At 47.1% G+C, this 72,089-nt stretch overlaps 1 protein-coding gene and 1 long non-coding RNA gene across 2 annotated transcripts; both read left to right on the top strand.

Annotated features, from left to right (window-relative positions):
• Positions 1-2,866: 2,866 nt before the first annotated feature.
• Positions 2,867-13,887, top strand: LOC122922896 (oocyte zinc finger protein XlCOF7.1-like). Its single transcript, XM_044273657.1, has 5 exons — positions 2,867-2,907; positions 10,296-10,389; positions 10,496-10,690; positions 11,373-11,496; positions 11,582-13,887. The coding sequence occupies exons 1-5, from the start codon at positions 2,867-2,869 to the stop codon at positions 13,528-13,530; spliced, it is 2,403 nt and encodes an 800-aa protein (XP_044129592.1). The 3' UTR covers positions 13,531-13,887.
• Positions 13,888-34,737: 20,850 nt separating this feature from the next.
• On the top strand, positions 34,738-64,266 carry LOC122922890. Its single transcript, XR_006387205.1, has 4 exons — positions 34,738-34,853; positions 39,204-39,254; positions 49,791-49,871; positions 59,364-64,266. It is a non-coding gene; the product is annotated as an uncharacterized LOC122922890 (long non-coding RNA).
• Positions 64,267-72,089: the final 7,823 nt, after the last annotated feature.

Below are 72,089 nucleotides of genomic sequence, written 5' to 3'. Positions count from 1 at the left end.
TGCAAAATAGTGCGAGTTTCACTGAACGCATCCAGAGCCAATCCGTCACGCTCATGTGAAAGAGGCCTAAGGGTTACACAGCATTAGGCCTCATGCACACGACCGTTGTGTGCATCCGTGTCCGTTCCTGTACGTCCAAAAATATGACCTGTCCTATTTTTTTGACGGACAACGGTTCGCGGACCCATTCAAGTCAATGGGTCAGTGAAAAAACACGGATGCACACAAGATTGTCATCCGTGTCCGTGATCCGTGTCAGTTTTTTTCCTATCATTTTCAAGGCAAACTTGACTTAGATTTTTTTTTCACTTTTCTGGACTGGTGATCCTCCAAAAATCAAGGAAGACACACGGAAGAAAAAACTGACATGGATCACAGAACAACGGAACCCCGTTTTGCGGACCGTGAAAAAATACTGTTGTGTACATGAGGCCTTATAAGTCAGTATAATTCTGTGTGATCCAGGTCAGAGGAGCAGAGGCCAGAACAGGACCTAACATTCAACTCGATCGTGTGTGCCTGGCCTTATAGCATCCATAGATACCTATAAAGTGCAAATTCAACTTTAAAAAAAAACATCCAGCAAGACTAAGGCCTCCTGCACACGACCGTATGGCTTTTTCAGTGTTTTGCGGTCCGTTTTTCACTGATCCGTTGTTCTGTTTTTTGTTTCCGTTCTGTTTTTCCGTATGGCATATACAGTAATTACATAGAAAAAATGGTCTGGGCATACAATTTTCAATAGATGGTTCAGGTTTTTTTTTGCGGACCCATTGATTTGAATGGAGCCACGGAACGTGATTTGCGGGCAATAATAGGACATGTTCTATCAGTCAACGGAACGGAAAAACGGAAACGGAATGCATACGAAGTACATTTCGTTTTTTGAAATGAATGGTTCCGTATACGGAACACAAAAAACGGCCAGTAAATAGAAAAAAATAAAAAATAAACGGTTGTGTGCAGGAGGCCTAAGAGACATACAAACAGGACACCATTAAAGGGTGGGTGAGCATCAGTTGTACTGATTACAGGAGACACCCTCCCTCTCACAGACCTTTCTCCATGGCCCCCCTCATACGCACAGACCGCTCTCCATGGCACCCTCACTCTCACAGACCTCTCTCCATGGCCCCCCTCACATGCGCAGACTGCTCTCCATGGCCCCCCTCACATGCACAGACCGCTCTCCATGGCTCCCCTCACACGCACAGACCGCTCTCCATGGCCCCCCTCACATGCACAGACTGCTCTCCATGGCCCCCCTCACATGCACAGACTGCTCTCCATGGCCCCCCTCACATGCACAGACTGCTCTCCATGGCCCCCCTCACATGCACAGACCGCTCTCCATGGCCCCCCTCACTCTCACAGACCGCTCTCCATGGCCCCCCTCACTCTCACAGACCGCTCTCCATGGCCCCCCTCACTCTCACAGACTGCTCTCCATGGCCCCCCTCACTCTCACAGACTGCTCTCCATGGCCCCCCTCACTCTCACAGACTGCTCTCCATGGCCCCCCTCACATGCACAGACTGCTCTCCATGCCCCCCCTCACATGCACAGACTGCTCTCTATGGCCCCCCCTCACATGCACAGACTGCTCTCTATGGCCCCCCCTCACACGCACAGACTGCTCTCCATGGCCCCCCTCACATGCACAGACTGCTCTCCATGGCCCCCCTCACATGCACAGACTGCTCTCTATGGCCCCCCCTCACACGCACAGACTGCTCTCCATGGCCCCCCTCACACGCACAGTCCGCTCTCCATGGCCCCCCTCACATGCACAGACTGCTCTCCATGGCCCCCCTCACTCTCACAGACTGCTCTCCATGGCCCCCCTCACATGCACAGACTGCTCTCCATGGCCCCCCTCACACACACAGACTGCTCTCCATGACCCCCTCATTCTCACAGACCGCTTTCCATGGCCCCCCTCACTCTCACAGACCGCTACACATGGCCCCCTCACTCTCACAGACCGCTCTCCATGGCCCCCTCACTCTCACAGACCGCTCTCCATGGCCCCCCTCACTCTCACAGACCTCTCTCCATGGCCCCCCTCACACACACAGACTGCTCTCCATGGCCCCCCTCACATGCACAGACTGCTTTCCATGGCACCCCTCACTCTCACAGACCTCTCTCCATGGCCCCCCTCACATGCGCAGACTGCTCTCCATGGCCCCCCTCATTCTCACAGAACACTCTCCATGGCCCCCCTCACTCTCGCAGACTGCTCTCCATGGCCCCCCCTCACTCTCGCAGACTGCTCTCCATGGCCCCCCCTCACTCTCGCAGACTGCTCTCCATGGCCCCCCCTCACTCTCGCAGACTGCTCTCCATGGCCCCCCTCACACGCACAGACTGCTCTCCATGGCCCCCCTCACACGCACAGACTGCTCTCCATGGCCCCCTCACTCTCACAGAACACTCTCCATGGCCCCCCTCACACGCACAGACTGCTCTCCATGGCCCCCTCACACGCACAGACTGCTCTCCATGGCCCCCTCACTCTCGAAGACTGCTCTCCATGGCCCCCTCACTCTCGCAGACTGCTCTCCATGGCACCCCTCATTTTCACAGACTGCTCTCCATGGCCCCCTCACTCTCGCAGACTGCTCTCCATGGCCCCCTCACTCTCGCAGACTGCTCTCCATGGCCCCCTCACTCTCGCAGACTGCTCTCCATGGCACCCCTCATTTTCACAGACTGCCTGCCATCACTATTGTCCCGTCACTCCAAAGAGTAGAGCTATGGTTAGCCCCTCCCCGTTCGGTCCGGTCTATGTTGAAAGTCTAGTCCAGACAGGACATGCGGAGTGGAACGCATAACCCGGAAGTGTTGTGATGACGTATTTCCGATGGGTACTAATGTTCTGGGAGAAAATCTGAGAAGATGCAGGTGAGTCTTCACTGAGGCTGTTCTCCTCATCATTTTGTAGAGTTCCTAACTACAAGTTCTAGTCATGTCATCCCCTTGCAACTACAAGTCGCAGTCCTATAATCCCTTCCTATCTACAGCCAGTCTCATCATCCCTAGGATCTGCAACTACGAGTCCCATCATCTCATGGAGTTCAAATGTACTCATCATCCTTTGGCAACAAGTATCATTATCCCCTGACATTACTAATTAATTGTCATCTTACACTGAAATTGACAACTAAAATTCCCATCATCTCCTGGTGCATACTGTCATCTTCTGGCACTACTAGTCTCATCTTCTACAGCTATCCATGGCTACAGATCATCAACCCCTGGAATGTACTATTAGTCCCATCATCCCCTGTATTAGCCACAATCCATCCCATCATTACCTGCTGTCTCAAACTACAAGTATCAGCCTCATCATCCTTCATCCAATAGCTAAGATCTGCGGTTACAGGTATCTGCAGCTACAAGTCCCATCATCCCCAATATAGTCAACCAGTTCCATAATACCCTGAGATTTCTGGGAAGCCCCATCATCCCCTAATGTATAAAACAACAGCTTCAATTGTTCACCGATATCCACTTTTACCATCATCCCCTGATTCATACATATACATGCACATATATTTTCCATGAATTCTGTGACTTCTGTTATTCTCCGGTACATATTTTTCTGTTCACATGGCTGTATGAGAGCTTATTTTTGAGGGGCAAGCTGTACTTTCTAATGCCACCATTTAATATGGCATACAATGGGGCGGAATTGAAAAAAAACCGCAATTCCTCCACCGTTTCACAGTTTTTTTTTCTCCCCACGGAGTTCCATTTGAGGCAAAACTGACCTGTGTCCTTCATTCTCTCTGTCAGTACGATTTTTTTTTTTTTTTTTACATTACCATATTCTGACCCCCATAACTTTTTTATAGTTCTATCTACTGAGCTGTGTCTCATTTTTTGCAGGACAATCTGTAGTTTTTATTGATACAATTTTCGAATGTGTGTGACTTTTTGATCACATTTTATTAAATGTTTTTGGGTAAGAGAAGCAATGAAAAAATGGTAAATTGGCAATGTTGGCCCTTTATTCCATTACGGCAATGGAAAAATATTTTTTATATTTTAATAGTACGGACGTTTTTGGTCGTGGTGATGCTCGTGAGGTTTATAATTTTGTTATTTATTATTTTAAGCTGCGGAAAGGGGGATGACTTTTAAATTTTTTTATTTTGTTTATTTTTTTTTATGAAGCTCGTTTTTGAGCCTACAAAATCCATTTTTTTTATTCTGAAAAATCATGGATTTTTTAGATCCATTATTTGTACAGAATTGCTCATTTCTTATGTTGGCCTGCCACCTTCTGGCCAAAATAAGAATTGCAGCTACAATGCCCTGGGTCTCTTCAGAGAGACCCAGCGTATTGAAATCAATTACCGGCATCCTCATTGGCCGCAGAGCAGAGGTTTTTCACCCTTTAGATGCTGTAATCTCAATTGATCACAGCATCTAAAGGCTTTAATGACCCCGATCGGCATTATTCCCGTCGCGGTCATTAGCCGCGGGTCTCTGCCATGTTTGCACTTCGCTCCAGCGCCGTACATGTACGGCGCTGTAGTGAAGGGGTTAAAGGCAGGGGACCTATTGAAATAAATATAAAATGTTATACACACCGTTCCGTACCCCATCAAATGACATCTTTAAAGGGATATTCCCAACTGAGACATTGATGACATATTGCTAGGATATGCTATCCCACTTCTGGGATGCGTTCCTATCTCCAGAACGGGGTGCCCGAAGTGAAGGGGAGCACTCCGCGCATGTGTGGCTTGCTCTCAATTCACTGCCATGTCAGTTCATAAATAGCCCAGAGCCAAGCTCAGCTGTTTTTGGAAGTCCTGTAGCAGTCAATGAAGAGGAAGAGTGGCCAATTCTCCATTCACCACTTTGGGACTGCCGGGAAGAGCCAAGCCAGCACTCGGCTATTTTTGGAACTCCCATGGTGGTGGAGCATTCGCAGCTGCTCTCCCTTCACTTTGGAGGCCCCGTTCTAGAGATAGGAGCAGGTCCTACAGGTGGGATCCACACACATCTGACATTGATGGCATATTCTAGCGATACAACATCAATGTCCCAAATGGGAATACCCCTTTAAGGTGCTGATATACAGTACAGACCAAAAGTTTGGACACACCTTCTCATTCAAAGAGTTTTCTTTATTTTTATGACTATGAAAATTGTAGATTCACACTGAAGGCATCAAAACTATGAATTAACACATGTGGAATTATATACATAACAAAAAAGTGTGAAACAACTGAAAATATGTCATATTCTAAGTTCTTCAAAGTAGCCACCTTTTGCTTTGAATACTGCTTTGCACTCTCTTGGCATTCTCTTGATGAGCTTCAAGAGGTAGTCACCTGAAATGGTCTTCCAATGGTCTTGAAGGAGTTCCCAGAGATGCTTAGCACTTGTTGGCCCTTTTGCCTTCACTCTGCTCGATTGGGTTCAGGTCCGGTGACTGTGGAGGCCAGGTCATCTGGCGCAGCACCCCATCACTCTCCTTCATGGTCAAATAGCCTTTACACAGCCTGGAGGTGTGTTTGGGGTCATTGTCCTGTTGAAAAATAAATGATGGTCCAACTAAACGCAAACCGGATGGAATAGCATGCCGCTGCAAGATGCTGTGGTAGCCATGCTGGTTCAGTATGCCTTCAATTTTGAAAAATCCCCAACAGTGTCACCATCACACCTCCTCCTCCATGCTTCACGGTGGGAACCAGGCATGTAGAGTCCATCCGTTCACCTTTTCTGCGTCGCACAAAGACACAGTGGTTGGAACCAAAGATCTCAAATTTGGACTCATCGGACCAAAGCACAGATTTCCACTGGTCTAATGTCCATTCCTTGTGTTCTTTAGCCCAAACAAGTCTCTTCTGCTTGTTGCCTGTCCTTAGCAGTGGTTTCCTAGCAGATATTCTACCATGAAGGCCTGATTCACACAGTCTCCTCTTAACAGTTGTTCTAGAGATCTGTCTGCTGCCAGAACTCTGTGTGGCATTGACCTGGTCTCTAATCTGAGCTGCTGTTAACCTGCGATTTCTGAGGCTGGTGACTCGGATGAACTTATCCTCCGCAGCAGAGGTGACTCTTGGTCTTCCTTTCCTGGGGATTCAGTAGGACTATCAGCTGTGTATCCACCTGACTTCTCCACAACGCAACTGATGGTCCCAACCCCATTTATAAGGCAAGAAATCCCACTTATTAAACCTGACAGGGCACACCTGTGAAGTGAAAACCATTTCAGGTGACTACCTCTTGAAGCTCATCAAGAGAATGCCAAGAGTGTGCAAAGCAGTAATCAAAGCAAAAGGTGGCTACTTTGAAGAACCTAGAATATGACATATTTTCAGTTGTTTAACACTTTTTTGTTATGTATATAATTCCGCATGTGTTAATTCATAGTTTTGATGCCTTCAGTGTGAATCTACAACTTTCATAGTCATGAAAATAAAGAAAACTCTTTGAATGAGAAGGTGTGTCCAAACCTTTGGTCTGTACTGTATATACTGTATGAAGTTGTCCCTGGAGATTGACTGGCTGATATATTACTGCTCCTGGTTTCTATGGGGAACATTGCTTCCATGCTCTGTCTTGAGTGTATTACTGACATCTTTGTTAGGCCTCTTGCACACAAACATTTTTCTTTCCCTTTAACATTCCGTATACGGAACCATTCATTTAAATGGATCCGCAATAAAACGGAAGGTACTCCGTATGCCTTCCATTTCCGTTCCGTTCAAAGATAGAACATGTCCTATTATTGTACACATAATGGACAAGGATAGTACTGTTCTATAAGGGGCCAGCTGTTCCGTTCCGCAAAAAATGGAATGCACACGGACGTCATCCGTATTTTTAGCGGACCGCAAAAAAAATTAAAAGCCATACGGTCGTGTGCAAGAGGCCTTAAAGGAAATCTCAGAAGAAAGCTGTAGGAGTCCCTAGCTGAAGGCTGCATCATGATTTAGACTGGGGTGGTGACTGACAGCAATCTTCCACTTAATGAGGAGCTGTCACCAGTGATGGCCAGTTCCCATTGTTCGCCCGCGAACACATGCGGGCTGCCATATTTTCTCACAAGTCCGGCGAGGCACAGGTAAGCCCTTACCTGTGCCTGTGCGCGAGCCGGTCTGAAATCAAAGGCGGTCAGCAGGGCATGCAGTTCCGGGAACAGCACGATGAAGGCCCCCGGCGGCTGTTCCCAGAACTGCCTGCTCCCGCTGACTGCATTTGATTTCAGACCGGTTCGCGCACAGGCACAGGTAAGGGCTTACCTGTGCCTCGCTGGACTTGTGAGAAAAGATGGCAGCCCGCATGTGTTCACGGGCGAACAATGCGAACTGGCCATCACTGGCTGTCACCACTCCTGAAATGTCTGTTCTATGAAATACTTGCATTCCCCCATGAAATGAAAGTTCTGAAGCATTTTTAAGTACTTTTGTGCTGTTCCTCTGTTATTCCTCCTAGACGTGACAACTGATCATTACCATTTCCCTTGTCAAAGGGGTGTGTCCCTATGCAGCCTGGCACTGAAAGACCAATGTCAGATTGTGTAAGGACACACCCTTTACTGTTAAACCTCAGTTGTCTTAGGCCCCATGCACACGGCCGTTGTTCACAGCCGTGTGCGGGCCGTGGAACCGCGGCCTGGATCCCTCCTGAGAGCAGGAGCGCACGGAGTCACTGGTTGCTATGACGCCGTGCGCTCCCTGCTGCCGGCACAGTACAGTAATACACTGGTACGATCTATACCAGTGTATTACTGTACTGTGCCGGCAGCAGGGGGCGCACGGCGTCATAGCAACCAGTGACGCTGTGCGCTCCTGCTCTCAGGAGGGATCCAGGCCGCGGTTCCACGGCTGTGAACAACAGCCGTGTGCATGGGGCCTTATTCATACATTTCTAGGAGGAATTACAGGAGCAACGTTGTAGGAAAAGATGCTCCAGAATTCTTCTTTTATGGGGAATACAATTATCTCACATATCAGAAGAGCTGACACATCCTCTGTATAAGGCCCCATGCACACGGCTGTGTTTCACAGCCGTGTGCGGGCCGTGGAACCGCGGCCTGGATCCCTCCTGAGAGCAGGAGCGCACGGCGTCACTGGTTGCTATGACGCCGTGCGCTACCTGCTGCCGCCGCAATACAGTAATACACTGGTATGATCTATACCAGTGTATTACTGTACTGTGCCGGCAGCAGGGAGCGCACGGCGTCATAGCAACCAGTGACGCCGTGCGCTCCTGCTCTCAGGAGGGATCCAGGCCGCGGTTCCACGGCCCGCACACGGCTGTGAAACACGGCCGTGTGCATGGGGCCTAAGGCTAGGGCAATGAAGAAACCAATCTTCCATACTTAAAGGGGAAATGTAAAGGTGAAACCCATAGTTCCTCCTGAATACTCAGGATGTCTGATGCAGTTGCTGTCTGTTGTAGGTTTCGAATGGATTTATATAACAATTCAAGAATGTGCTGAGTTCCTCCTCAAGTCTGCACCACCCTGTGTATTAGGGATCGACCGATATTGATTTTTTAGAGCCGATAATCTGTGAACTTTCAGGCCGATAGCTGATAATTTATACCGATATTCTGTGCATTTTCATTTTTGAAAAAACAAAAAATTCCTACACAAATGTGCTGAAAATGAACATGTTTATTGTTAACGTTTAGCTTTTTTTGTAAATCTTTCTTTTTCATTTATACTTAATATTTTGGTGTTTTTTTTTTTACTTTTTTTGTTTTTTTTTGTGCTAACTTTTAGCCCCCTTAGGGGCTAGAACCCTTGTCCTATTCACCCTGATAGATTTCTATTAGGGTGAATAGGACTTCACACTCTCCCTGCTGCCCTGTGCATAATGCACACAGCAGCAGGGAGATTACCATGGCAGCCAAGGCTTCAGCAGCATCCTGGCTGCCATGGTAACCGATCAGAGCCCCAGGATTACACTGCTGGGGCTCTGATCAGAAGCTGCCACTGCACCACCAAGGAGCAGGATGGGACCCTGTGGCCACTGCCACCAATGATTAATACTGGGGTGGGGGGGCGCACTGCGCCACCAATGTCTTTAATACTGGGGTTGGATGGGGGCGGCGCACTGCGCCACCATTGTCTTAATACTGGGGTTTAAGGGGCGCACTGTGCCACCAATGAAGATAACTCGCCCATTAATTCATATACAGGAGGCGGGAGCTGGCTGCAGAATCATATAGCCGCACCCGACCTCTATGAGCGGTAGCTGCGATCCGCAGCAGTTAGCCTCTCAGGTGTGGCACCTGAGGGGTTAACTACCGTAGATCGCAGCTACTTGTCATAGAGGTCGGGAGCCGGCTATGTGATTCTGCAGCCAGCTCCCGCCTCCTGTTGAATGAATGAGTTCTCATCATTGGTGGCGCAGTGGCCACAGCCCCTCCCCTCCTCTTGTCCTCTCTCCTCTCATTGGTGGCAGCAGCGGCACAGGGGGGAGGGACTGCTTCCTTCTCCCCTGTGCTGCTGAGGGAACATGGATCGCGCTGACAGCAGCGCGATCCTTGTTCCCGATTCGTTATCGGCAAAATAGATGCCGATACCGATAACATTGAAAATCCTGAATATCGCCCAATAATATCGGTAAAACCGATAATCGGTTGATCCCTACTGTGTATGCTCTCATCCTGATCTCCAGGCTGCTTCTGATTTCCTTAAGGCTGATGTAAGGCCCTTGCCAACCAGTCGTGTATACCCCTGCCCCAGCACTTGCAATGGTGACGCGGCCTTCTCTTAGCTTTCAGTAGGCCAAGTGATGTTACATTCATTGATCACATGGCTTAGGTGTAGCTCAGCCCCATTGCAGTGAATGCGGCTGAGAGCGATACCAAGCACAACCGTACAGCATTGTGCTTGGTAAGCAGTTAGAAGACTGGAGCGCTAATGCGAGCACTGGTACCTTCTCAAACAGCTGATCAGCAGGGGTCCTGGGTGTCCGACTCCCACCAATCAGATACTGATGACCTATCTTGAGGATAAGTCATGAGTATAAAAGTCTCTGAAAACCCCTTAAGATAACACCTCAGATATTTATTTCTATGTAGAGATCATTACTCCTTCCATTCCCTGCCAGCAATTGCTACATATCAAAGCAGTTCTTTTCAGTCTTCACTTGCTTGAGGATTTTGTTGGGGGCCCCTAAATCTCATACTTTCTGGAACGTGCTATCTTTTGCAGTAAATCTTTAGTTATATGAAATGTCTATCCTCTAGTAAAAGGCCACTGTAGACCCTGCACATGATCACTGTATCCACCTAATGTTCTGTCTTGTTTTTAGTCTTCTTATAAACCAGAACAACATGGAAGAGAGTCAAATGACTGAAAAGATACTAACCCTCGCCCTGAAGATCATCTGTCTTCTGACTGGAGAGGTGAGACATTCAAGGAATTATGACATTATTTAATAACACAAATATGAGCGGAGGGTATGTTGGAAATGTATACAGAGATATTTATAAGTGTTTTTCTCTGACACAGGATTACACAGTAGTGAAGAAGAGATCAGGTGAGTGTGTGACTCCCAGCAGCCATACTGATGGCTCAGGAGGATGGAGCAAGACCCAAAGACCCATTGCAAAGGAGTCTCCATCTCATTCACTGATACATGAGAGAAGTAATGATGAGAAGATCCTAGAACTCACCTACAAGATCATTGAGCTTCTGACTGGAGAGGTGAGTGTTCCTAGAAATGGTAGGACTTCTTCCAGCGCTGTGACTGTGCATGCGCTTGTACACTTCCAGGTAGTGGCACATGGATAGTCGCTGCTTTAGAAGCGGAAACAGAACCTCTGCACTCTTGCCTGTAATTGAAGCAGCGGTACAGGCACAAGATTGTCAGGATTGGTCGAGATGCCCAGCCCTGTCAATCAAGTGTCAAGGGGGAGCTTCTTCAGCAGCGGAGACAGCCCCTCACAGGTGAAGAACTCATTGGTTGGTAGGTAGATAAATCGGTTTTTACATCTCTACCTAGGATACTATGCAGTGACACTAAAGGTGGCCATACTAATTTAATAGCTGTCGGACAAAAAACAGCTATTGGTCCCAACTCTCCCAAGCCATGTTTGCATGTGTTTTTAGTGAGGAATGGGAAATAAGCGGCTGGTAGAATCCTCTAGCAGTGGCTTATCTCCTGCGGGAATTAAAAACTGGGCATGTTGAAATACAGCATGCCCCATTAATCATTCCCCCAAAATCTTCTTTCAGGGAAAGTCAGTAGCACCACTATTTGTGTAAGAGAAATGTTTGATCCTGATGGGTTTGGCTAATTTTCCTCCTTGGCTAACTTTCAACCAAATGTATTGGTACCATGATGGGTAATATGGCTGGGAAATGACTATATCATTGTATGTGTTAGGTTCCTATAAGGTGTCTGGATGTCACTGTCTATTTGTCCATGGAGGAGTGGGAGTATTTAGAAGAACACAAGGATCTGTACAAGGATGTGATGATGAAGGACCACCAGCCCTTCACATCACCAGGTAGGAGACATACTAATGACCACAAAATATAATAGAGAAACTGTGTTTTAAAAACATTTAACTTATCTGCTATTCTTTACTGCAGGTTTACCACCTAAGCGGATAAAAGAGGAACCAGTCTTCGGTGATGGAGAAATCCTCACAGAGCCCACCAATTATACATTCTCAGATCATACACAGCACTATGCACTGCCCCGTATTAAGGAGGAAACAGCCTCTTGGGATGAAGAAAACATGCATGATCCCAAAAATTGTTTACCTAGAGATCATACTCAGCTATATTCACCTACTCATATTAAGGAGGAACCAGACTCACAGCAACAGAAATGTATCACAGATCCCATAATTTATACACACATTATGGAGGAAGCAGTCTCATGTGATGTAGAAAATTCTACGCCTACCAATGTTTACACTTCATCAGGAAATAAACAAGAATATCCTTCACCTCATGTTAGGGAGGAACCAGCCCCACGAGAAGAGGGCCAATTTACAGACCCTGAGATTTATACACTGACGGATCCTATTAAGGGGAAACCAGTCTCATGTGATGATGGTGAACATTCTGCAGCCACCAACATTTCTACAGATTGTACTCATCAATATCCAACTGTTTATTGTATAAAGGAATCCGTCACATGTGAAAGGAGAAAACTCTCAGGCCCCACCATTTATACACCACAATACTCATCTATGATGGAGGAATCAGTTTCATATGATGCTGGAAACCTCACAGACATCAACATTTATTCATCCAGAGATCAACCAGTCTTATCTGAAGGAGAAAACCTATATAACAACTATGGATATATCTTCACAGAACATACATATACACATCTCAATAGAAATATATTTCCTTTAGGGGCCGAACGTTTTGTAGATGATTTAATGGATTCCTTGCCTCGTGTGGTTGGGGCTTCAACCTCATTGGAGGGATTTTGTACAGAAGAGGGACTTGCAGAGCTCCAATATGTTTCTAATCATGTTAGATCCCCAGACTGGAGCCCAGCTAAGGCTAAAAACCATGGTGACTTCCTTTCAAAATGTATAGAATATGAAAAACATTTCTGCAAGGTATCACATGCCAGGATCTGTGGGACTCACCTCACTGAATGGTCATTTAACTGCTCTGAATGTCAGAATTGCCTGAACACTACTCTTAAGCTCATTAGACAAAATCTAAAACATCAAGAAGCAAAAGAAAAGCCTGTTAAGAAATCTTCATCATTTGCTGAACGACACACAGAGAAAAAAGAATTTGCGTGCCTCGACTGCGGCAAACATTTTCCCAATAAACGTTACCTTCTTACACACAGGAGAGTCCACTCTGAAGAGAACCCTTTTCATTGTCCAGCTTGTGGTCAAAACTTTGAGGATCAGCAAGGTTTTTTGGCTCACCAGACGAATCCTGGCTGTGAGAGGCCATTTTCTTGTTCCGAATGTGGGAAGCAATTTAAAAGTAAATACAATTCAGAATATCACAAAAAAATTCATACAGAAAATAAAAAATATCTGTGCCCCGTGTGTGGGAAAAGTTTTCGAAAGCAATCTTGTTTCATTGTCCATGAGAGGACTCACACAGGGGAGAAACCATATGCATGCCCTGAATGTGGACGGTGCTTCAGCCAGAATGCATCATTGATCTCCCACCAGAGGCTCCATACTGGCGAGAAGCCGTTCACATGTCTTGAGTGTGGACGGAACTTCACACAACGGATCAGCCTTGTGGTCCATCAAAGGGTTCACTCCGGAGATAGACCTTATAAATGTCAGGAGTGTGGGAAAGGATTTACCCAACGCATTGGTCTGGTCCAGCATCAGAGAAGACACACGGGGGAGAAGCCGTTTACATGTTCAGAGTGTGGAAAATCATTTACACTCCATGACAGTCTAGTGAAACACCTAAGGACTCACACTGGGGAGAAACCATACATCTGTTCTGAGTGCGGGAAACGATTTTGCCAGAGCTCACAACTCACGGCTCATAAACGGTTTCACCATGCCAGCCAACACAACTTTGAAGATAATGTGTAGTATTATTGCCCGTTTAGATCCTGCCAACTGGGGGAAGAACACAAGAAATGTGTTGTCCTGAAAGAGTTATTACGCTGAGAGTATTGTTAGCTTCTAAGGACGTGTTGTGGGGCTCATTTCATAATAAAGGGTGATGAGACACTTTGGGAACATGGGTTGACTACCTTTATTTTTTGTGATGTGACATGGTTTAGTTTTGTTCCCAGGGGGAGATAAGTCTCCGCCAAAGGTGTTTGGCAGCAGCTACTCTCCTCTCCCCATTCAGAACACATGCATGAGGTGGTCAGGAAGGATACCTGACAGCTGAAATAACATTCAGCCAACTGCTATCTAATGTGTACTGCCAGCTTTACGGGGTTGTCCGAACTACAAATATTGATGACCTATCCTCAAGATAGGTCATCAATATCAAATCATGGGGAGCCGATACCCGGCACTCCCACTAATCAGCTGTCTCAGGCAACCGTGGTGCTAAAAACGATACAGTGCTTTGAGCTGGAAGCAGACCACTCCGTACACTGTGTAGTGGCCGTGCCAAGGTACTGCAGCTCATTTCCCATTCATGTAAATGGGAGTAGAAGTACAGTATGCCAGTGCTGGCAACTACACAGTGTAGGAGTTTCTGCCCAAAACAGCTGATCAGTGAGGTGCCATGATCGGCTCCCCATGATCTGATATTGACGATCTATCCAGGGGATAAGTCAACAATATCTGTAGCACAGACAACCCCTTTAAGCAAGAAGGTGGATATGCTTCACAGATGTGTAGTCGATTTGATTAAAGGGGCATTATGAATAAAATAGTCTATCAAGGTCATATATAATAGCAGTAGTAGTGCTCTTTTTGTCTTCCATAACTTAAGACATGAAAATGGGATTTATTTAGTATAATTATTAGTTTTAGTGCCAGACTAAGGGTCCATTCACACGTCCGCAAAATGGGTGCGCATTCGTTGCGCAATTTTGCGTGACGGGTGCAGACCCATTCGTTTTCATTGGGGCCGGAATGTCCTGTCCGCATCCATGTTTGCGAATCCGTGCTTCTGTTTCCGCAAAAAAATAGAACATGTCCTATTCTTGTCCGCAATTGTTTTCTATAGCCATGACAGATCCATTTTGAACACCATTAAAAGTCAATAGGGGACGGATACGTTTTCTATTGTGCCAGAGAAAATGGTTCCGTCCCCATTGACTTACATTGTGTGCCAGGATTGATCCGTTTGGCTCTGCTTCGTCAGGCGGTCAACAAAACGCTGCAGGCAGCGTTTTGGTGTCCACCTCCAGAGCGGAATGGAGACTGATCGGAGGCAAACTGATGCATTCTGAGTGGATCATTTTCCTTTCAGAATGCATTAGGGCAAAACTGATCCGTTTTGGACCGCTTGTGAGAGCCCTGAACGGATCTAACAAACGGAAAGCCAAAACGCTAGTGTGAAAGTAGCCTAAGCCATGGCGCCTCATCAGTAGTCACAGTAATGTGACATAATGCGCCAGGAATCCTCCAAAATTTTCAAATCACGTCAGTAAATGTGGACCTGTATGTTTCTTTTCCGACTGGTCTGCGGTATAGCCTATTTGGACTCTACATGTTGGCATCTGTACTCTAAGTATTTCACATACAATGGTGCATCACTTTACTTACTCCAGTTGTAAAGTGTATATATGGGGTATCATCTCAGTGAGATTACTACAACTATTGTTGGTCTTTGATGTTACAAGAGGCTTTATAAAAAAAAGAAAGTCCTGACACATGTTGTTTATGCCTCAAAAAAACTTACTTCAACCCCTATAGAATGTCCGCAAGTAAAGTATAGGAAAGGAAATGTCAGGGAGCCATTAAAGCACCTTAACTTTTATAGAGCCTTGTGTCTTTTTTGGTCTTTTTTTTAATTAAGATTTTATGATTTTTTTTTATTTTTTAAAGGGAGTCTATCACCTCCTTTGAGCAATGCTATATGAATTATACTGCTCCTGCTGAGTCAGGATCACAATTTTTTATGTTCATACTCCCCTGTTCCACTGCTGTACACTTGCAAAACGCTACAGTAATACATTTAGAGGACTCATGAGCTCACTGTCAGGAAGTCCTCTCAATTACATCAGTGTTTTGGGATTGTAGAGCTGGGGAATAGAGGCAGGAATATGAACATAAAATTAGTGATTCCCAACTCAGCAGAAGCAGTACTATTCATGTAGTACTTCTAATAGAGCTCCAGGGAGGTGACAGATTCCTTTTATTACAGTAAGAACCAATGGAACAGATATATTTGCGATGCAACTGGTTAATAATATGACTAGCAGAATTACACTTATTTATTAAAATAATTATTTAATTATATTTTGCTGTTTTGCTTGTTTTTATTAAGTTCAGTGTACTGCACTTTACAGGGGTTTACTGGGCAACATATTTGGACGATCGCTGGGCTTTATACAGCACACCTGTCAGAAGTTTCCATGATCAGAGACAACTCCAATCACTGACTTTTCAGTCCTTAAATGCTGTGGTCAACTGCAATTATCTGAGTGGTCATTTGGAGAAGGTGGGGTTGGATCTCTGTAGCAGTTGAGGAAGGCTGGACAGGTCGAAACGCGTCCTGTCATATGGATTATATGATGAAATAAAGCATACCTTGAAAACAGAAACATGTACGCTGCTGGGATTTATCTGATTTTGGAATTGGGAACGATCCCTTCCCATGCAAGCTTTTCACTAAAGAGTGGTGAGCTGTCTAATTTTGATTGGCTCTCTGTACCTACCAAATAATCCCCACCATGACAGGATTGCAGGAGCCATTTGTTGCTGTGGCAGCCAGAAGCCTTGTGAAGACCTCTGTTCTGTCTTCTTACACGTTCACACAGTGTGCAGTGTGACATTCAGCATAAACCATTCCTGCCTTCCAAATAAGAGGACTGTTCTTTGTAGTCTAGCTTGTTTATTGGTAAAACAGGACTGTTGAATGGCAAAACAGGATTGTTTGGTAAAACTACAAGAATACAAATAACATGTATCAGTATTAAGTATAGATAGCATGTACTATAACATTTACAGTCATCAGTGAAGGCACATGGTAAAATGGCTGTCTGTACATAAGATTGCATGGCTAGCTAACAGTAATAACAACTCCCTGAGTAACAATTACAACTAGCTGAACAGCTCTGCATAACATAATATCCATGAAACAAAAGGTAGATCTCTCACCAGATATACTTTTACAAAGATAGTGGAGTTTGAGAAGGAGACATGCAAAAGGACAGCTCTGCTAATGTGTCCTGGAGACTTCTCTTTCCCAGGATGCTTTGCACTCCCACAATGCAGCGCACCACCCACAATGCAGTAGTCTTTGTAACAGGAAAAAGAAAGTGTAATATAAGTTAACACCGCTATAACCACACTAAAGACTTCAGAATTACCCTGACCCTGGAAGAATTAATTAGAATCATTTTCTAACCCTGCTGGGCAGGACAACCTCCATGCTTGCCATAGTAAAGTTCCAGTTGAGTCCTGCAAGGACTTAATAGAAATGTTGCGATTTTACCATAGATTGCAGTGGTAAGCCACTGTTGTCTGTGGAAAAAGCACATCTCAACTCTAGGAGTATATAAAAATAAAGTTTGCAAAAAAGTTTTTTAAAACTATATAGGAAAAACATTTAAAAAACTCTTAATACCCCCTTATCTTTTCCCCATATTAAAAATAAAAAGAATAAACATTATTAATAATTTATAGTAATTATGAATTATTCCAAAAATAAAAAGTTGTGGCTTTTGGAAGGCAGGGAGTAAAAAACTAAAATTGTTTTCAATCGGAAGGAGTTAAGAGCCCATACTTATTGTTGAGCAGACAGTCCATTAAAGGGCTCATGCACACAAACATATTTTTGTCTGCATCTGATCTGCAATATGCGGACCCATTCACTTTAATGGGGCTGCAAAAGATGCGGACAGTATCCACATCCATACGTCTATTCCATGCCATCAACAAAAATATAGAACATGTGCTATTCTTGTCTGCATTACGGACAAGGATAGGACTGTTCTATTATGGGCTGGACATTCTGTTCTGCAAAATCCGGAAAGCACAAGGCCGTTATCTGTGTTTTGTGGATCCGCAAAACAGGCTATGGTTGTGTACATGAGCCCTACGACCTGAAGCTTCAACTTTACTGTATATGGTTCTTTAGGCAAAAGATACTTGTGCGTTCTCAAGGAGATATGAATTTGTACATGTCCGCTCTGAGACTCTATTGAAAGAAGGAAAACCTACTCACTGGCCAATTACGACAGCAGTCGGTACTTCCAACTGCTATGTGGCAGAGGCCAAGGACTTACATATGTGTGGCAGGGAACCAGAGGTGCTTGGTAAGAGACATACAGCGTACACAGGAGAAGGAGAGGCAAGATGTAGTAGAAGGAACCTTGAGATGTTCAATCATTACTCATATTATCAGAATCTTTTATTTCATAGACTCTCATAACAAAGTGGTTGCCAAGTTGCTTCTTATTCCATGTGGTCACATAACCTCTGGTTGATGACTGAACTCACATACTCACCCCTTCAGTAGTGAGTTTGTAAAATATATTTCCCCCAGAACTATCTCTAAACCTGATATGAGACTCAGTAGGTGTCAGTAGGTGTGAACACGTTCCACACTATGCAGGACTGGCTACAGCCCAACACCAAGTAATGCAGGGAATTTTAGTTCCATGGTGGTGTCTTGGAGGAGGAATCTCCCCACAGGACAGTACCCAAATTACCAATATAATATCTCCAGATATAAGGGAATTTTGCAGCCTGGAAAAGAAGAAAAAACAGATGCAATTGAAGGCTTTCTCTAAATACTCAATATTTTTCCTATATATCCTGTGACACACATTGACCTTACTTGGGACAGCCGAGGCATGGGAGAGAAGGAGCAGGGAGCCAGCATCAGGAAGTAGTTAACCAGGGGAGGGCTGGCAGCCTTAGTCCTGGGGGGCAAATCCAGTAAAGTGGCCCATTTTTAGCCCCACCCATTATTAAAAGCCCCTCCTACATATAATAGGCCACTCCCAACAAACACTGTACAGCTGACATTCTATAGTTGCGGCCTGTCTCTACACATCATACGGAGAGGGGGGAGGGGGGCGTGTCCTGGCTGCACTGCCTGCTTCAAATCATACAATAAACAGCATGCTACAGCCAGGAAGCTCCTCCGCTCTCCTGCCCCCCCCAGATCCTGCTCAAGGCCTGTGGTTCCCCCCACCATCTGCCACCCGCCCGTGGCCTGCTGCCCCCTTTGGCCGTCCTCACCCAGCTCTGAATCCTTCTTCTGCAAATGGCAGGGGAAGGAGCCGGAGCATCTCCTCTCCTACATAGCGCCCCATACTTCTTACATCCAGTGATGTCACCTTTGTTGTAGACGTTCTCTTTCCTCATCTTCTCCAATAAGACCAGACCGCCATCATGATTTTTCAGCCATCTCCCATCTCTGCAGAGATTGACATACAGACATTAGTTTCCCACATTTCCATAAACTTCACATCTTCTGAACACCCTTTCCTGCCTCCCCCAATACTGTGCTCCCCAATACTATACTGCAGAAACAGTCCCCCTGGAAATACTCCTACCACACAGATAGTGCCCCCAATACTGTGCCCACTGTGCTCCCCAATACTATACTGCAGAAACAGCCCCCCTGGACATACTACTACCACACAGATAGTGCCCCCTTCAACAATTATTGGCACACAGTGCTGTAAAAAATTAACTGCGCTCAGACACTAATAGTATAAAGATAATGTCCCTCAAAAATAATTGTGCTAAGCTGATACTGTGCCAGGGTGCCCCCCAAAGTAACAGTGCTCCCCAAATTCCCACCAATAGAAATAATTCTTAGTAGTAATAATGCTCCTATAGTGCCTATACTAGTAGTAATAATGTTCCTCATAGCCCCCCAGTAGTAGTAAAGCTCTGCATAATACCTCCTAGTAGTAGTAATAATTCTCCCTATAATATGACAGTACATGAAATACCCCCGCTTAGTGCCCGCAGTTGAGCTAATGTCCCCATAATGTATGCCAGTATAAAATACCCCTATATAGTGCCCCAGTAAATGCCCTCATAGTGCTCCTCTCCCCCTTCTTCATAGTGTCCCCCATAATATTCCAGTAAAAAAATGCCCCTTCTTAGTACCCCCAGCAGATGCTCCTATAATGCCCCTCTCCCCCATAATGTGCCATTAAAAAATGCCCCTTCTTAGTGCCACCAGATGCCCCAATAATGCTCCACTCACCCATAGTGCCGCTCTCCCCTATAATGCCTCCCATAATGTGCCAGTAAAAAATGCCCCCATAGTGCCCCCAAATAATGCCCCTATAGTGCCAACAGATGCCCCATAGTGCCGCTCTCCCCTATAGTGCCAATAAAAAAGTCCCTTTAGAGCCCCTAGATGCCCCCATCGTGCTCCTCTCCCCATGGTGCCCCCCACATAATGTGCCAGAGAAATGCCCCCCTATAGTGCCCCCCCAAAATGGGCAAGAAATAAATGCCCCCAGTATGCCACCCCCCAAAAAATGGGGCTGTAAGAAATGCCAACTCCCCCCACCTCTTCCAGCCTGTGTCCCTGCTGTGTGCTGCCTGGTTCAGGCGGCGCGATGATAATGACGTCATCGCGCCGCCTGAGCCGGCCTCTGATAGGCTGCATTAGTGCCTGCGGCCTATCAAAAGAACAGGGAAGGGAGACGCCTCTCCCTCCCCTGCCCTGCAGTAGCACAGGCATCTGTATCGCCGTCCTGAGGACAGAGATACAGATGAATATGGAGATGAGCGCTTCCACAATGTAGCGGCCGTTTTTTGGGGGCGGCCTGGGGGGCAATTGCCTTCCTGCCCCCCCCCCCCCCGTCCCAGCCCGCCCCGGTAGGTAACTACCGTATTTTTCGCCCTATAAGACGCACTTTCCCCCCCCCCCAAAAGTGGGGGGGGAAAAGCAGTGTGTCTTATGGGGCGAATGCTGCTGATTTTGCCGTATTTTCAATGATACACCCACCGCGATGCCGTGTGGCGGGTGTATCAGCTGTGAGGGAGGAGGGGCCGGCATCTGCATTTATAATGACAGCGGGGCCCGTGCAGTGACTGTATTCTACTACACGGGCCCCGCTCACTGTATAATCGTATCTGTATTCTGTAATAGTTAATTGTGTCTATTCCGGTAATCGCATAATCAGCGCTACTTACAACTACAAGCGCTCGGTAGGTAGCAGAGAGGAGGGAGGAGGCAGGCCGGGAGGACGGGCAGGCGGCGCGTCACTTACTACGTCACGCGCCTGCGCCGCCCACTTTATGAATGAAGCAGGCGGCGTGGGCGCATGACATAGTGACTCACGCTGCCAGCGCCTGTCCTCCCGGCCTGCCTCCTCCCTCCTCTCTGCTACCTACCGAGCGCTTGTAGTTCTTAGTAGCGCTGATTATGCGATTACCGGTATATACATAATTAACTAATACAGAATACAGATACGATTATACAGTGAGCGGGGCCCATGTAGTAGAATACAGTCACTGCACGGGCCCCGCTGTCATTATAAAAGCAGATGCGAAACCCAACTCTTGTGTTGAGGGTTTGAGGGTCATTCACTACAGGGACACTGTTATGGAGGGGATCTGTGGATGACACATAGCATAAGATGCTATACATGTGTCATCCACAGATCCCCCCCATAACAGTGTCATACACAGATCCCCATAACAGTGCCATCCAGAGACCCCAATAAGAGCCACCCACAGATCCCCCATAAGTGTCACCCACAGATCCCCCATAAGTGTCACCCACAGATCCCCCATAACAGTGCGTCACCCACAGATCCCCCATAACAGTGCATCACCCACAGATCCCCCATAACAGTGCGTCATCCACAGATCCCCCATAACAGTGTGCCATCCACAGATCCCCCCATATAAGTGTCATCCACAGATCCCCCATAACAGTGCATCACCCACAGATCCCCCATAACAGTGCGTCACCCACAGATCCCCCATAACAGTGTGCCATCCACAGATCCCCCATAACAGTGCGTCACCCACAGATCCCCCATAACAGTGTGTCACCTACAGATCCCCCATAACAGTGCGTCACCCACAGATCCCCCATAACAGTGCGTCACCCACAGATCCCCCATAACAGTGTGTCACCCACAGATCCCCCATAACAGTTCGCCATCCACAGATCCCCCATAACAGTGCGCCATCCACAGACCACAATTAGTTCAAAACCCATCAAAAGCGGTTCAATTTTTTTTCTTCTTATTTTCCTCCTTCAAAAATCTAGGTGCGTCTTATGGGCCGGTGCGTCTTGTATGGCGAAAATACGGTAGGCCTCTCTTCACAAGTCTGCGATGTTTCACTGTAATTATAATGTGTTTTCATGGGAATGGCTTGTGAGTATATTGTGGTCACAAGCAATCTAGCTCAATTGTCTGGTTCTCATGGTCTTCTACAACAACAAAAAAAAGATTTTTAAAGGATAACTGTCGTTTTTTTTTTTTTGGAGTATTGGATTGTGGTGATTAATATCTCCTTGGTGGCCCTATTTCAACTTTTTCCAGTGTATTCAATCTCCCCTTAATTCCACAGTTTTGTTCCCTGTATTGCCTGCTTTTACCTGTGCTTAAAATAAGGTTGCTAGGCATGGTCCGTCTATCTGTTGAAGGACGGAGCATGCAGAAGCACGCAGTGTGCAAGGTCAGATTACAGACAGCCAGGCACTGTAAGTAAATGATTAAAGCCAGGTCCTCCCCAGCAGCTGATAACGGTGCCTGGGCTGTGTGCACTTCTCCCTGTCCCTGCGCTTGGCAGACGCTCCCTCACTCAGCAGAGCTGGAGAATGCAGAGTGGAAGCAGAGCAGGGAAGGGAGATCTGCCATCTGCTCAGTGTATAAATGAAAGCAACATGTGGTAAGAGGACCCCTTTGTGCTGCAGGAGATTAACCCTTTAGGGGGAAGGGGTCTGGTTACTGACAATTTTGGGGGGCTATTGTTACTGGCTAGTGAGGGCAGGCGTGATTAGCCTCAGGGTGAGGGCAGTGGCGGCCATCTTAACTGAATAGTGAAATTGCAGTTTTATGCAGAGAACAGCCCGATAAAGGCAGGTACTTCAGTCTTTACCTCACTGACATACACAGTTTTACACCAGGTTTCCATAACAACTTAGCCATTCTTCTTCAGTGTTATAGGTAATTGTTTAGAGCAGGGGTGCACAACAGTTCCTTGTTGGGGGCCACATTGCCAGACTGAACAAATGACGAGGGCCGAAATTAAAATTTAAAGGTGTATCAACAACTGAAATATTGTACTTATGGCATATTGAACACACATTATATAACATTAATGTCTAGTTAGACTTCCAGGACTCCCAATTAATGGGAGAAATACATGAAAAATACATGTGAGCAGCCACAAGACATAGGCATACATGTCTGTTACCAGATGGTTGAGGGCCGCACAGAATGGTATTAAGGCCGCAGGTTGTGCACCCCTGGTTTAAAGGGTGGGCTGCTGTGGAGGTCATCTTGTAAGGGGTTGAGACACTGTGGCGGTCACAGTTAGGGGATGGGGTACTGTGGAGGTCATTGTTAAAGGGAACCTGTCACCAGGATTTTGTGTATAGATCTGAGGACATGGTTGCTAGATGGCCGCTAGCACATCAGCAATACCGAGTCCCCATAGCTCTGTGTGCTTTTATTGTGTAAAAAAAAAGATTTGATACATAAAAGAGTCATATTTTTCAAGCTCTGACTCATCTCAGGTTAATTTGCATATGTATCAAATTGTTTTTTTTACACAATAAAAGCACACAGAGCTATGGGGACTGGGTATTGCAGATGTGCTAGCGGCCATCTAGCAACCCATGTCCTCAGCTCTATACCCAAAATCCAGGTGACAGGTTCCCTGTGGAGGTCACTGTTAAGGGGGCAGGGCGCTGTGGAGGTCACTGTTATGGGGGAAATTTAAACATAAAATATACACTGTGTAACTGCTGCGATATATAGGGCTATTAGTGATTTCCTCGTAAAAAATAATAAAATAAAAAAGGGCAAGAAGTGGCCTCTTGGGCACCCTTAGAACAAATCTAGTAAACACACAAACATACCAACACTTCAGCGCCAGGTACATATTCTAATTTGTAAATAAAAGGACTAAAAAATAACTTATGAGTGCCATAATGTTTCTTTATGAATGGGCATATTACTGTGAGGGGGCATATATCATAGCATAATTACTGTGAGGGGGCACATATCAGGGCATAAATACTATGAAGGGGCACATATCTGGGCATAACTACTGTGAAGGGGCACATGTCAGGGCATAACTACTGTGAGCAGGCACATATGTGGGCATAATACTATGAAAAGGGCACATATGTGTACATAATACTGTGAAAAGGAAACATGTCTGGACAAAACTACTGTGAGGGGCCACATATCTGAGCATCGCTACTGTGTGAGGGAACATATATGGGCATATCTACTGTGAGGGGCACATATGTGGATATAACTACTGTGAGGGGGCACATATCAGGGCATAATTACTGTGAGGGGGCACATATGTGGGCATAACTACTGTGAGGAGGCACATATCAGGGCATAATTACTGTGAGGGGGCACATATGTGGGCATAACTACTCTGAGGGGGCACGTATCTGTCATAACTACTGTGAAGGGGGCACAATGTGGGCATAAATACTGTGTTGTGGCATAAAGGGGGAATAATTACTATGTGGGGGCATTTAGGGGATTGGTTGGGATTAGGTGTACTGTATGGTTATGCTTTGGGCAGAGCTAGAGGCGTGGCCCAGTACGGAAAAAAAATTGTGCGCCATACAAAGTATCCCTCTTCTTTCTTTTTTAAAAGTTGAGAGGTATGATATGACCATTGCTGGTCATATCATAATAACTTATGAGTGCCATAATGTTTCTTTATGAATGGGCATATTACTGTGAGGGGGCATATATCTTAGCATAATTACTGTGAGGGGGCACATATCAGGGCATAACTACTGTGAAGGGGCACATGTCAGGGCATAACTACTGTGAGCAGGCACATATGTGGGCATAATACTATGAAAAGGGCACATATGTGTACATAATACTGTGAAAAGGACACATGTCTGGACAAAACTACTGTGAGGGGCCACATATCTGAGCATCGCTACTGTGTGAGGGAACATATATGGGCATATCTACTGTGAGGGGCACATATGTGGATATAACTACTGTGAGGGGGCACATATGTGGGCATAACTACTGTGAGGGGGCACGTATCTGTCATAACTACTGTGAAGGGGGCACAATGTGGGCAAGGGGGAATAATTACTATGTGGGGGCATTTAGGGGATTGGTTGGGATTAGGTGTACTGTATGGTTATGCTTTGGGCAGAGCTAGAGGCGTGGCCCAGTACGGAAAAAAAATTGCGCGCCACACAAAGTATCCCTCTTCTTTCTTTTTTAAAAGTTGAGAGGTATGATATGACCATTGCTGGTCCGTTGCTTTGTGTTACTATGACCACTGGACAGTACAACTTCTCATGTGTTATTTGTCTTGGTTGTGCACACTACCACTTAACTCTTTCTGTGTGTATTAGCAGTGTCATTTCCCTCTCTGTGTCCAAGTAGTTGCACAGTATAAGTTCCTACAGTACATGATATACAGTTGCAAGAAAAAGTATGTGAACCCTTTGGAATGATATGGATTTGTCATGGTCTTACCTTCTTGCTGTTCTCCTTCGTTTGACATGTGCTGGCGGCCATCTTGGTTTCTGGGTTTCTTGTAGCCTCCCACCCTGCGGCTTCTCCTTCCCACTGGGAGGAGCTGGATGCCTAGCTCATATATATAGGAGGTCTGTGGCTTCAGTTCCTTGCTTGGTCCTCCTGTGTTCACATGCTTCTAAGACTGCTGCTGCTTCTGGTTCCTGATCCTGGCCTCGTCTGACTACCCCGCTGGTTCCTGATCCTGGCTTCGTCTGACTACCCCGCTGGTTCCTGATCCTGGCTTCGTCTGACTACCCTTCTGGTTCCTGACCTCTGGCTACGCAAGACCCTGCTTCGGTTTAGCCATCCGTTTGGACTTTTGCTTACAGCTTGATTTTCAATAAAGCCTTCTTATTCCCACTTATCTCTTGTTGTACGTCTGGTTCATGGTTCCATGACATTAGGACCAAGCCATGAATTCTGACGGTACAGGGCCATCCTCGCTACCTACGCTGATTGCCAGACTTGATCAGCAGGATCACCTGTTGGGTCGGTTCGCTGTGGCGTTGCAAACCCTGCTTGAACGCACGGCTCATTTCGCTTCCGTTGCCGATGGGTCGGTGGTCGCTCCTGGGCCCGCTCCTACTGCCGCTCCGGTTGTTGCGCCAGAGTCTACCCCGACACCTGTTGCTGCGCCTGCGGTGTCTCGGGGTATGATCGGTTCTGCCCCCCTTCCACAGCGCTTTGGGGGAGAGCCAACTCAGTGCCGAGGTTTCCTTAACCAGGTGGGCATTTATTTCGAGTTGCTGCCACATGCCTTTCCTACTGAGAGATCAAAGGTGGGCTTCTTGATCTCGCTGCTCTCGGACAAGGCCTTGGCCTGGGCCAGCCCTTTATGGGAGAACAACAATCCGGTGGTTGCCGAGTTTTCCGGTTTTGTTGCTTCTCTTCGGAAGGTATTCGATGTGCCGGCTCGTGCTGCCTCTGCTGCGAAGCTCCTTATGTCCATCAGACAGGGTTCACGATCCGTAGCTGAATACGCCATTGAGTTTCGTACCCTGGCAGCAGAGGTGGGCTGGAATAATGAGGCTCTGGTCGCTGCTTTCTCTCATGGTCTCTCGGATGCCTTGAAGGATGAGGTTGCAGCTAAGGACCTACCAGTGGAGCTTGAGTCTCTTATTTCTTTCCTGATTTTGATTGACACCAGACTCAGGGAGAGACCTTCCTTTAAGGAGAGCCTGCGGAGGCCTTCTAACAGATTGGCGCCTACGTTTGCTGTCCCACCCGTGCCTCCCTCTCCTCCCACGCCTCCTGGGGATGACTTGTCTGGGGGTGAACCCATGCAGCTGGGGTTTGCTCGCCTGTCTGAGGGGGAGAGGGTACTCCGGAGACGCGAGGGCCGATGCATGTACTGTGGTCTCGGTGGGCATTTTCGGTTGGCATGTCCGAACCGTCCGGGAAACGCTCGCACCTGAGATCCTGTCGGGGGCAGATCTTGGGTGGAGTCTCCTCGTCCCCGGTTTCCCGTGTTGACAAACCACTGATCACTGTTGTCCTCTCCTGGGTCGGGGGCTCGGTGACGACCCAGGCGTTGGTGGACTCTGGTGCTGGTGGTTTGTTCATTGATAGTGTGTTCGCTGCCGCCAATTCCATTCCTCTGCAGCCTCGAGGTTCCCCACTGGCTCTTGAGGCGATAGACGGCAGACCCCTTCTGCCGCCACACGTGACTCATGAGACCCTTCCAGTGGGGATAGCCATTGGTGCCGTTCACAGAGAGTCGGTCTGTCTCCAGGTGATTTCGTCTCCGCACTACTCGGTGGTCTTGGGGTACCCCTGGCTCCAGAAACATAATCCGACTTTCGATTGGAGATCGGCCGAGATCCTCTCGTGGTCACCGCAGTGTGGGGCTAGTTGCATCCATGGGCCTGTCAAGTTGCTGTGTACTTCCTCGGACTCTCTGTTGCCTCCTGAATACGAAGAGTACCGGGATGTATTCGATAAGGTGCGCGCGGTTGCCCTACCTCCGCACCGCCCATACGATTGTGCCTTAGAGTTACAACCTGGTGCCGTTCCTCCTCGTGGCAAAGTCTATCCACTGTCGGTAGCGGAGAATGAGGCCATGGAGGAGTACGTGAGGGAGGCGCTTTCACGCGGACACATTCGCAAATCCTCGTCCCCGGCAGGGGCTGGATTTTTCTTTGGGAAAAAGAAGGGCGGTGAGTTGAGGCCTTGCATCGATTACAGGGGTCTCAATCGCATCACGATCAAGAACGCTTACCCGATACCCTTGATTTCCGAGCTGTTCGATCGCCTCAAAGGGGCCACGGTCTTTACCAAACTCGACCTGAGGGCGGCATATAACCTGGTAAGGATCAAGGCGGGCGATGAGTGGAAGACCGCGTTTAACACCAGGACCGGTCATTATGAATCCTTGGTTATGCCCTTTGGGTTGTGCAATGCGCCCGCAGTCTTCCAGGAATTCATCAACGATGTTTTCCGTGACCTGTTGCAGCAGTGTGTGGTGGTCTATTTGGATGACATCTTGGTATATTCTGAATCCATGGAGGCCCACATTATGGATGTCAGACGAGTGTTGCAACGGTTACTAGAGAACAGGCTGTTCGGTAAGCTTGAGAAATGCGAATTTCACCGATCCCAGGTAACCTTCTTAGGTTACATCATTTCCGCTGAGGGGTTCTCCATGGATCCTGAGAAGGTTTCGGCTGTCTTACAGTGGCCCCAGCCCAGTGGTCTCCGTGCCCTGCAGCGCTTTTTGGGCTTCGCCAATTATTATCGGAAGTTCATCAGGGACTTTTCCATGCTAGCCAAGCCTCTCACGGATCTGACCAGGAAGGGCAGTAATTTCCAGGTCTGGCCGCTCGAGGCCATCCGAGCTTTTGAGGCTCTAAAGTCCGCCTTTGTGTCGGCTCCGATTCTGTCGCATCCCAACCCTGGGTTGCCCTTTGTCCTCGAGGTGGACGCGTCTGAGACGGGAGTAGGCGCCCTTCTGTCTCAGCGTAGAACACCAGAGGGTCCTCTGCTTCCTTGTGGGTTTTACTCCCGGAAACTGTCTTCCGCGGAGTGCAACTATCAGATTGGTGACAGGGAGTTATTGGCCATCGTGCAGGCCCTTAAAGAATGGAGGCACTTGCTCGAGGGTTCGGTGGCTCCGGTTCTCATCCTGACGGACCACAAGAATCTGACCTACCTTTCTGAGGCCAAGAGATTGACACCACGTCAGGCCAGATGGGCTCTGTTCTTGTCACGTTTTAATTACGTGGTCTCCTACCTACCCGGTTCCAAGAACATCAGAGCGGATGCCTTATCACGGCAGTACTCCGAGCTGTCCAGGGAGGAGTCGATTCCGACTTCGGTCATACCTCCGAATCAGATCCTGGCCGCCATTCGCACCAGTCTGACCTCTCCCCTGGGTGAGCAGATTTTGGCGGCTCAATCTGGTGCTCCCTCTGGGAGACCCTAACGGCAGATGTTTTGTGCCTGAGGAGTTGCGCACTCGGTTGTTGCGAACCTACCATAACTCCAAGGCCGCGGGGCATCCTGGAAAGAATCAGCTGTCCTGGGCTGTTTCACGTCTGTTCTGGTGGCCTTCTCTACGTTCCGACATCGCCGCATATGTAGCGGCATGCTCCGTTTGTGCCCAGAGTAAGTCCCCTCGGCACCTTCCGTTGGGCCTTTTGCAACCCATAGCCACCGGGGAGCGCCCATGGTCACACCTGGGGATGGATTTCATTGTGGACCTCCCTGCATCCCGAGGCCATACGGTCATTCTCATGATTATGGATCGGTTTTCCAAAATGTGCCACTGTGTTCCTCTCAAGAAGTTACCCTCTGCACAAGAGTTGGCCACGATTTTCGCCAGGGAGGTCTTCCGGTTGCACGGTTTGCCCAAGGAGATTGTGTCGGATCGGGGGAGTCAGTTTGTGTCCAGGTTCTGGCGCGCCTTTTGCTCCCAGTTGGGGATTCATCTCTCTTTCTCCTCGGCCTACCACCCTCAGTCCAATGGGGCCGCAGAACGATCCAATCAGGCCTTGGAGCAATTCCTTCGTTGCTATGTCTCCGATCACCAAGACAATTGGGTTGACCTCCTGCCTTGGGCTGAGTTTGCCAGGAACACGGCGGTGAACTCTTCCTCTGGGACGTCTCCCTTCATGGCCAATTATGGGTTCCAACCTGCCGTGTTACCGGAGGTATTCTCTCCCCAGGATATTCCGGCTGTGGAGGATCACCTTTCCGTCCTACGTGCTTCTTGGGTACAGATCCAGAGGTCCCTTGAGGTCTCTGCGCAGCGCCAGAGACTCCAGGCTGATCGCAGACGAGCGCCCGCTCCTTCCTACCAGGTCGGAGACCGTGTATGGTTGTCCACCCGCAACCTCAACCTTCGAGTGCCCACTCCCAAGCTGGCGCCTCGTATTGTTGGTCCCTTCCGAGTGCTTCGCAGGGTAAACCCGGTAGCCTATGCCCTTGCGCTTCCTCCTGGCATGCGGATCTCCAACGTGTTTCATGTCTCCCTGTTGAAGCCATTGGTGTGTAATCGTTTCACTTCCTCGGTTCCTCGGCCCCGTCCGGTCCAAGTGGGCAATCGTGAGGAATATGAGGTGAGCAATATCCTGGACTCACGCCTGGTCCGCGGTCGGTTGCAGTTTTTGGTCCATTGGCGTGGTTATGGTCCAGAGGAGCGTTCCTGGGTTCCCTCCGCAGACGTCCATGCTCCTGCTTTGCTCCGAGCCTTCCACGCACGCTTCCCTCAGAAACCGTTCCTTACTCCGCGGAGGAGGGGCCCTTGAGGGGGAGGTACTGTCATGGTCTTACCTTCTTGCTGTTCTCCTTCGTTTGACATGTGCTGGCGGCCATCTTGGTTTCTGGGTTTCTTGTAGCCTCCCACCCTGCGGCTTCTCCTTCCCACTGGGAGGAGCTGGATGCCTAGCTCATATATATAGGAGGTCTGTGGCTTCAGTTCCTTGCTTGGTCCTCCTGTGTTCACATGCTTCTAAGACTGCTGCTGCTTCTGGTTCCTGATCCTGGCCTCGTCTGACTACCCCGCTGGTTCCTGATCCTGGCCTCGTCTGACTACCCCGCTGGTTCCTGATCCTGGCTTCGTCTGACTACCCCGCTGGTTCCTGATCCTGGCTTCGTCTGACTACCCCGCTGGTTCCTGATCCTGGCTTCGTCTGACTACCCTTCTGGTTCCTGACCTCTGGCTACGCAAGACCCTGCTTCGGTTTAGCCATCCGTTTGGACTTTTGCTTACAGCTTGATTTTCAATAAAGCCTTCTTATTCCCACTTATCTCTTGTTGTACGTCTGGTTCATGGTTCCATGACAGGATTTCTGCACAAATTCGTCATAAAATGTGATCTGATCTTCATCTAAGTCACAACAATAGACAATCACAGTCTGCTTAAACTAATAACACACAAAGAATCTAATGTTACCATGTTTTTATTGTACACGCAATCTAAACATTCACAGTGCAGGTGGAAAAAGTATGTGAACCCCTAGACTAATGACATCTCCAAGAGCTAATTGGAGTGAGGTGTCAGCCAACTGAAGTCCAATCAATGAGATGAGATTGGAGGTGTTGGTTACAGCTGCCCTGCCCTATAAAAACACACACCAGTTCTGGGTTTGCTTTTCACAAGAAGCATTGCCTGATGTGAATGATGCCTCGCACAAAAGTGCTGTCAGAAGACCTGCGATTAAAAATTGTTGACTTGCATAAAGCTGGAAAGGGTTTTAAAAGTATTTTCAAAAGCCTTGCTGTTCATCAGTCCACGGTAAGACAAATTGTCTATACATGGAGAAAGTTCAGCACTGCTGCTACTCTCCCTAGGAGTGGCCATCCTGTAAAGATGACTGCAAGAGCACAGCGCAGACTGCTCAATGAGGTGAAGAAGAATCCTAGAGTGTCAGCTAAAGACTTACAAAAGTCTCTGGCATATGCTAACTTCCCTGTAAGTGAATCTACGATACGTAAAACACTAAACAAGAATGTATTTCATGGGAGGATACCACAGAGGAAGCCACTAATGTCCCAAAAAAACATTGCTGCACGTTTACAGTTTGCACAAGAGCACCTGTATGTTCCACAGCAGTACTGGCAAAATATTCTGTGGACAGAGGAAACCAAAGTTGAGTTATTTGGAAGAAACACACATCACTGTGTGTGGAGAAAAAGAGGCACAGCACACCAACATCAAAACCTCATCCCAACTGTGAAGTATGGTGGTGGGGCATCATGGTTTGGGGCTGCTTTGCTCTGACAGGGCCTGGACGGATTGCTATCATCGAAGGAAAAATGAATTCCCAAGTTTATCAAGACATATTGCAGGAGAACTTAAGGCCATCTGTACACCAGCTGAAGCTCAACAAAAGATGGGTGTTGCAACAGGACAACGACCCAAAGCATAGAAGTAAATCAACAACAGAATGTCGGGGCATATGCTTCTATTTTAGTAGTAAAGCAGCCTCATTTGTGTGTGGGTTTGTTTCAGCATGTTGATACGATTTTCGAAGCTTGCTGTAACTTCGATGGGTTTTCATGGTTTCAATATGATGAAACTTTTCGCCAGAAGTTAGCAGTTCACCCAGGTCTGAAGTGGGGAAGCAAGGATGTAGGATTATGGCTCAGTTTGATGCTTCCTCAGAGGTCAGATGTTTCAACAAAACAGCAGAGTGGGGGAGCTCAAAATATTGTCAAGAAGGGTTTATGTTTTGCCTTTAATGAGTCTGCGTGTAAATGGTTGAATTCATGTAGGTATAAGCACGAATGTTCAGTCTGTTTGGGTCCACAACCTATGTTCAGGTGTTTTAAAAGGGATTCTGGACCTCAACAGACCTTCAATAAGGAATTTTTAAAAAGCGTAGACTCCGGTGAATTTAACAAACATGCTTCCGTGGTTAGGAACACATCCAAATCGGGAGAAGGCGGAGCTTCTGCTTAAGGGTTTTAGTAAGGGTTTCGTGGTTCCGGTTTTAAAGGCCCAGAATGTATTTGGTTAAGAAAACAACATTGCGTGAATATGGTCTGTTTTATTGTTGAATATGACACCATGTCGGGGGCCAGAATGGGGTTTGCCCCTCATGGTGTCATTGAAAACACAGTGGGTCAGATTTATCATGACTCTGACAGCTCACTCCACTTTAACATATGGCTAAAGTCAGTTTTAGCCAAGTCAGATTTATGATCGGCCCTTTAAGACTGTAATAAATGTGGTTTGACTGTAGCAGTTTATCCGTCAGTAAGCAGCTTTACAAAAGTCACACATCTTTACGAAAAAGTTGCATGTTCTATTAAAAAGTCTCATAAGATAAGCATGGTCCTCACTGGAGTGAAATTGCGACTTTTTTGTGACTTTTTAAATAGCCCCAATAGTAAATCTGTCTAGAGATTAATTTACATAAGAAAACACGCCCACTTTCAGAAAACTGGCGAGCATAGTGCAGAGCAGAAAAAAGTCGCAAATTTGTGCGCAGTTTTAGCGTTTGGGACTTTTTGGGGGATATTTTCACTCCATTATTCTGACCTGAGCTAATGATAAATCTGGCCCAGTATGTTTTTGTGGTATTCCCCCCCCCCCCCCCCTCCTATTTTCTATAAAATTTCTCCTCAGGTTGTCAGTAAGCCGGTGACAAGTCAGACAGCTTCTGGATTGGTCAATTTGGTTGCTGGATGGTTGCTAGGCAAGTTTGCCCAGCGTTGCTATTGGTTAAATCGGTTGCTGCCTGGTTGCTGGGCATATTTTCTATTTTGAAATCGAACATTGATTGGTTATGGGCGCTTTGTGGTGGGAATTTCAGCTATTTATGGAGCAGTACTTACATTGAGGACTCAGTCAGAGTGTCAAGATTCAAGCTGAAAGTTCGTCCTGCCCGCCCTCCCGAAGATTTGTCCCGGTCTTTGAATTTTGGGGGGAAGGGTTAGTCGCCCAGCCTTCTGGGTGGACAAATGATAAGTGGTAACGGACTTTATTATTATGGGTATTTTAAATTTATAATGGTTTATTTGCCTTTGGTTTATGTTACCCCCAGAATTTAATAAAGACCGCGGCCATTTCATTTACAATTACAATTTTGTCATTATTTATAGGTTATTCATGATATGGTCTGTTTTATTGTTGAATATGACACCATGGCTTAAACAGAAGAAAATACACCTCTGGAGTGTCCCAGTCAGAGTCCTGACCTCAACCTGATAGAGATGCTGTGGCATGACCTCAATAAAGCGATTCACACCAGACATCCCAAGAATATTGCTGAACTGAAACAGTTCTGTAAAGATGAATGGTCAAGAATTACTCCTGATCGTTGTGCACGTCTGATCTGCAACTACAGGAAACGTTTGGTTGAAGTTATTGCTGCCAAAGGAGGTTCAACCAGTTATTAAATCCAAGGGTTCACATACTTTTTCCACCTACACTGTGAATGTTTACATGGTGTGTTCAATAAAAACATGGTAACATTTAATTCTTTGTGTGTTATTAGTTTAAGCAGACTGTGACTGTCTATTATTGTGACTTAGATGAAGATCAGATCACATTTTATGACCAATTTGTGCAGAAATCCATATCATTTCAAAGGGTTCACATACTTTTTCTTGCAACTGTATGTATATATATATATATATATATATATACACATATATATATATATATATATATATATATATATAAATATATATATATACACAGCACAGTACCTTTTCCCTCATGCTGTACATCTGGGTATCACAGGACCACTTCCTTCATGCTGTATATATATGGACATCATAATGCCTCTTTCCTCATGTTCTATATATTGTCAACACAGTACTACGTCTTAAAGCTTTACATATGGCCTTCACAATACTGCTTATTCATTATGTTTGTACAGTTGCACAGTACCACCTGTCTGCGGGTAAACTTGAGCAAATCACAGTACTTCTTCCTTCATTCCCTGGTGCACAGAACAATCACCTCCCCACCCAGGGCACTGCACAGTATCCTGTCTCTGTCACTTTTATCTAGAATGACCCCCATTTCTGAGCTCTATTGTTTGTATATATAACGGTGTGCAGCCATTTTTTGTATAAATATGAACAGTGCACAGTACTTCTTCCCTCATGCCCTGGTGCACAGTACAATCACTCCCCCGGGTACTGCACAGTACTTCTTCCCTCATTCCCTGGTGCACAGTACAATCACTCCCCCGGGCAGTGCACAGTATTCTGTCTCTGACTATAAATATGAACAGTGCACAGTACTTCTTCCCTCATTCCCTGGTGCACAGTACAATCACTCCCCCGGGCACTGCACAGTACTTCTTCCCTCATTCCCTGGTGCACAGTACAATCACTCCCCCGGGCACTGCACTGTATCCTGTCTCTGCCCATAAATACGAGGAGACTGCTTGTCCTGTATGTCTGGACAGTTGCACAGTGTGACTCCTCTGGCTCTGCACGTCAGTATACACATACAGTGTGCCCACCCCTTGTGCCCCCTCCACTCTTCATGCACCACACCCTTCAGCTCCAGAGACGAGTGAGATGGGGATGTGTCTGCAGCACCAGGGAGGGACGGTGTCTGAGAGGTCCCCTGCACCCCGCAATCCTGTGAGTAACCCCACCCTGCGTGTGCTGTAGAGTCCCTGAACCTGTTGCACCCATATATAGACATTTAGTATGTGATGTCTGGGAAGGCCGGCATTGGAAAGCTGGGTGACAGCTTCAGACAGCTTTAAAATGGTGGGACCCTGGAAAATATATCAGGAGCAGGTCATGAGGCTGGATACACTTCATGACTACTGTAGTTACAGTACCAGGAAATCGCTGACATTGCGGCAGAATGAAGGTACATTCACACCACAGAATATTTTCTGCTGAGGGGCCGCTTCATCTCCACAGTGGTGAAAGATGCTGGAAACCACATTCACAAGATATGGATTTTACACAGATTTCCACGCTGAATATTTCTAGTGTCAGTATAGTTTTAGGATTAAAGGGTTTTCCTTATATTGCACCTGCAGATTTTGCAGGCGATTGTTGGGAGGGAAGCGTTCCTTCCCGGCAACCGCCTGCTCGTTATATGGAACGATCTTCTCCAGAGTATGGGGAGGAGCGATCGTTATGCCATCATTCATCTCCATACTTGAATCACTGTTTGCCGGCAGAAGATCGTGATTAGACAGCACAATCTGCCGCTGGCAAACGACTTTTAAACCTGCTAAGAAGTGTTTTCTCGTTGATCGGGTAATTAATCGGCAGCAGTATTAGGCTAGGTCTACACAACGACATTTGTTGCACCAATGTTGCGCGACAATTTTTCTAATGGCAGTCTATGGTGTCGCACTGCAACATGCAACATGCTGCGACTGCGACAAAACAGTCGCAGAAAATCCATTCGAGATGGATTTTTCTGCGACTGTTGCGTCACAGTAGCAGCATGTTGCATGTTGCAGTGCGACACCATAGACTGCCATTAGAAAGATTGTCGCGCAACATTGGTGCAACAAAATGTTGCGCTACCAATGTTGCAGTGTTGTTGTGCCCTTATTGTCACGCGACAAATGTCGTCGTGTAGACCTAGCCTTACACTGCCAGACCATGCAGCTTCAGTATTATCGGCAGGTGTAACATAAGCTTTAGACATAGTTTAGTTACTATTAGGTAACAATTAGGGGTAGTCTCCAGTTAAATTGTACGTATACTTAAAAAAAAAACTTGATATTTTATAGTGACATATCAAAGGTTTTGATCGGTGGGGGCCGAGCGCTGAGACCTCCACCAGCTGTGAAAATGAGGAGATAGAAACTCTCATAGAGAGCACAGTTCTCGCTGCTGGGTTGTCTCAGGGTTAGGTTACTAGAAAGTACCAGTTAGGGGTAGTCCCAGGATTAGGTTAGTAGAAGGTTACAACTAGGAGTACTCTCAGGATTAGGTTTTTAGTATGTAACAATTAGGCCTCTTGCACACAAACGTTGTGCATCCGTTCCGTGTATTCAACTTGAATGGGTCCGTGTTCCATCCACTCCGCATAAAAAATAGAACAAGTTCTATTTTTTGCGGTGCGTATTCACGGCCCGAAACACCATGGAAGCACCCCATAGTGCTTCCGTGGGGTTCCGATCCGTGCTTCCGTTCCGCATCTCCGTGATTGCGGACCCATTCAAGTGATGCAGAGTGCACACGGGCCGGTACCTTGTATTGCGGACCCGCCATACGGCCACAGGCACACAACCTTCGTTTGCTCAGGCAGATTATCGCTAAGAAATGTTCATAGGAACGCTGGTTAGTGATAATCTGCCTGTGTAAAGGTGCCGCTGATTACCCAATGAACGAGTGAAAAGATTTTTTTATGGGGTGATAGGGTCGTTTGTGTGGACACCTAAATTATCATTTGCTGGCATCGGATTGTGCCGTCTAAACAGCACCCTGCTGCTGGCAAACAATGATTCTGTATGGGGACAAGCGATGGCATTAGCGAACAGCCCTCCCCATACTGTGGAGGAGATCTCTTCATGTAATTGCAGATTTAGGCTAGTATTAGATAACAATTAGGAGTAGTTCCAGGTTTAGGTTTACAGTAGGTAACAATTAGGGGTAGTCCTAGGGTTCGGTTTGTAATAGGTTAGGTTTCTTCTTTTTAAATCAGATTTTCCAAAATTATACAAACAATAAAGACTCCTTTTTTACAGATAGTATTACAGCCGATCAAATGAATGACACACAGAGGCGTTATTTAAACCCACAGAAAAAGAAATAACCCCTCCCAATCCCCCCACCCTCTAGTGAAGAGACGGTCCGCCATTTGTAATAACCATATTGCATTTCATCATACTGTCCATCTGACAGTCAGTAAAAAACATCTCTCCCATGTACGTGAGTAGGGCCTATCAATAATCAGACCTAACCACTTAGAGTAAAAGGTTATGTTTATAGTAGGTAACAATTAGGGATAGTCTTAGGCTACTTTCACACTCGCGTTTTGGCTTTCTGTTTGTGAGATCCGTTCAGGGCTCTCACAAGCCGTCCAAAACGGATCCGCTCAGAATGCATCAGTTTGCCTCCGATCAGTCTACATTCCGCTCTGGAGCGCACACCCAAACTCTGCCTGCAGCATTTTGCTGTCCGCCTGATGAAGCAGAGCAAAACGGATCCGTCCTGGCACGCAATGTAAGTCAATGGTGACGGATCCGTTTTCTCTGGCCCAATAGAAAACGTATCCGTCCCCCATTGAATTTCAATGGTGTTCATTTAGGGCTAATCTCAGACCTATGTTAGCAGTAGGTAATAATTTGTGGGATTCTTAGGATTAGGGCTATGATTTAATATTAGGTTAGGATTACATTTCATATTTAGAAATACTGGAAGACTTAATAGTTCTCTCTTAGGCCTCATGCACACTACCTTCCATGTGCAATCCACATTTCTCTCACTCACATAACTAGAAATGACTATTCTAGTCCACAATACAGACAAGAATGGGATATGCTCCTTTAATTTGCAGAGTGAACATACGGATGCGGACAGCACATGGATGACATCTGTGTGCTGTCAGTTGTTTTTTTTTTTGTGGATCCATAGAAATGAATAGGTCCGTGTGTAATCTGCAAAAAATGCAGATCGGACACAGATGCAAAATACGGTTGTGCGCATGGGGCCTTATTTTGAGGAGATTCCTGGACAATACCGTGTACTTGGCAACTGTGAAAAATTAGGGATGGGTGATGTTAGGTTTTTGTAGAGGGAGATTATGTACATGCAACTGGGGTTAGGGATAGAAGTAAGCGTCATTGCAGATATTTATTGACTTTTTGCAGGTCTGCAGCAGGTAGGTTGCAAATCAATTGTTCTCTGTTTTTTCTGAGGGCTGTATTATACTGCTAGACGATTATCGGGTAGGAAGCGTTCCTTCCAGGCAATCGCCTGCTCATCAGTGAAGGAGACCGCTGTATTTACATGCAGAGATCTCCTCCACAGTATGGGGAGGAGCAATTGCTAATGCCATCGCTCGTCCCCATACAGAATCATTGTTTGCCAGCAGCAGAGCGTGATTAGACAGCATGATCTGTTTTTTGAGACCGCATAAAAGATGCGATTACCTGAGGTCTGCTTGTTTCTGGCCAGTCCTCTCCACTGCCTATAGGGCGCTCCTTTCTTACGGCTCTTATTGGGTCAGCATGCACCTTAAATTGCACCAGCCAATGGCTGGCCACCGTGGGCTACTTAAGGCTCCTACCCCTGAGGGAGGGTGCCTAAGCAATATGTTCTTGTTTGCTAGTGTCCTGCAAAGGTGTACTGCTATACGATTGCCTGATCCCTCAGTGCTTCTTGGCACCCATGGGTCAGCTGTCAACCAAACAGAGACTACTTTAGGAGGTAGCAGTCTGGTGGTTCCCCTGTAGTTAAGTCTAGATCCCCTTGTGTAACAGAGGGGATTTATAGTGACACAACAGGAAGAATGCCACCAGATGACAGAGAATGCCACCATAAAAGCACCACTCAAAGTGCACCAATGAAGTTTCCACATAAATAACAATGACCACTTGCCATGATAAAGAGGATAGTAGAAATGCAGCAACCTGCAGAGGTAGAGCTGGGAGGAGGAATGTGTTCCTTTCTGGCCTTGGGATCACATGATGTTCGAGTGTCCTTGCAATGTGTATAGTCAGATAAAAATAACCAAGCCTGGCTCCAGAAAGGAAGCTTTGTCTGAGATACAATGTGGCCTCAGGTTACCCATGAAAGAGAACATATTTTAGGACATTAAACATTAGTAGGTCTAAGGTCAAGGTTGGCAACTGTTCATAAATTCCTGAACATTAATCTAAGGGACTTTTTCTACTCTCTATGATGTGTCTAGAATTTTTTGTAATGCTTTTTATGATTCATTATGGGTTTCCAATGTGTCTGGACCAGATAGAAATAACACAAAGAATGTTTTTTTGTATTATGTTCTTCCAGAAATTGAGAAGCACCCGTCCGACAAACACAAGAGGAGATAGGAAGATGGAGGTTAGTTTTTTATGTTATCTTATAGAGAATGGTTACAGGAATTATTTTGGTCACCAAATGGCAGGACTATGAAGTGTGTGATGTCTTGTGCCAGTCAGGCTGATACATGGTAACATTATGGCTATCCCAAAGACCACCCTCTGATTCAGAGGATGGACTTTAAGATAGCCATGACTCCCTGGGAGGGTGTACAGTGGGTCTAGGAAAGCATTCCCAAACCAAGTGGCTTGTGATATTTGTAGATATGTTCAGTGGTGTTTCACAAAAATGTGACTGAACACCAACTGTAATATTTGATTGTGGCTCTGAAGCTAACAAAGGTTAGGTGAAGGCTGGTTTGGGGCAGGGGCAGACTGGGAACTTAGTGGCCCTGAAAAAAATCTAAAAGATGCCCCATGCTGTAGACGGGGCCAAATAGATAGCAGACAGGAGCAACACAAGTAGATGGGGCCAGCAATACAGTAGTGCAGGACAAAATAACGCCCCCACAGAACTAAATATCACAGCGCAGCACTAAATACTGCCGCCCGCACTGCAGTATTCAACACTATCACAGTCCTGAGAAGGGCGATACGGCTGAATTCAGAAGGGCACCTGCAGCTGCCAGTCAAGTACATAAGTACCTGATGCTCCTACATTAAAGGGCTTATCCAAACTATAAAACATGCCCCCCAATGCCAAGGCCCCTCATATAGATTATACTTAACCCAGTCCCTCTATATGAGGGGCTCTTGGGCCATGCGGAAGGCTCAAGTGGCCCCCTGGGCATCAGCCCACCAGAAAATTTCCCTGTATTGTCTATGGCCAGTCTGCCCCTGATTTTAGGTTACGTGATCTAGTAGTGCTGTTAGACGCAGAAATTAGAGTCAACCCCAGTTTATGAAAGATATGATTTAGAGGCAAAATCTGGCGTGGGACTTAGAGCTCCACATTCTTCAGAGGATTCCTCAGTGTGGAGGCAATGTCTCTGGATGTTTTATCTCAAACACTCCACCTCACTGATACGTGTTAACCTATTCAGGTTTGAATCATCAAACTGCTTAAAGGGCATCTGTCAGCAGATTTGTACCTATGAAACTGACTGACCTGTTTCATGGCAGCTGAAGGCCACTGTGTTGGTCCCATGTTCATATGTGCCCTAATTGCTGAGAAAAAAGATGTTTTACTATATGAAATGAGCCTCTAGGAGCAACGGGGGTGTCCTCTGCACTTTGACAGGACCAGTAGTGAAAACATGACTACGCCTGGCCCCGTCAAAGTGGAGAGAGTGCAGCAGTTTCAGAGACAGCAGAGCCTATAATGGCAATGCCCCCGTGACAAACCACACCTCGCAGCCCCGCCAGACATCACTGTACGTTGGGATCACGCAGTGCGGTTTCATCACTGGTTACCAAGATGTGACATTATGCCCTCCCTGGGAGTATGTAAGGTCAGCTTGGCACAGTTTTACACCGACACCCCCTGTCCACAGGGAGTGAGGGGGGTAGCCAACGCGACCTCCAGCGTGGAACAACACTCGCTCGCAACCCTGACAAACTGGAAAAGCCCTTTTACTGCCCCAGTGAAACAGAGCACTGCCAGCCCATTAGACTACCACCAGTTTCTCGTTAGATATAAGCCTGGTCCATTAACAAGGTTATATCAGGTTAGAAACCAACCCTAAGGCTGGGTTCACACCTGAGCGTTTTACAGCGCGTTCCTACGCGCTGTAAAACGCTCAACAAGGAGAAACCAATGATTCCCTATGGGAATGGTTCTCACCTGGGCATTTTACAGCCCGTACGATCGCGCTGTAAAACGCCCGACGCCCCAAGAAGTACATGAGCTTCTTTGGGGCGTCTTGTCACGCGTTCCCGTACAATCAGGGGTGTCAAACTCAAATTCATCGGGGGCCGCATCAGCAGTTTGGTCACCCTCAAAGGGCCGGTTGTATCTGTAGGATGTATACGGTTGTATACTGTATGGGGGCAGGGGCCACAGGGTGACGTTATACTGTGCGGGGGCAGCCGCTTGGTGACGTTATACTGTATGGGGCCACAAGGAGACGTTATACTGTATGGGGGCACTAGGGCAGCCCCAAGGTGACGTTATACTGTATGGGGCCACAAGGAGACGTTATACTGTATGGGGGCAGCCACAAGGAGACGTTATAATGTATGGGGGCAACAGGGAGACATTATAGTTTATCAAGTGCCACGTGCAGTGCAGATTGCAGGCAGGGCCAGAGCCTCAGAAGACAGACAGCACAACCTTTATTTCTGACACCCCTGCAGATGAGCGTTCCTCCCGGAGCCTGTCCACATCGCAGCTCCCGGCCTGACCTGCAAGGGCTGACTGGGGTCACATAGCATTATACTGATTTATGATGCTATGTAACCCTTACAGTTCTGGAATGTGTTGGATAACACTGACATAATGCTGTCAGTGTTATCCAACATCCTCTTCTCCCATCTTGGCCTGCAATTACTCAGTCTCTGGAGACGGTGTGTTGACTTACTGTGCGCTCCTGTGCCGGCAGGTGGGCGGAGACTTTGATACAGGAGCCGGGAGGAGCGGGGGCCGCCTGCAGGAAGTGATATGTACGGTACTTATATGCACGATGCAGGGGCAGGCTGACATAGATGTAGGAGCGGTCAGCTCGTGGCTAGCATATGACCGCTCCTATTACTGCCCAACCGACATGTCCCTGCTACTTGCCCGCACAGGGCTAAACAACTGTTCAAACTACTTGCCCGGCGCCCGGAACTGCATGTCCCGGGCGTCGGGCGATAGGAATTCCACACCCCTGAAAGTGGAGGTTTCCTGTGTAGAACGGCCGGCGCCGCTAGAGGGCAGACGTTCTCTGGCTTGTAGGCTGCCGCGCATGCACTGAAGCGGTGGCTTTCTTGTGTCCAAAAAAAAAAAAAGTGAGAATAAAAGGTGAAGGCTGGCGGCCGGCGGCAGCTACGCGGGCCACATGACGAGGTCTGCGGGCCTTGTGTTTGACACCCGTGCCGTACATAGACTTTCGGGAACGTGCGACAATGGGCGTTCGCTTGTCTCTGTATGCGCGATTGCAAACGCCGGTACAATTGCGCATACAGAGCGCTCCTTTCAGAACGCTCAGGTCTGAACCCAGCGTAAAAGCATATAATGTGATCCCAAGACACGGACGTGTGGGATATATGAATCGAGATAAAGAACAGCGCAAGATTAAATTAAATTATATATTTCATTGCCGAAGGGCGCACTAGACACAACACTATATACAAACAGATTATATACAATGGTCCGATATGCAAATACAGATGATGGTACAATCAAAGTTAACAGATAAAATCAGTTACCGGATATGTATGTGGTCCTTTAAAGCTGTAGTCTTGTATGGTTGGATGCTACAGTCACACGGGAGGCGGTGACATAAGCAGGATTTCCAGGTCCCTCCAAACACAATACCCGGCGTGACCTCCCTTCAGAGAAAGACAATGGCCACTGCCCTGCACAGGCACTTAACCCTTAGTCGGTCACGCTCCTCCCTCGCCCTGGGAGAATCCCACTCCCCCTCCCTTTGGCCCTGGTAGCCAAAAATCCATAAACCCATTATGGATCATAGCTCCTCACCGGAAGGTCATAGGGAGATGGTTCTAGTGCCAACAAAAATAGGGAGATGGTTCAAGTGCCAACGGATCCGCCTGGATCACTGGTGCATTTAAAGACCAAACAAGGGGCCGCAATTTGGTTCCTACTAGGAGTTCTCCATATCTCCCTTTCCCTGCCTCCTATAAGCAAAGGACGACCTGGAGAACGTCCGTCTCGGTGCCAGGGTCTCAAACACTTAAACAGTGTATTTATCAGATGTATGGTCATTTCATAATTTCTTATGAACTCCCAGTTCAATGATGTCTGCTGATTTCTTTTTTGTTCTAGAAGAGCAGCATGGCCCCCCAGCAGGCGGTTAACTTGTCAGTGGAGCTTGCTTCCAGCTTGGCTGAAGGGAGAGTGAAATGTAAACACTTGTTCTGCTTTGAGGAAGCGCCACTTGTGGAGCCTGTTTCCTCTGCCAACTGCCCCTCACCCAGAGCAAATGGGCAGGCATTAAATGATAACTCCAGATATTCCTCACACCCCTGTTGTTCCTAGAGGCTCATTTGCATCACTTTCTAAGCCTAGTTATCCTCTCACTTTTCTAATGCTTTTTAATACATTAATAATGATATTAAAATCAATTCAGAGAAAAACCTAAAATAAATGTCCCCGCCATATATGTAAATGAACCTTAGATGAGTCCTGTCTCCTCCATGCTTCAGAGATGAGTCCAGCGTTCTCTCACTCTGAGCCCAGCCATGCTCACTGTGAAGGAGCCCAGCACCGCCCCGCATCCTCCGAAATCTCCTCTTTGCTCCCCAATGTTACAAAGCTAGCACGCCGTAATCTCGCAATGCGCGAGCTAGCGCATGCGCAGTTCGTTCTCTGAAGCTGATGCCAGCATAGGGAAGGAACACTATCCCGACACTGCGCATGCGCTAGCTCAATGCCACCCTGGCACTGGGCCCCACCAGCAACAATGGCCGCCACGCAGCACCTCACCATGTGAACAGTTGTAAAAGTTCACCTTATCATATGCTCTCAGGAACTCCAACTGAGAGCTGGTAGGAATTTGTGAACCCTTAGGGCTGTTTCACACGAGCTGATGCCGTGCGTGACATCCGTTCCGTGAATGACAGCCAAGACCCGATGCAGACTGCAGAAGCACGGAGCATTAACATGATTGATAATGCTCCGTGCCTCTCTGTGATCTCTTTACTACGAAATCACAGTGAGATAAAGTTGTCACTGTGATTTCGTAGTAAAGAGGTCACAGAGAGGCACGGAGCATTATCAGTCATGTTACTGCTCCGTGCCTCTGCAGTCTGCATCGGGTCTTGGCTGTCATTCACGGAGCGGATGTCACGCACGGCATCCGCTTGTGTGAAACAGCCCTTATGCTTAGGGCTCGTTCACACAAAAGTTTTTTGCTTTCCGTATACGGTCCATATACGGAACTATTCATTTCAATGGGTCCGTAAAAGATGCGGACAGCACTCCATGTGCTGTCCGCATCCGTTGCTCCGTTCCGTGACCACGCAAAAATTATGAGACATGTCCTATTCTTGTCCGTTTTGCAGACAAGAATAGGCATCTCTATAATGGGCCTAGTGTTCTATTACGCAAATTGCAGAAGGCACACGGGCGGCATCCGTGTTTTGCAGATCCGCAATTTGCGGACCGCAAAACACGGCAAGGTCGTGTAAACAAGCCGTTATGCTAATCCCATAGAAGTGAATAGGGATTCCATGAAAAGCACATTGCATCCAGATACTGTACAATCCAGATGCCAAGCGTTTTTCACTGATGGTTGGTAGGGAATGTTGGTTGTAAGTCTTCAGTTTTCAAAACGGATGCATTACGTGTGAAAAAACTAAACCACTAATTGCAAATGCAGACAAAACTAATTGCATTTGCGTCACAGCCAGGCAGAAGGTGAGCAGTTTTTTTTCCATGGCTGTGACGCGGTCCGCTGCGATTGGATGGCGCTACAGCCAGGGAGAAAGAAGGAGACGCCCATTGAGAAAACCAAATGTCTCCTCCTCCCTGTCCATGGTCTTAATTAACATATTAGGCACCAAATACAGCGGGTGACATAGCGGCGGAACGGAGAGGCATTTTAGAAAAAAAAAAGTGTTTGCATCTGTAGGGGTCGCTCTATCTGGTAAGCATACCAGTTTGTAACACATAATCCCATTAACCCCTTAACCTCTTTAACCCCGGGCCTGTTTTCACCTTCCTGCCCAGGCCATTTTTAGCAAATCTGACATGTGTCACTTTATGTGGTAATAGCTTTGGAACACTTTTACTTATCCAAGCCATTCTGAGATTGTTTTCTGGTGACACATTGTACTTCATGATAGTCATAAACTTGAGTCAATATATTTCACCTTTATTTGTGAAAAAATCCCAAATTTACCAAAAATTTTGAAAAATTCCCAAATTGTTAAAATTTCGCTACTTTTATAATAGATAGTGATACCTCATAAATTAGTTATTACTTTACATTTCCCATATGTCTATTTCACGTTTGGATCATTTTGAGATTTACATTTTATTTTTTGGGGTCGTTAGAAGGCTTAGAAGTTTAGAAGCAAATTTCTAAAACCCACTTTTTAAGGACCAGTTCAGGTCTGAAGTCACTTTGTGAGGCTTACATAATAGAAACCATCCAAAAATGACCCCATTTTAGAAACTACACCCTCAAGGTATACAAAACAGATTTTACAAACTTTGTTAACCCTTTAGGTGTTCCACAAGAATTAAAGGAAAATGGATATTACATTTTACTTTTTGGGCAGATTTTACATTTTAATCCATTTTTTCCAGTAGCAAATCAAGGGTTAACAGCCAAATAAAACTCAATATTTATTACCCTGATTCTGCGGCTTACAGAAACACCCCACATGTGGTCGTAAACTGCTGTAGGGGCACATGGCAGGGCGCAGTAGGAAAGGAACGCCATATGGTTTTTGGAAGGCAGATTTAGCTGAACTGGTTTTTAGATGCCATGTCGCATTTGAAGCCCCCCTGATGCACCCCTACAGTAGAAACTTAAAAAAGTGACCACATTTTGGAAACTACGGGATAAGGTGCCAGTTTTATTGGTACTATTTTGGGGTACATATGATTTTTAATTGCTCTATATTACGTTTTTTGTGACAGGTTTGATCACGCGCTATTTTTATACAGCAGGTTGTTTCGGACGAAATTATATCAAATATGTCTACTTTCTATGATGTTTGTTTCAGTTTTAGATAATAAAGCATTTTTGAAAACAAACATTTTTGTATCTCCATTTTCTGAACGCCCTATTTATTCATTTTTTTCTGCTGATCGTCTTGTGCAGGGGCTCGTTTTTTGCAGGAAGAGTTGACGTTTTTATTGGTACCATTTTTGGGTACATATGTTTTTTTGATCATTCATTATTACACTTTATGGGGAAAGGTGACCAAAAAATTGGTTGTTTTGGCGCAGTTTTTATTTATTTTTACAGCATTTACCTGAGGGATTAGGTCATGTGACTTTTTTTATAGAGCAGATCGTTACAGACGTGGCAATACCTAGTATGTCTACTTTTTCTTATTTAAGTTTTACACAATAATAGCATTTTTGAAACCAAATTAATGATATTTTAGTGTATCCATAGTCTGAGAGACATTGCTTTTTTATTTTTTGACCTATTCTCTTAGGTAGGGTCTCATATTTTGAGAGATGAGGTGACGGTCTGATTGGTACTATCTTGGGGGGGCATACGCCTTTTTGATCACTTGCTGTTGCAATTTTTGTGATGTAATGTGGCAAATGTTTTTTTTTTTTTTTTTTAATGGTGTTCATCTGAGTGGTTAGGTGATGTGATATGTTTATAGAGCTGGTTGTTATGGACGTGGCAATACCTGATATGTATATTTTATTTTTTCTGGGCGATTGTCTTAGGGCTAATTTTTGGCGGGATGAGTTGACGGTTTTATTGATACCATTTTGTGGGACATATGCCTTTTTGATCGCTTGGTGTTGCACTTTTTGTGATGTAAGTTGACAAAAATTGCCTTTTTTTACACCGTTTTTATTTTTATTTTTTTATGGTGTTTATCGGACAGGGTGGATCATGTGATATATTTATAGAGCAGGCGATACCTAATATGTGGTTTTTTTTTCTGTTTTTTTATTATAAAATAAGGGGAAAAGGGGCGTTTTTTTTTCGGGGGGACTCGATGCGCTCACTCACCTGACACAAACCCCTTCTATGTCGCGGTCAGCGCGGACCATGGCATAGAAGGGGTTAATCCACTGGCATCGGCTTTTACAGTGATGCCAGCGGATACAGCAGGGGCCCGGCTACCAGGGACTGCCGGGCACCATGACGTACTATTACAGAAAATTGTGGTGGTTCCCATGACGTAGTAGTACGTCATGTGTCGGGAAGGGGTTAAGGACCTGATCGGGCGGGTGCAGGAGCTGTGCCCACCCAATCAGCCGGCAGGGGTTCAGCAGTCACTGATAGACGAACCCCTGCTGTATGCGCCGACATCGGGGAAAACACTAATGCCGGCGCATTAACCCTAGATGTGCTGCGGTCAGCGCTGATCGCGGCACGTGCGATGTGCGGAGAGGGAGCTTCTATCAGGTCAGGGACCCGATGGCAGGGAAGGCAGCCCGATGCCTTCCTTAGGCATAGTGGCTGCCTTCCTTAACAGCCTGAGAGATCCAGCCCCCTGGATCTCACAGGCAGGAAGCTGTAGGTGTGTTACACTGTGTAAAACACTTAGGCCCCTTTCATACGTGCGAGAATTCCACGCGGGTGCAATGCGTGAGGTGAACGCATTGCACCCGCACTGAATCCGGACCCATTCACTTCAATGGGGCTGTGTACATGAGCAGTGATTTTCACTCATTACTTGTGCGTTGTGTGAAAATCTCAGCAAGCTCGATATTGTGCGTTTTTCATGCAACGCAGGCCCCCATAGAAGTGAATGTGGCTGCGTGAAAATTGCAATCATCCGCAAGAAAGTGCGATTTTCACGCATGGTTGTTAGGAGACGATCGGGATGGGGACATTATTTTTATTTTCCCTTATAACATGGTTATAAAGGAAAATAATAGAATTCTTAATACAGAATGCTTAGCAAAATGTAGATTGAGGTGTTAAAAAAAAATAAAAAAATGTACTTGCCTGTTCCAATTGATCGTGCAGCCGGCATCGTCTTCTTGCTTCTTCTTTCGGGATCTGCAAAAGGACCTTTGGTGACGTAATGACGCTTACCACGTGGTGAGCGCAGTGACGTCAGCGAAGGTCCTGCTGAATGAAGATAGAAAATCAAAAATCAAACCGTCATCTCATGCCGAAAAAAATGAGCCCCTATATAAGACAGGCGCCCAAAAAATAAAAAAAATGACGGCTTTCAAAGTATGGAACAGCTATTTTTTGTTACCTTGCCTCACAAAAAGTGTAATATAGAGCAACCAAAATCATATGTACCCTAAAATAGTACTGACAAAACTGCCACCGTATCCCGTAGTTTCCAAAATGAGGTCACTTTTTTTGAGTTTCTACTCTAGGGGTGCATCAGGGGGTCTTCAAATGTGACATGGCAAGTTAAAATGATGCCAGTGAAATCTGCTTTCCAAAAACCATATGACGTTTCTTTCCTTCTGCGCCCTGCCGTATGCCCGTACAGCAGTTTATGACAACCACTTATGGGGTGTTTCTGTAAACTACAGAATCAAGGCAATAAATATTGAATTTTGTTAGGCTGTTAACCCTTGCTTTGTTACTGGAAAAAATAAATTAAAATGGAAAATCTGCCCAAAAAGTTAAATTCAGAAATTTCCTCTACATTTTCCTTTAATTCTTGTGGAACACCTAAAGGGTTAAAAAAGTTAGTAAAATGAGTTTTGAATACCTTGAGGGGTGTAGTTTCTAAAATTGGGCCATTTATGGGTGGTTTCTATTATGTAAGCCTCAAAGTGAATTTTCTGAAAAATTTCCAAGATTTGCTTCTAAACTTCTAACGTCCCAAAAAAATAAAATGTAATTTACAAAATGATCCAAACATGAAGTAGACATATGGGAAATGTAAAGTAATAACTATTTTAGGAGGTATCACTATCTGTTTTAAAAGCAGAGAAATAGAAATTTAGAAAATTGCAAATTTTTCAAAATTTTGGGTAAATTTAGTATTTTTTTTATAAAATAAAAATGAAATATTTTGACTCAAATTTACCACTGTCATGAAGTACAAGTACAATTACAAGGTGATGAGAAAACAATCTTAGAATGGCTTGAATAAGTAAAAGTGTTTTAAAGTTATCACCACATAAAGTGACACATGTCAGATTTGCAAAAAGTGTTCTGGTCCTTAAAGGGACCTGTCACCAGTTTTATGGTGTCCTAACTAAGGGCAACATAAATAAGTGACTGATTCTCTTAGCAAAATGCTGGGTCCCTTTCTTTAATTGACTCAGTCAATCTGCCAACATCTTGTATTGAAAAGCTCCAGCTGATAATGATGAGTCCTGAATATTCATGAGCTCCTGACTCTCCCCGCCCACCTGCTGCTGAATGACAGTTTGTTTCCATAGGAATCAGCAGCAGGTGGGCAGGGGAGTGGCTATAGCTCTGAATTAAATATACACTGGACTCAATGACATCACGCCGCACTCGAAACAGCTCATTAGCATGTGGTATCTTTGTGTGTATATTATGAGGTAACCATCTGTCACACCAGTAAGTGAATACATCTAAGGCACTTTTTAGTAGTTAATGATTGTATATAATTAGTTAGATTATAATCAAATATCCACATGACAGGTTCCCTTTAAGGTAAAAAATGGCAGGGTCCTTAAGGAAATAAAGATCCTCTTTAAGAAGATAGGCAGCATTCTGAATTATTTCACATAGTAGTAACTACAGACTATATTGAGATAATGATGATCTGCCAATATTCCATGTATGTATGTGGTCTTTTTAAGATACGCACCCATCTAATGTGGAACCGGAGAAAACAACAAAGAAACAAGAGATGACGTGGCCCACCATGTGGAGGATGTGGGGTAGGTGGAGACATACACTTGAAGTAAGAGAAGCCATTAGGGCATTTTATCACTGAGGTCAGTCCAGTAGTGGATCTTGGTCACCAAAAAGTTCCGACCTACCCATATTTGTTTTCTCCAGATCCCTCTCCAGAGCAGTTTTTGTGCTGAATTACCCTTTAAAGTGGGCAAAACATTATATATTATCATTAAGGTACAAAATCATGTAGAATTTAAAGTTTTTAGATTTTTTTTACACTTTAAATGGAGCCTGTCAGCACAATTTAGCATATTGAACCAAGCACAGTTACTGGTAGGGCTTTCATAGTATTAAAACTGCAACTTTATTATCGTAATCCGTGGCTACTTTCCACCAGAAAAACCTTGTTAGAAATCTCTAAATTCCACCGTTGCCTGGCCCTGTAATCTTGATCCTACACCATGTGCCGCAAATTTGGTACATGCGAAGTACATGAACTACTTCTACCGTACATGCGCCAAATTTGTGACAAATGGCACAGGTATAAGACTGCAGAGCCAGGTGAGAGCAGAATTTATAACCATAGCTGTGTCAATCAAACAAGGGAAGGAGGGGCTTCCTGTGTACAGGTGGAGCTGGGTTGCACTGAAGGGCTAGTTCCCACCTTTGGTGCACTAAAAAGGCAATTTACATATTTGAACAAAGTCAATTTTCTCTGAAAAGCAGCAAGGGATTACAATAATATAGGTGCAAGCCATTGGTGAAAGCCATAGCAGTAACTGTGCCTGGTTCAATAAGCTAAATTGTGCTGATTCCCTTTAATATTATATATATATGTACAGTTCAGCCATAAAATTAAAACCACTGACAGGTAACATGAATAACAGTAATTATCTTGTGACAATTGTACTGCCAGGATGTGATCCCACAGGGTCATGATCACTATGTGGCCTAGAACCTCGTTGGCATGCAAGTCAGTGCAGTTTTCAAATTGGCTGTTAAAAATTTATTGTTAATGGCAACAGTGGTCATGACCTCCTGACTTCCACTCCATGGGACCATATTCTCAAGGAGTTTGATATAGTAGCAGCATGTGAACAGTTGTTTTTTGAAGGTGACAGTTTGGAAGCAGGAAGAATGGGCAATCATAAGGATCTTAGTGACAAAGTGTACAAGGAAGATCAACCAGTAAATGTGTGACGGGGTCTTGAGCACCCAAAGGTCATTGATTTATCTAGGGAGAAAAGACAACCTCATCTAGTTCAATGCTGACCATAATAGAAAGGTGTCGGTACATCATAGTTTGCTGTACCTGTCCAGCACCAAAACCACATACAATGAGCAGTTGAACATCAGAACTCAAGCATGGAGCAAAAGAAGAAGAAGTGGTCTTAAGAAACATGTTTTATTTCACATTATGTGGACGGCCAAGGTGCACGTGTATGGAATTAAAGAAGGCAGTGTGATGCTCTGGGAAACATTGGTTCCTGGCATTCACATGGATATTACCACCTACTGTGGATAGTGTGACCTTACTGCAAACATTGTTTAGGAAGGGTTAAGCCTGTATCACAGGGGCAGATTTTCTAATGATTGCATTTGTAGTAATGCTTGTTATCGATCATTTGGCAGTGTAATACTGCCACCAACTACACGATAAACGATCAATCTGAAGCTTCTGTGGTATCATAGTTGCCAACTGTCCCAACTATACTGATCCCTGTGCTTTCCACATCCTTGCTGCACTATGATGGTTGGTCAGGGCCAGCGTGGTTGTCATCATCATGTCTGCCAGAATGAGTGTCAGCCTCGTCCCATAGCTGTGCTTCTGAAAACTCCATGTCCCCCTCTACCACCAACTCCTCCTCATCCTCAAGTCCTTGCACCTCATCCTCCTCCTGCATGTAAAATCATCCATGTGGGTCCCCAAAAGCCAGGGGCAGATTTGGTATGGGAGCCTCTGTCACATCTAAGCTCCACCCTGTCACACGTTAATATGGAGGCCCCTTTTGTGGACCACTACACAGTATAATGCCCTTTTATATGCCTCCAACACACTTTGATGCCCTTTTGTGTCCCCATACAGTATTGTGCCTTCTGCTTTGCCTTTCATACAGTATAGCATTCCCTACATGTGCCCCTCACAAAGTATATTGCCCCCTACATGCTTCTCACACAGTATATTGCCCCCTGATGTGCCATCATCCAGTAAAATTCCCCCTACAAGTGCCTCTTACACAGTATATTACCCCTGTCTGACCCTCTTACAGTATAATGCCCTTGCTTTATGCTGCTTATACAGATGGTCCAGCATATGCAAGGTGGGATCACAGATCAAGTGGTGCAAAGGCACACAGCTCTGGAGGGCGTTATAAGCCACATATGAACGGCTGTCCAGTGGCCCATGCCACAGTAGTGGTCCACTGCTTAAAGAGTTAAACATGTATTTCTCGTGCATGGCATTGGGGGACACAGCACCATGGGTATACGCCCAGCTGCCACTAGGAAGCTGACACTAGAAACAAAAAAGTGTTGGCTCCGCCCAGGTGGGCTATACCCCTTTGCCAGAGTCGAGAGAGATCAGTCTAGTTCTAGTGTCCATAGGAGGCAGACATGACCTGCTACCTTTTTTTCAGCAGGTTATCCTGCTAATTTTTATTTTTTTATTTTATTCTTTTCATTTCTCTTTTTCTCTGCAGGTTTCGGCCTGCTGCAGGGGTGGCTCCATCGTGTTCCACTTTAATTGCCCCCCTGCGGGCGCGTACTCAGGTACCTGGGAGCCACCCAGTCCCCACTTGAAACTGCTTCCGCAGTGGAATTCCGGTGGACCCACGGCTTCCGTGTTGAGTCTGCCGAGGGGGTGGTCATTGCTGCGCCTGAGAACGTCGGAAGGTAAGTAGGGATCCGGATCCATGCAGGGACCCTGTAGCCCCCTTCCCCCTCCCTACCTCCTCTCCCAGACCTGCTTAGTGCCTCTGGCACTTCTCCTACCTCCTGGGGGTCATTTGGAGCCATAGTCCTGCAAGGAGGCCCATGTTGTTTTCTGGGTCCGGCCCCTTTAAGACGGCTCCTGACATGCGGCTCCTTCCTGCATAACTGAGTGTTCCTCCACTGCATCCGCTCTTATGGGCTCTTTTTTCGGCGTTCCCAGGGCCAGTTCACTCAGCACTGTGTCCCTCCCGCTCCGTGGCTGCTCCCGGACGCTACCGCGATCGCGGGTGTCCGTTTCCGGCCGCACATCCCAAATCTAGGCCCCCGCTTTTCGGCCGACTAGGCCACAGGTCACGTGGGGTGGAGCTTCCCTCCACCCACTCCTGGCTTCCCGGGCTTTTTTCTTTCTCCCTCCCCTCTGTGGGAGGAGCTTGGCATTCCTCCAACCCTGTACAGCGCGGGCTTCGGAAGGGGGCATTCTCTTTCTGCCGGCTTCCTGCAGTGTCTTCACATCGCCATCTTGCTGCTCATGCAATCGGTTCCTCTATCTGGGACACAGCACCATAGGTTCTGGTAGGCAGCCTTTTCTGGCTGTTTTTTTCTCCTTGTAGGCTCCATCCTAAGCCCTCATGTCTTCCTCTGGTCGGGACCCCAATCCCCCTGTGGCGATTTCCACACATTATGCCTGTTTCCTGTGTAATAGGAAGTTCCCATGCGGCCATTCTACTTCCCTCTGCGCGCAGTGCCTCAACCCCAGGCCCGCCCAGGCCGCTCCTGCGGTCCCCTCCATGTCGGTCCTTCCGGAATGGGCTACTACCCTGTCCCAAGCCATAGGGAACCTTGCCAGCCTCTCCCAATCCCTGGCGCAGTCTCTGGACCTCCTGCCTGCCCAGATTGCGGCCGCCTCTAGCAGGGACTTCCCTGCTTGGGACGTCCGTTCTCGCTCTGGCACGAGATCCCGCAAGCGACCTCGTACGGTCTCGGCCGGGTCCCACTCTTCCTCAGCTACCCCGGATCACTCCCCGGATAGGTCTGAGACGGGCGAGATTTCTTCTTCAGCCGCTTCCGCCGCTCCTGGGGACTCCTCTACTTTTGATTCTGAATCAGAGCGGTGCTCGGCGATGTCTGCGGCCATACAGGATTTCATTAAAGCCGTCCGGGACGCACTCCATGTGCAGGGCGATCCTTCTTCCTCCTCCTCTCAGGAGTCGGTGTCCTTCCGCCGTTCTAGATGGTCCACTGTAGTTTTCCCGAATCACGATGATCTTGACGCACTTCTGGCTAAGGAGTGGCGTCACCCTGATAGGCGCCTTCACCTTACCAAGGCCTCGGATGTCCCTTATCCTTTTTCTGAGGACTCCGTCAACCTCTGGACGGTTCCTCCTCAGGTTGCTCGCCTGGCGAAAGCTACTACCCTTCCCCTGGCTGACGCGGCTTCCTTGTCGGATCCCACTGACAAACGGGTCGACTCCTTGGCCGAGTCCGTGTTCGTGGCAGTGGGTGCCGCCATCCGTCCTGCGTTTGCCGCCTCTTGGGTGGCCAAGGCCTGCGCTATCTGGGCAAAACAGCTTGTCCGAGCCTTACCTCCAGACTCGGCCCAGGGGGATCTGGCAGTGCTTTTGCCTCTCAAATTTACCAGGCATCCAAGTTTCTTTGCGATGCCTCTATGGAATCGGCCCGCCGCTCCGGCCGTGCGGCCGCTAACTCTGTGGCTATTCGCCGCACCATATGGCTTCGTTCTTGGGCAGCGGATTCCGCCTCCAAGAAGGCTCTAATTTCCCTTCCCTTTCTCGGTGGGAAGCTCTTTGGGATGCGTTTGGAGGAGCTCATCTCTGAGGCCACTGGCGGTAAGAGTTCTTTTCTTCCCCAGAACCAGCCTCGCCGCCGTCGCTTCCCTGGGTCGTCCTCTCGGGCGCAGTCCTTTCGGGCCCCTCCCGCCCGATCAGACAAGAAATCCACCAGGCCATCCTTTAAGGCCAAGCCCTCCTGGCATGCCAAGCCCAAACTTGCTCGCCCCCAGTCCACTAAGCCTCCTTCCGCATGACTCGGTCAAGGTGGGAGGGCGCCTGCTCACCTTTCAGAATGTCTGGCAAGCAAGTGTGGAAGACGCTTGGGTTCTGGAGGTGGTTTCCTCCGGATACAAGATCGAATTTTCCGGTCTTCCGTCGGGACGGTTCTTCCTGATGTCGCCCCCCAGGTCTCCCGCCGGAGCAGAAGAGTTTTTTCAGGCCATTCGTTCCCTTCGCTCTCTAGGGGTCATCGTTCCGGTTCCGGAGTCAGAATGCTTTCAGGGTTTCTACTCAAATATGTTTATGGTTCCCAAGAAGGACGGTTCGCTCCATCCAATACTGGACCTGAAGGCGCTCAATCACTTTGTCCGGGTCCGTCATTTCCGCATGGAATCCCTCCGGTCGGTGATCGCCTCCTTGGAGGCGGACGAGTTCCTGTCGTCCATCGATATTCAGGATGCTTATCTGCACGTCCCCATTGCCCTCTCCCATCAAAAGTTCCTTCGTTTTGCAGTGGGTTCTCTTCATTTTCAATTTGTTGCCCTGCTTTTTGGCCTGGCCTCCGCACCGAGGGTCTTCACCAAGGTGCTAGCGCCTCTCGTGGCCCTTCTCCATGCCAAGGGGGTCGCCTTGGTGCATTACCTGGACGATCTTCTGATTCGGGCCCCGTCATTGGAGGACAACCTGTCCAGCCTTGGCATCACCCTCTCGGCTCTTGCCCAGTTCGGGTGGCTCATCAACTACTCCAAGTCCTCTCTCGTCCCATGCCGGAGGATGCTCTTTCTGGGCATGATCTTCGACGCTCGCCTCGGGCAGGTGTTCCTCGAGTCCCTTACTGTCCAGGGTCTTTGGTCTGTTCAGGAGTCCTCCCTGCAGATCAATGTTCTCGAACTCAGGGCAATTTTCCTGGCACTGTCTCACTGGACCCCACGTCTCCCGATCCGGGTTCAGACGGACAATTCCACCGCCGTGGCCTATCTGAACCACCAAGGGGGCACCAGGAGTGTGATGGCCCTACAGGAATCCTCCCATATCCTGCGGTGGGCGGAGAAGCACGTTCCCGTCCTCTCCGCCGTACACATTCCCGGGGTCGACAATTGGGCGGCAGACTTCCTCAGTCTTCAGCTCGTCGACCCGGGCGAATGGTCTCCCCACCCAGAAGTGTTCCTCCAACTTTGTCACCGTTGGGGAACTCCAGACGTGGATCTCTTCGCGTCGCGCCTCAACCACAGGCTCCCGTGCTATGTCGTGCGGTCCAGGGACCATCAGGCTCTCGCAGTCGACGACCTAGTTCTGCTTTGATCTCAGTTCGACCTTCTGTACCCGTTTCCCCCCATTCCTCTCCTGCCCCGAGTACTCAAGCGTCTCAAGGCAGCCCGTGTTCCGGCGATCCTGGTGGCTCCGGATTGGCCCCGCAGAGCGTGGTACGCAGATCTGGTGTTTCTGCTCGCCGACGTTCCGTGGCGACTTCCTCTGCACCACGATCTCCTTTCTCAGGGCCCTCTGTTCCACCCGAATTTACCTCAGCTTTGTTTGACGGTGTGGCTGTTGAGACCGCGGTCCTGAAGTCCCGTGGCCTCTCGGATTCGGTCATCCAGACGATGCTTCACGCTCGCAAACCCCAGTCGGCCCGCATTTACTACCGGACCTGGAGAGCGTATTTTGCCTGGTGCGAGTCCGAGGCGGTTTCGTCCTCTCCGTTTCTCCGTCTCTAACATTCTGGCCTTCCTTTAGGCCGGTTTTGAGAAGGGTCTTCGTCTGGCTTCTTTCAGAGGGCAGATTTCGGCCCTCTCGGTCCTCTTCCAGCGTCCTGTGGCCTTGCGGGCTCAGGTTAGGACTTTTCTACAGGGTGTTGCTTGCCGAGCCCCTCCGTTTCGTTTTCCGGTGGTGCCGTGGGACCTGAATCTCGTCCTCGACGCCCTTCAGTCTTCACCCTTCAAGCCCTTGGCAGAGATCTCTCTGTCGTTTGTCTCGTTTAAGGTGGCCTTCCTCGTGGCCGTCACCTCCATCCGCCGGGTCTCCGAACTGGCGGCGCTTTCTTGCCGTTCGCCTTTCCTGGTGTTCCATCAGGACAAGGTGGTTTTGCACCCCGTTCCCTCCTTTCTCCAGAAGGTGGTCTCCTCGTTTCATATTAATGAGGAAATCGTCCTTCCTTCCTTCTGCCCTAATCCTTCTCACTCTAGGGAGAAATCCCTCCATTGCCTGGATGTTGTTCGGGCTCTTCGCCTGTATCTTCGCCTCACGAAACCCCTCCGTTGTTCAGACTCTCTTTTTGTGGTCCCGGCGGGCCCTTGTAAGGGTTTGCCTGCCTCTAAGGCCACCATCTCTCACTGGGTTCAGTCGGCCGTCAAGGATGTCTATGTCACGAAGGGCTGTGCTCCCCCTTCCAGGTTGACCGCTCATTCGACTAGGGCAGTTGGGGCTTCCTGGGCGGTGCATCATCAGGCATCAGCTTCCCAGGTCTGGCGGGCCGCCACCGGGGCGTCAGTTCACACTTTCTCTAAGTTTTACCATATTCATTCCCTGGCTTCTTCTGACGCCAGCCTGGGGCGCAAGGTTCTGCAAGCAGCTCTGCTTTAGATTGCCGGCATGGCGTTGTTTCTTCCCTCCCTCAGGGACTGCTTTTGGACGTCCCATGGTGCTGTGTCCCCCAATGCCATGCACGAGAAAAATTGATTTTTTGTACTCACTGTAAAATCATTTTCTCGTAGTAGGCATTGGGGGACACAGATCCTGAGTTTCTTCTTGTTTGAGGTCCCGGCGTTTGCCTAAGTGGTTGTCGGGTTTCCCCAGTTGGCTTTCAGTTTTTCTTTTTGGTTCAGGTGTGACGTTCCTACTGCTTTTGTACCGACTGATCTCTCTCGGCTCTGGCAGAGGGGTATAGCCCACCTGGGTGGAGCCAACACTTTTTTGTTTCTAGTGTCAGCCTCCTAGTGGCAGCTGGGCATATACCCATGGTGCTGTGTCCCCCAATGCCTACTACGAGAAAAGGATTTTACGGTGAGTACAAAAAATCCATTTTTTTTCTGTATGTGACCTGCACAAGGAGATAACAGGCCATAACAACCAATGCTAGGTGACGCTGTGCCCCCCTCGCCATAGAGAGGAGCAGAGACAGCTAGTGATACCAGCCAGGTTTTTAACCCCTTCCTGACATGGCGACACCATATTTTTCGCCCTATTAGACTCTTTTTTCCCCCCAAAAGAGGAGTAAAATGTCAGTGCTTTTTATAGGGTGAATACTAATGAGTGCTTCCATTATGCGCACACTGTGAGGACGTAGGCGCACTCTGTGACCTCGCTCTGTGCGAAGTCGGGTAACAGCACAGCAGGAAGAGTACTGGATCTGAGGAGTGGTGGGGGCGTCTGGAGCAGGAGAGGTGAGTAACATTGGGGGTCTGATCTGAGGTCTAATTAACATTGGGGGTCTGGTACCAACAGTGGCACTTTCCAATTTTCTTCATCTTCTCTGGGACAAGATCCTAGACTTCCACAGAAATAATGTACTCTTGATGAGCACATGGAGGACATGGCAAAAAATGTGCCTTATTAGAAAACTCCATCCAAACCATTCTCTTTACTTTAATAAACAACCCGAATTTCAAAAGCTCTTAACACTTCAGCTTTTGGGTTTGTCATCATGGAGGAATCTTGAAATATGCCTATTTTTGGTGGCACTATTAGATATCAGCACCATGATTTACATTTAATTACATTAGATTTTTTCATTGTCTCTTGGACACAGACTGATGACTGAAATATAACAGCACTGTAGCATGCTATCAGCTGCAGCAGCACACACAGCAGTGGCCCCCGGTGCCTGTCAAGTGACGGCTACATTCACATGTGTGGCACAAATATCGGGCAAATCCAGATGCTGCCACACACCGCCGGATCCCCGTTTAGTATAATGGCATCTGACAGGGATCTGGACACTTTCTGATGGACAAATCCTTTTTTTCCTCACAAAGCAGCATCCTTTCCTGGTTGGGCGTATAGTGACTTTGACTATAGTCCCTCAAGAAAAAGGCTGCCAGGCAGCTGCCCGAGGTCATGTAATCCTTGTCATCTTTTCTGTCTTTTGAGTGATTTGCACGGGATGAATCTTAAAGGTTTTGGATTCACTAAAATCCAAAGATTTTGAGAAATTTGTAAATAATATGATTTGTGACAAATTGATTGGCTCATCACTATTCAGAGGTCTTGTGGAGGCCATTTTTCGACAGACCAGAGCTATTTTTACAGTGAGAGGGACCTATGCAATATCAGGGAAGTGGTTTTAATGTTATGACTGATTCATGTATTTATTTACTAATCGCTATTATAATTAACCCCATCAAAGTCAGGTCAGTGGTTGCTGTAACCCCCACAACCAGCTGATTGAAGGGCCACAGCATTCCCCTTTATTGGTTAGTAGGAAGAATGATCCTATCATGGAGAGGATAATAATTCCATTGCATCCATTCCATGGATCCATAATTCAGTTGCATCAATTGACCATCTGCAGGGGAAATGGCTGACCAGGAGGGGGTTATTGTTATTAGTACTGAAAATAATTTTACTTCTTTTTTCTTTCTTCAATTCTGTTTTCAGACTTCCCACTAAGATCTGCGAACGCTCACCAATCTTCTTGGAAACCGGAATTCTCCATCCTCCAAATCTCTGTTTCACCAATAAGTGAAGTGGAGATTATGTTCCTCATGTCCACTGCCAAACTAGGAATGGACTCAAACATTCAAACTATTGACGAGAGAACACCTGCAAATCTATACATGCCTTAATCATATACTATAAAATAATATACTATGTTATATAATTGCCTTATAATAGGACATCAACCTTTGATTGCTGGGTTCCCACATCCGTGAATGAAAGTGCCATAGCATTTGCTGTTTTACCCAACACAGCGACAGCTATGTTAATGTGGCTGGTACTGCAGCTCAGCCCATTCAAGGGAAGGCCACAAAGCATGGTTGAGTTGCAGTACTTAGCAGAGCCATACCCACATGTCATTTTGCTGGGTACTGCAGTATAGAAGTCTATAAACTGGCTTCTCTGTTTGGGTACTGCCCGAGGGTGAAGCTGGCAAAATTGTGTGGCCATTGGCTGCTGCAGGTGGGATTGGCTTGGCTGTATGCTGTCAGCTGCAAAATCTGGTTGTATCATTGGAAAGTGTGGGTATTCCTGCCATAAGGTGATGTCTGCAAAACATATTTTTTTTTTCAGTGTTGGAACTGTTACAGTTTTTTTCTAAATCTTCAGATGTCTTCCAAGGATTTTCGACCTATGCCGACAACCTGACAGGATAGATGGCAATGTTCCCCATTCCCCATCCTAATCTTGGCTAACCACTACTCAAGCTTAATGTCCTCTGCAATGCCTCCTCTGTGTCCATATAACGGTCCTCAGCTTGTTTTCTTCCGGCGCTGCATGGGCATAGTTACATGCTCCACTGCAGCCAGTGAGCGGCTTCAGCAGTGACGTGCTGCTTCTGCCCATGGCACCATTGAAGTCAGTCATTGGCTGCAGTGGAGTATATGATCATGCAGCACCTAAAAAAAAAAGCCGTAGACCGGAACATGAACAAACTGGAGGCATTGTGGAGGACCAAAGAGGCAGGGAGCAGATAAGCATGAATCTTCTGTTTACGGAGGTAGGCTGCAGGCACTTCCAGAAAAATAAATCAGTATTCCTGGAGAACCCCTTTAAAAAAAAAAACACTGAAAAACTATTTATTGTACCAATAAAACTGCAGCTCATCCCACAAATAAACAAACCCTAGTACAGCTCTATCAATGAAAGAAAACAAAATTGTTATAGATCTCAGGATATGGCCAGAGAAAACAAACATTTTACAATTTTATATTTTTGTATTGTGCAAAATAGTAAACCTAGATTAAAAAGAAAAACTATCACTATTGTCTAGTATAACACATACATAAATAGAAGGCAGGAAGGTGTTTAAAAAAAAACTTCTAATAGATGATTCATATTGAAAAGTAATTGCCTCTTTCTTCTATTTATTGTATGAAAACTACTTTGTTTCATTTATATTTACTTTTTGTTGTGTCGATGGTGGAACGCTGCGGGGGAGGCGGGTTGTTATTTGATAGTCACCGACTTTTAGTCAGAATAGCAGATTTTTGGACACCTTACCCATTTCTTTGTATGTTGACCTTGACTGACCTAATACATAAAGTTAAAACAAAACCATCACTCACCTTTTTAAGTTCTGATGCTGTAGCTCCCGGTTGTACATGGAAGTGATAAGGCCTCGTTCTTGGTCACAAGACCACTGCAGCCAATCCCTGGCTCAGTGGTCACATGTGGAAAAACGTCACGTCACTGCTAAGACTCAGCAGTGGAATGGGGCTGGAAAAGAAAGATTAAAAAAGTGATATTTTTTCACAATTTGTGGTATCACGAGAATGTTTTGTATGGAATTTTTTGAACACCAGTACACACTACAGTGCTCTGCAATAGATAACAATGATGTGATCTTACCTACGATATGCCTTCATGGCTGAACAGCCTGACAGGAACGCTCACCAATGTGTAGTACCGTATATGCAAGTGCAATAGAGTAGTGTATAGGGAGGCCCTACCCCCTTAGGCAGCTGTGCCAGAGGACGCAACCAGTCCTGCTCACATTCTAGGATAGGTTGCTTTGTGGCCATTTTAAATCATTGCCGGAGAACCCCTTTAAGGGTACTTTCACACTTGCGGCATAGGATCCGGCAATACGGACACAAACGGATGCATTTGTCAGATGGATCCTGATGTGGATCCGTCTAACAAATGCATTGCAATACCGGATCCGTCTTTCCGGTTGTCATCAAAACTTTTTTTTTACGGTATTGAGCCCCTGTGACGGAACTCAATACCGGAAAATAAACGTTTTTCCCATAACATGTATAGTATAGGTGATACTGGGACCACCACCAATTACAAAAATGTGAGTCCCCAAGTCCGCTACCCTATTGTTTGGGACGGACAGAGATAGCTGAACACTATACTCATCAGTCACATAGAAGTGAATAGAGCAGTGGTCACACATGTATGTTATTTCGAATTTGAGATCTATTTGTCTTTTAGATACTCCATGTAATTCCATCCCAAATAAAATTAAGTTTGAGTGTTTTTTCTTCCTTATAAAAATCAACACATTCATAAATATAAATTGAATTTTTAAAACATTTTGAAAGCTTTTCCAAATGTACCAGATGGATGATGAGTGCTATTCTAATATTTGATGCCAAGAGCTTTCCTGTGTGTCTTCCAGTAGAATTGTCCCCCTACTCCTAAGAATTCATATATTTTTGTAATCACTTTTGTGAAACTATAAACTGCATTTACACTGCCTGACCGTCTGGCAGATTATCGGGAACAAACTTTTGTAGGATAATTTGCCTGTGTAAAGGTGCTGCAGATCACCCGAAATGTTCGTTCATCTGGTGAAATGATTGTTGGTGCAGACACCTCAATCATGGCTCCCTGGCAGCAGATCGAGGTGTCTCACCAGGGATCTGCTGCCCAGAAACAATGCAGCTGTATGAGGACGATGGATAGCAGTAGCCACTTCTCGTCCTCATACAGTGGAGGTGATCACTGCTTGGAAATGCAACGCTTCACCTCTGTAATGAGCAGACAGTTGTCAGAAACTAACGCTTCCTTCCCAATAATTGTCTATTCGCTGCCCCTGTGTAAATGCAGTATCAGAGACATTGGTATGGTTATGCATACGCTTAGAAATGTTTTATTCTTTATAATGTTACTAGTATGTGAATCATCACAAGGAGAAGGGAAGAACGCAGAAATGTCTTATAACAATTGGTTGTCCTTAATGAAATAAAATAATTGAAAAAAAGTGTAAAATGCATACATGGCTATAAGCTGAATGGGGAGAAACTGTCAGGAGCCAAAGAGAGCTGTGTGTGTAGAGACTGTCAGGAGCAGGGGCGTAACCGAGCCTGGCGGAGGGGTGTTGGGCGTCAGGAGCCAGGGAGAGCTGTGCATACAGACTGTCAGGAGCCAGGGAGTGCAGTTTAGAGACTGCCAGGAGCCAGGGAGAGCTGCATAGAGACTGTCAGGAGCCAGGGAGAGCTGCATAGAGACTGTCAGGAGCCAGGGAGAACTGTATAAAGACTGTCAGGAGCCATGGAGAGCTGTATAGAGACTGTCAGGAGCCAGTAAGAGCTGGGCATAGAGAATGTCAGGAGCCAGGGAGAGCTCTGCATAAAGAATGTCAGGAGCCAGGGAGTGCTGCATAGAGACTTTCAGGAGCCAGGCAGGGAGAGCTGTATAGAGACTGTCAGGAGCCAGGGAGAGCTGTATAGAGACTGTCAGGAGCCAGGGAGTGCTGTATAGAGACTGTCAGGAGCCAGGGAGAGCTGTGCATAGAGAATGTCAGGAGCCAGGGAGTGTTGTATAGAGACTGTCAGGAGCAGGGGCGTAACTGGGCCTGACGGAGGGGTGTTGGGCGTCAGGAGCCAGGGAGAACTGTGCATAGAGACTGTCAGGAGCCAGGGAAAGCTGGGCATAAAGACTGTCAGGAGCCAGGGAGAACAGGGCATAGAGACTGTCAGGAGCCAGGGAGAGCTGTGCATAGAGAATGTCAGGAGCCAGGGAGAGCTGTGCATAGAGAATGTCAGGAGCCAGGGAGAGCTGTGCATAGAGAATGTCAGGAGCCAGGGAGAGCTGTGCACAGAGAATGTCAGGAGCCAGGGAGAGCTGTGCATAGAGAATGTCAGCTGTATAGAGACTGTCAGGAGCCAGGGAGAACTGTGCATAGAGAATGTCAGGAGCCAGGGAGAGCTGGGCATAGACTGTCAGGAGCCAGGGAGAGCTGGGCATAGAGACTGTCAGGAACCAGGGAGAGCTGGGCATAGAGACTATCAGGAGCCAGGGAGAGCTGGGCATAGAGACTGTCAGGAGCCAGGGAGAACTGTGCATAGAGAATGTCAGGAGCCAGGGAGAGCTGTATAGAGAATGTCAGGAGCCAGGGAGAGCTGCATAGAGAATGTTAGGAGCCAGGGAGAGCTGTGCATAGAGAATGTCAGGAGCCAGGGAAAGCTGTGCATAGAGAATGTCAGGAGCCAGGGAGAGCTGTGCATAGAGAATGTCAGGAGCCATGGAGAGCTGTGCATAGAGAATGTCAGGAGCCAGGGAGAGCTGGGCATAGAGACTGTCAGGGGCCAGGGAGAACTGTGCATAGAGAATGTCAGGAGCCAGGGAGAGCTGTGCATAGAGAATGTCAGGAGCCAGGGAGAGCTGTGCATAGAGAATGTCAGGAGCCAGGGAGAGCTGTGAATAGAGAATATCAGGAGCCAGGGAGAGCTGGGCATAGAGACTGTCAGAGAGCCAGGGAGAGCTGTGGATAGAGAATGTCAGGAGCCAGGGAGAACTGGGCATAGAGACTGTCAGGAGCCAGGGAGAACTGTGCATAGAGAATGTCAGGAGCCAGGGAGAGCTGGGCATAGAGACTGTCAGGAGCCAGGGAGAACTGTGCATAGAGAATGTCAGGAGCCAGGGAGAGCTGTGCATAGAGAATGTCAGCAGCCAGGGAGAGCTGTGCATAGAGAATGTCAGGAGCCAGGGAGAGCTGTGCATAGAGAATGTCAGGAGCCAGGGAGAACTGTTCATAGAGAATGTCAGGAGCCAGGGAGAGCGGCATAGAAAATGTCAGGAGCCAGGGAGAGCTGGGCATAAAGACTGTCAGGAGCCAGGGAGAGCTGGGCATAGAGACTGTCAGGAGCCAGGGAGAGCTGTGCATAGAGACTGTCAGGAGCCAGGGAGAGTTGTGCATAGAGAATGTCAGGAGCCAGGAAGAGCTGTATAGAAAATGTCAGGAGCCAGGGAGTGCTGCATAGAGAATGTCAGGATCCAGGGAGAGCTGGGCATAAAGACTGTCAGGAGCCAGGGAGAGCTGTGCATAGAGAATGTCAGGAGCCAGGGAGAGCTGTGCATAGAGAATGTCAGGAGCCAGGGAGAGCTGTGCATAGAGAATGTCAGGAGCCAGGGAGAGCTGTGCACAGAGAATGTCAGGAGCCAGGGAGAGCTGTGCATAGAGAATGTCAGCTGTATAGAGACTGTCAGGAGCCAGGGAGAACTGTGCATAGAGAATGTCAGGAGCCAGGGAGAGCTGGGCATAGACTGTCAGGAGCCAGGGAGAGCTGGGCATAGAGACTGTCAGGAGCCAGGGAGAGCTGGGCATAGAGACTATCAGGAGCCAGGGAGAGCTGGGCATAAAGACTGTCAGGAGCCAGGGAGAGCTGGGCATAGAGACTGTCAGGAGCCAGGGAGAACTGTGCATAGAGAATGTCAGGAGCCAGGGAGAGCTGTATAGAGAATGTCAGGAGCCAGGGAGAGCTGCATAGAGAATGTTAGGAGCCAGGAAGAGCTGTGCATAGAGAATGTCAGGAGCCAGGGAAAGCTGTGCATAGAGAATGTCAGGAGCCTGGGAGAACTGTGCATAGAGAATGTCAGGAGCCAGGGAGAACTGTGCATAGAGAATGTCATGAGCCAGGGAGAGCTGTTCATAGAGAATGTCAGGAGCCAGGGAGAGCTGTGCATAGAGACTGTCAGGAGCCAGGGAGAGCTGGGCATAGAGATTTGTCGTGCCTTTTCATAGGTAAATGCATTGATATCCAATTTATTTTAGTCAAGATGAATGTTCATTACCTTTAAGAGCCATGCTCGACTATAGTTATAATTTTGTATGTCTTGAGAAGGCCAAAGTAAGGTCACACGAAGGTTTCTACTTTTTAGTGTTATTCTTCTCATAAATGTACCAGTCTGAGAAGAATAGTCCTTGTCTACTTTAAAATTTATGACAGGGAGGTAAAGATAAGCTCTATGCAGCTGGTGATAATTACCTATACAATTAGGCATTTATCAATGAAGCAAATATATAATATTCATGTATTCATTTAATGAACCTTAGTCCTTAGCATAAGACAATCAGTAGAACATATAATATATATTATACTGTTATATGTGATGAAGACAACATGTATCCAGTATATTATATATATTTCTCATTAGGAGAATCTTTGTTTCTAAAAGAGTGTCTGTGAAGATGTGTGTTTTGTAACAATTATTCACCTCTTTGGTATGAGAGGAGGTACTGATATCTCTGAGAAAACAAAGCCAGTGAAGTTATTTATGAGATACAAATAAACAATGTGAGAAACATTCAGAGAAGACGCCTAGAGGTCTGTCTCTAATTGCTACAAGTGTCAAATCTAATCCCTATAGCCTTGAATTAAAGCTTTTAAGGTCAATTGTATATTATACCTTTATTCAGACTTACAGAAGTTAACCCTTTATACTATGATGCAAATAGCTTACACAGCAGTGCCACCTAGGTATGAGTAGGTGACATTACAACAGTAGCAAAAGTGCATTCTGGGTAAGGTTATGATGTCATTTCTTATCAATGATCACACCCATCCGACAATGATTGGAAAGCTCCAAATTAGGAAGGTGTGTCTATCTGATAAGTTTGTGATCATAAACCATACACAGGGGGGAGAGAGACAGACAAGAAAGAGGAGGAGAGAGAAGAAGTTGAGCTCTCTAGAGGGGTCTATCAGGAGGAAAGCCATAAGGAGATGTGCTATGATGGACCATCCAGCTTTCCTAGGAGCAGAAGTGAGATTTCTACTAGGACTTGGTAAGAGACACAGAAAATTATATTTCATTTTATTAAGACTAATTTGATAGTGTGGGTGAAATTATACCATCTAGATTGGCGAATAAATACATTAATTAATTGATCATCTCCATATTGAGATGTAGTTTTAGGATATTGTGAGGCTTCATTCTACCTGCAGAAGAATCAAGACTCATAATCTAGCAAAGCATTAAATAATTGCTTAGATATATATATATATATATATATATATATTGATAGAACATTCTTCGCCAAGCTAAGTGATGGATTCCCACAGGAAAGACATATTTCAAAGTCCTTCCCATTTAAGATATGATCTAGCAATGATCCTAGATCCCTGTTATTTGTCTTAATAATCTTACCAAAGTCATATGTGTGAAAAAATAGTCCAGGATGGGGCGGAAGGATACAGTTATTTCTTCTAAGTTATATCCTTGAATGGATTTGCCCATGCCTGAAGTCATGTGACGTGTAGTTGGTTAGAGGGGGGGCAGAATGTATTTAGCATTCTATATTGATGTCTAGGATTAGACAGGCCCGTCCTGATATCATGAGGTTTTCTCTGAACAAAAGTAATATATATAACTTATGTTCCTACTTTGATATCCTAACCTAATAATGGCTTGGTTATAATGTGACAAGTTATTTCCACTCACATGTATTGTTAAGCTTGTAATGCTATATATATTCATTTGCATGTATCATTGTGTTTATCTACTTATATATGTTTATAATCTTGTAACCAATAAATCTGCATATTTTTATAAACCTGTGTATTATTGTATAATGCAGAACTACATGTTTTATCATTAACGTCATCTCACGTCAAAAAGAACTTATTTAGGCTACTTTCACACTAGCGTTCGATCGGATCCGTTCTGAACGGATCCGATCATATTAATGCAGACGGAGGCTCCGTTCAGTACGGATCCGTCTGCATTAAAATGGCAAAAAAAAGCTAAGTGTGAAAATAGCCTCGGACGGATCCGTCCAGACTTTCAATGTAAAGTCAATGGGGGACGGATCCGCTTGAAGATTGAGCCATATTGTGGCATCTTCAAACTGATCCGTCCCCATTGACTTACATCGTAAGTCTGGACGGATCCGCACGCCTCCGCACGGCCAGGCGGACACCCGAACGCTGCAAGCAGCGTTCAGCTGTCCGCCTGTCCGTGCGGAGGCGAGCGGAGCGGAGGCTGAACGCCGCCAGACTGATGCAGTCTGAGCGGATCCGCTCCATTCAGACTGCATCAGGGCTGGACGGCTGCGTTCGGGTCCGCTCGTGAGCTCCTTCAAACGGAGCTCACGAGCGGACACCCGAACGCTAGTGTGAAAGCAGCCTTATCTGAGGAAATAGTCGGACTCAGATGTGAATTGTATCAATTAGGTTGTCTACAATTCACCAGGTCATGATTTTAAGAATTTATGACAAATTTTATAAAATTAATTTTTTTATGGTTAATTATTTTTATGACCATAATTAATAATTCTTAATTGAATTATTACAACCCGACAGATTGTCAGGAGCCAGGGAGAGCTGCATAGAGACTATCAGGAGCCAGGGAGAACTGTGCATATGTCAGGAGCCAGGGAGAGCTGGGCATAGAGACTGTCAGGAGCCAGGTAGAGCTGTGCATAGAGAATGTCAGGAGCCAGGGAGAGCTGTGCATAGAGAATGTCAGGAGCCAGGGAGAGCTGTGCAGAGAGAATGTCAGGAGCCAGGGAGAGCTGGGCAAAGAGACTGTCAGGAGCCAGGGAGAGCTGGGCATAGAGACTGTCAGGAGCCAGGGAGAACTGAGCATAGAGAATGTCAGGAGCCAGGGAGAGCTGTGCATAGAGAATGTCAGGAGCCCAGGGAGAACTGTGCATAGAGAATATCAGGAGCCAGGGAGAGCTGGGCATAGAGACTGTCAGCAGCCAGGGAGAGCTGTGCTTAGAGACTGTCAGGAGCCAGGGAAACCTGTATAGAGACTGTCAGGAGCCAGGGAGTGCTGCATAGAGACTGTCAGGAGCCAGGGAGTGCTGCATAGAGACTGTCAGGAGCCAGGGAGTGCTGCATAGAGACTATCAGGAGCCAGGGTGAGCTGTATAGAGACTGTCAGTAACCAGGGAGTGCTGTGTAGAGACTGTCAGGAGCCAGGGAGAGCTGTATAGAAACTGTCAGGAGCCAGAGAGAGCTGTGCATAGAGAATGTCAGAAGCCAGGGAAAACTTTATGCAGAGACTGTCAGAAGGCAGGGAGTGCTGTATAGAGACTGTCAGGAGCCAGGGAGAGCTGGGCATAGAGACTGTCAGGAGCCAGGGAGAGCTGGGCATAGAGACTGTCAGGAGCCAGGGAGTGCTGTGCATAGAGAATGTCAGGAGCCAGGGAGAGCTGTTTAGAGACTGTTAGGAGCCAGGGAGAGCTGGGCATAGAGACTGTCAGGAGCCAGGGAGAGCTGGGCATAGAGACTGTCAGGAGCAAGGGAGAGCTGGGCATAGAGACTGTCAGGAGCCAGGGAGAGCTGTGCATAGGGAATGTCAGGAGCCAGGGAGAGCTGGGCATAGAGAATGTCAGGAGCCAGGGAGAGCTGTTTAGAGACTGTTAGGAGCCAGGGAGAGCTGGGCATAGAGACTGTCAGGAGCTAGGCAGAGCTGGGCAGAGACTGTCAGGAGCAAGGGAGAGCTGGGCATAGAGACTGTCAGGAGCCAGGGAGAGCTGTGCATAGAGAATGTCAGGAGACAGGAAGAGCTGTGCATAGAGACTGTCAGGAGCCAGGGAGAACTCTGCATAGAGAATGTCAGGAGCCAGGGAGAGCTGTATAGAAAATGTCAGGAGCCAGGGAGAGCTGGGCATAGAGACTGTCAGGAGCCAGGGAGAGCTGGGCATAGAGACTGTCAGGAGCCAGGGAGAGCTAGGCATAGAGACTGTCAGGAGCCTGGGAGAACTGTGCATAGAGAATGTCAGGCGCCAGGGAGAGCTGTGCATAGAGACTGTCCGGAGCCAGGGAGAACTGTGCATAGAGAATGTCATGAGCCAGGGAGAGCTGTATAGAGAATGTCAGGAGCCAGGGAGAGCTGTGCATAGAGACTGTCAGGAGCCAGGGAGAGCTGTGCATATAGACTGTCAGGAGCCAGGGAGAGCTGGGCATAGAGATTGCCAGGAGCCAGGGAGAGCTGGGCATAGAGACTGTCAGGAGCCAGGTAGAGCTGTGCATAGAGAATGTCAGGAGCCAGGGAGAGCTGTGCATAGAGAATGTCAGAAGCCAGGGAGAGCTGGGCATAGAGACTGTCAGGAGCCAGGGAGAGCTGGGCATAGAGACTGTCAGGGGCCAAGGAGAGCTGTGCATAGAGAATGTCAGGAGCCAGGGAGAGCTGTTTAGAGACTGTTAGGAGCCAGGGAGAGCTGGGCATAGAGACTGTCAGGAGCTAGGCAGAGCTGGGCATAGAGACTGTCAGGAGCAAGGGAGAGCTGGGCATAGAGACTGTCAGGAGCCAGGGAGAGCTGTGCATAGAGAATGTCAGGAGACAGGAAGAGCTGTGCATAGAGACTGTCAGGAGCCAGGGACAACTCTGCATAGAGAATGTCAGGAGCCAGGGAGAGCTGGGCATAGAGATTGTCAGGAGCCAGGGAGAGCTGGGCATAGAGACTATCAGGAGCCAGGGAGAACTGTGCATATGTCAGGAGCCAGGGAGAGCTGGGCATAGAGACTGTCATCAGCCAGGGAATGCTGTATAGAGAATGTCAGGAGCCAGGAAGAGCTGTGCATAGAGACTGTCAGGAGCTAGGGAGTGCTGTATAGAGAATGTCAGGAGCCAGGGAGAGCTGTGCATAGAGAATGTCAGGAGCCAGGGGGAGCTGGGCATAGAGATTGTCAAGAGCCAGGGAGAGCTGGACATAGAGACTGTCAGGAGCCAGGGAGAGCTGGGCATAGAGACTATCAGGAGCCAGGGAGAGCTGTGCATATGTCAGGAGCCAGGGAGAGCTGGGCATAGAGACTGTCAGGAGCCAGGTAGAACTGTGCATAGAGAATGTCAGGAGCCAGGGAGAGCTGTGCATAGAGAATATCAGGAGCCAGGGAGAGCTGTGCATAGAGAATGTCAGGAGCCAGGGAGAGCTGGGCATAGAGACTGTCAGGAGCCAGGGAGAGCTGTGCATAGAGAATATCAGGAGCCAGGGAGAGCTGTGCATAGAGAATGTCAGGAGCCAGGGAGAGCTGGGCATAGAGACTGTCAGGAGCCAGGGAGAGCTGGGCATAGAGACTGTCAGAAGCCAGGGAGAGCTGGGCATAGAGACTGTCAGGAGCCAGGGAGAACTGTGCATAGAGAATGTCAGGAGCCAGGGAGAGCTGTATAGAGACTGTCAGGAGCCAGGGAGTGCTGCATAGAGACTGTCAGGAGCCAGGGAGTGCTGCATAGAGACTATCAGGAGCCAGGGAGAGCTGTGCATAGAGACAGTCAGTAGCCCGGGAGTGCTGTATAGAGACTGTCAGGAGCCAGGGAGAGCTGTATAGAAACTGTCAGGAGCCAGAGAGAGCTGTGCATAGAGAATGTCAGGAGCCAGGGAGAGCTGTGCGTAGAGACTGTTAGGAGCCAGGAAAAACTGTATAGAGACCGTCAGGAGCCAGAGAGAGCTGTGCATAGAGAATGTCAGGAGCCAGGGAGAGCTGGGCATAGAGACTGTCAGGAGCCAGGGAGAGCTGGGCATAGAGACTGTCAGGAGCCAGGGAGAACTGTGCATAGAGAATGTCAGGAGCCAGGGAGAGCTGAGCGTAGAGACTGTCAGGAGCCAGGAAAAACTGTGTATAGAGACTGTCAGGAGGCAGGGAGAGCTGTATAAAGACTGTCAGGAGCCAGGGAGAGCTGTATAGAGACTGTCAGGCGCCAGGGAGAGCTGTATAGAGACTCTCAGGAGCCAGGGAGAGCTGTATAGAGACTCTCAGGAGCCAGGGAGAGCTGTATAGAGACTCTCAGGAGCCAGGGAGAGCTGTATAGAGACTCTCAGGAGCCAGGGAGAGCTGTATAGAGACTGTCAGAAGGCAGGGAGTGCTGTATAGAGACTGTCAGGAGCCAGGGAGAGCTGTGCGTAGAGACTGTTAGGAGCCAGGAAAAACTGTATAGAGACCGTCAGGAGCCAGAGAGAGCTGTGCATAGAGAATGTCAGGAGCCAGGGAGAGCTGGGCATAGAGACTGTCAGGAGCCAGGGAGAGCTGGGCATAGAGACTGTCAGGAGCCAGGGAGAACTGTGCATAGAGAATGTCAGGAGCCAGGGAGAGCTGAGCGTAGAGACTGTCAGGAGCCAGGAAAAACTGTGTATAGAGACTGTCAGGAGGCAGGGAGAGCTGTATAAAGACTGTCAGGAGCCAGGGAGAGCTGTATAGAGACTGTCAGGCGCCAGGGAGAGCTGTATAGAGACTCTCAGGAGCCAGGGAGAGCTGTATAGAGACTCTCAGGAGCCAGGGAGAGCTGTATAGAGACTCTCAGGAGCCAGGGAGAGCTGTATAGAGACTCTCAGGAGCCAGGGAGAGCTGTATAGAGACTCTCAGGAGCCAGGGAGAGCTGTGCATAGAGACTGTCCGGAGCCAGGGAGAGCTGTGCATAGAGACTGTCAATGGGATATTTCCGCTGCAGATGTTAAAATCCCCAATATGTTCATCATTAATAAAA

This window comes from Bufo gargarizans, unplaced genomic scaffold (assembly GCF_014858855.1).
Source record: "Bufo gargarizans isolate SCDJY-AF-19 unplaced genomic scaffold, ASM1485885v1 original_scaffold_1027_pilon, whole genome shotgun sequence".
Classification (NCBI taxonomy): Eukaryota; Metazoa; Chordata; class Amphibia; order Anura; family Bufonidae; genus Bufo; species Bufo gargarizans.
The sequence above is the reverse complement of the archived record's forward strand: the minus strand, read 5'-3'. Positions and strand labels throughout refer to the sequence as shown.

Bases quoted from the DNA above. Each gene is read 5' to 3' on its own strand.
- LOC122922896 (XM_044273657.1), top strand. From the start codon at position 2,867: ATGGGTACTAATGTTCTGGGAGAAAATCTGAGAAGATGCAG. The intron at 2,908-10,295 runs GTGAGTCTTCAC...TCTTGTTTTTAG, and splicing joins GAAAATCTGAGAAGATGCAG to TCTTCTTATAAACCAGAACA. The intron at 10,691-11,372 runs GTGAGTGTTCCT...TGTATGTGTTAG, and splicing joins TTGAGCTTCTGACTGGAGAG to GTTCCTATAAGGTGTCTGGA.